Source organism: Vombatus ursinus, unplaced genomic scaffold (genome assembly GCF_900497805.2).
Source record: "Vombatus ursinus unplaced genomic scaffold, bare-nosed wombat genome assembly UNPS02014837.1, whole genome shotgun sequence".
Taxonomy (NCBI): domain Eukaryota; kingdom Metazoa; phylum Chordata; class Mammalia; order Diprotodontia; family Vombatidae; genus Vombatus; species Vombatus ursinus.
The window spans coordinates 3110629-3181387 of record NW_020954615.1 but is presented as its reverse complement, the minus strand read 5'-3'; the positions used below and the strand labels follow the sequence as shown (position 1 = coordinate 3181387).

The 70759-nt window shown below is 41.5% G+C and overlaps 4 protein-coding genes and 1 pseudogene across 6 annotated transcripts; 4 read left to right on the top strand and 1 right to left on the bottom strand.

Moving 5' to 3' along the window:
- The first annotated feature begins 12274 nt into the window (after positions 1-12274).
- On the top strand, positions 12275-14879 carry LOC114026268 (lithostathine-1-alpha-like). Its single transcript, XM_027839936.1, has 5 exons — positions 12275-12341; positions 12570-12694; positions 13034-13171; positions 14360-14471; positions 14812-14879. Exons 1-5 carry the CDS (start codon positions 12281-12283, stop codon positions 14877-14879), a joined length of 504 nt encoding a protein of 167 aa, XP_027695737.1. The 5' UTR covers positions 12275-12280.
- Positions 14880-21017: 6138 nt separating this feature from the next.
- LOC114026287 (60S ribosomal protein L36a-like) lies at positions 21018-26447 on the top strand. Its single transcript, XM_027839960.1, has 2 exons — positions 21018-21152; positions 26034-26447. The coding sequence occupies exons 1-2, from the start codon at positions 21018-21020 to the stop codon at positions 26445-26447; spliced, it is 549 nt and encodes a 182-aa protein (XP_027695761.1).
- A 7425-nt stretch (positions 26448-33872) lies between these two features.
- LOC114026266 (C-type lectin domain family 4 member F-like) lies at positions 33873-47955 on the top strand. Of its 2 annotated transcripts, XM_027839931.1 has the most exons (6): positions 33874-34083; positions 39210-39317; positions 40930-41430; positions 42764-42930; positions 43745-43857; positions 45742-47955. In XM_027839931.1, the coding sequence occupies exons 1-6, from the start codon at positions 33963-33965 to the stop codon at positions 45950-45952; spliced, it is 1221 nt and encodes a 406-aa protein (XP_027695732.1). In that variant the 5' UTR covers positions 33874-33962; the 3' UTR covers positions 45953-47955. The 2 variants fall into 2 exon arrangements, with proteins under 2 accessions (XP_027695733.1, XP_027695732.1); XM_027839932.1 differs by lacking the exon at positions 39210-39317 and having other exon boundaries at positions 33873-34083.
- A 324-nt stretch (positions 47956-48279) lies between these two features.
- TPRKB (TP53RK binding protein) lies at positions 48280-53330 on the top strand. Of its 2 annotated transcripts, none has more exons than XM_027839934.1 (5): positions 48280-49045; positions 51047-51193; positions 52075-52197; positions 52657-52833; positions 53230-53330. In XM_027839934.1, the coding sequence occupies exons 2-5, from the start codon at positions 51053-51055 to the stop codon at positions 53314-53316; spliced, it is 528 nt and encodes a 175-aa protein (XP_027695735.1). In that variant the 5' UTR covers positions 48280-49045; positions 51047-51052; the 3' UTR covers positions 53317-53330. The 2 variants fall into 2 exon arrangements, with proteins under 2 accessions (XP_027695735.1, XP_027695734.1); XM_027839933.1 differs by having other exon boundaries at positions 48280-50190.
- Positions 53331-57097: 3767 nt separating this feature from the next.
- On the bottom strand, positions 57098-57769 carry LOC114026260 (annotated as a pseudogene).
- Positions 57770-70759: the final 12990 nt, after the last annotated feature.

Below are 70759 nucleotides of genomic sequence, written 5' to 3'. Positions count from 1 at the left end.
CACACACGTTTCTGCAGGAGATCTGTGGATTATTTCAACTGACACTTTGTTTTCTTTGTTTAGAAGTTCTGGGCAGTTTTCTTGTATTATTTCTTGCATTATAGAGTTCATTTTTTTTTTACTTGTCATATTCTTCAAGGACCTCTATAATCCTTCTGTTTCAATGCATCCTGTCTTTAAGATCATTGTTTTGCTGATATGGAGATAATGCTTTCTTTGTAATGTTATTGACCTTCGCTTCTCTTCCAGATTATCCTTCACTTCTGTGTACTTATATTAGTACTAAGTTACCCTCTTTTCATTTCTTTCTTGAGATTTGCCACCATGGACTCAAGTTTTTCTGTTCTGCCAGGCTATAAATTCTGCTTTCATAATTTGTATTTCCCATTTAATCCACTCAAGATCATTCAGTTACAGTTTCATGCTCTGTTGGGAATCCACAGGATCCTCAGCTTTGTCAGGTGCTGAATCATTTTCCTTTGTCTTAGAATACTTTTTCAGAGGTGGCTGAACTCTTCTACCTTATTTGAACTCCATATTGCTTTATCAGCTTAAACTCTCATTGCATTTTCTACCTTCTGAGAGCTTTGGAAATTTCAGTATTTTTTTTCTCATTTTCCCCTATTGTTCACTTTTTGGCTTCTTCTCCCTTGATAATGGCTTCCCTGGAGACTGGGATCTCAAAGCATCTCAACCTCCTCCCATGACAGGCAATTCACAGTTCACCAGTTTTATTCTCTGCTCCAAATGAATTCTGAGGGAATGGAAGGGATAGAGAACTGGGTCCAGTTGGATGCTATGCCCTCTCCCTCAGGTTTAGTAGAATGCCATACAGCCACACACACACATATCCTGCCCCTTTTCTTTCTGTTCCTCCATTTTCTGGGCAAGCTCTGTTATAGCACAGAGAACTATGCTATTACAATCTGAACAAATTTTTTCCATTTGGATCTTTGTAGCACTTATAGAAAGGTGGTAGTGGAGTAGGTTGTAGAGTTGAGTTTGATTACAAACCAGTGAATGGGCTTGTGTAGTCTTGGTGCTAGGAAGATGGACTTTATCCACCAGACCACCAACAGTTTTCTAGCTCTGGAATTTCAATTTGCTGTTATGGCTGGCTCATCCTAGAAGTTAATTCTGAATCTGTCTTTCTCATTGTGGGAGTACATTCTTCCCCTGTGGTACCTTTCTCTGATTGGTTGGTTCCTCCTAGAACTGGCTCCATTTTAAGAAAACTGCCTAGGCCAGCGGTGGCTTCATTCCATTCCTGATTCTTTGGACTTACTTTTGAATTCAATCCATAATAACCTAGAGTTTGGGATTCTGGACCAAGGTTATATAGGATTCCATAAATTGATGCTTCATTGTTTTCCCCAAATCTAAAGGCAGAAACCTGTCAAAGGGTAGGGAGGTAGGATTGAGGGACTAGTGGCATGACTACTCTGAGACTTCACTGACTCATTTAATTAAGATAAGAGAGAAAGAGCAGGAGAAGGTTAATGTGGGGGCACTGAATCTGGTCTGAGGAGACATGAATAGGACAGGGTTTGGGAACTACCGGCTCCCCAAATTGTATTGTCCCTGGAATGAAGGAGCTGAAGGAAAATGTAGTTTTCCTATCTAGAAAGAGGGACTGAAGGAGCATGAGAAAGGTGAATATCAAGAAGTAACTTTTGAGTTCTATGCAGAGAAGGGAGCCTGGGTGGTTGCACATCAGCAATGAGCCAGCGTCAAGGGAAGAAAATGCTACCTTAAATGAAATATGAACATTAAAAGCCTTGTTTGGGTCAGTACTCTGCCTGCATCAAATTTGCTATTTTCTTGGATTAACTTGCCTACTGATCTGTGGGACTTGGTGAAGTTATCTATTCTCTAGTTCCTTATCCTTTCTCCTAGATCCTTGCTGCCTGGTCACTGTCATCACTTAGCCTTGGGTTTCCTGCTCTCTGTAAAACATTTTTAATTCTGTCCACATGTTTTCTTGGCAGAGACACTGGAATCATTTGCCATTTTTTTTTCCAGTGGATGATCTTTTGTCAGAACTCTTTACTATGACCTGTCCATCTTGGGTAACCCTGCATGGCATAGCTCATGGTTTCATTGAGCAACACAAGCCCCTCTGCCATAACAAGGCAGCAATACATTTGCACTCATCTCACATAGCAGCAAGGTTTTGCGTGAGATTCTTCAAGCTAGCAGATATTCAGCAATATGTGAACTGAGAATTCCCAGAAGTGTGAGCTGGTTTTTGAGGTGGCAGAAAAACTAGAGACCAAATTGCCACATTTGATGGTTTATGGAGAAAAACAAGGCAGTTTCAGGAAAACATCCATTTCTGTTTCATTGACTATACTAATGCCTTTGACTATGTGGATCACAACAAAATCTAGCACGTCCTCAAAGAGGTGGAAGTACCAGATTGTCTTACTTGTCTCCTGAGGACCTTGTATGTAGGTCAAGAAACAACAATTAGAACCAAACAGTATCTTATAATATAAAAGATTTCCAGCATGCAATAAAGATAGGCAAACAACAAAGATTAAGCAATATGGTAATAAACAGAACTTTATCTTATCATACATCTAAAATATTAATGTCTCCTGTTATCTCATAGTTTATGTTAACATTTGCACATAGGTGACCTTGTTTTGATTATTAGCTATTAACAGATTTAGAGATCTTGCAAACTTTAAGCCCAAGACATTGAGACATTTCAATTATCTCTGAATCACAGATCCCAGTTATTTTTCTTTCACACATCAAACACCTGTTAGGAGGATGGTTGAAGAACAGAGAATCCTCTCTATCAGTCAAGTGTCCTTTGCCTTTGACACAGAAATCTGAGTCTTGTGAAAATCTTTATGGAAAATTCTAGAAATTACCTCATACTGTTGGGTTTTACATGAAGGTTATTGCTAAGGAACAGTGCATATAAATTAGAAAGGACAAGTCAAAGTTATAGTTGTTTGTATTAAAACAGTAGTGTTAGTGTCATCATATAGCTTTAAAAATTCCAGGATGAAATAAAGAAAATGTAAACCCACCAAGATTCAAAGGCCAATAGTTTCATGAGAATCAGTTCAATTTTGTCTTGGGTATAAAACAGCATCAGTGTTTTCTGACATTGGAGGAATTGAACTTTACTTATTCTTGCTATGGCCATCTCGACTCCCTCTCAGAGAGTTATTGGAGTCAGCAAAAACACACAATTCTGCAACTATCTAAGTAGTAGGTATCACTAGAATACTTCCTTCTCAGTAGCCCAAATCAGGAGAACAGATTCAGCATTTAACAATGTTCAAAAAACTGATATGACATGTGTAGAAAAGCACTGTTATATTCACTCACAAAAGGGGTTGATCTCTTTGTTCAGGACAGTTTCGGTCCTTTGGACAAAGTTATCAGTTTTCTGACTGATCAAATAAGAAAACAACCTTGAACAGTTGATGGAAGCCCAGCCAGGAGGCAATTAGTCATGTCCCCTGTGGGGACCAATAGCCTAAAAACCTTTTTGTCTAGAAAGCAGAGGAGGGGTGCTGTGGCAAATGATCTGTACTTTGGATCTGCAAATCCTCTTCACCAATGGGCGCTTGACTTACCACTTACTCCCCTGCTGGCTGGAGTAGCACTTGCTTTGCTACCCCTATTCACCCAATACCCACTCACACTGGCAGTTCACGTCACCAGAGGGGAGCTTCCTTCTCCTCCCATAAATATCAGTTGATATGAATTAACCACACTTGGCTTTAGAAAGGCGGTACCTGTTATCTTTCTTATTAGATTGTACATAGGTATCATTTTGCCCTTTGTACTTGTATCCTAGCACTAAACACAGTTCCTGGCAGACAGGTGGCACTTTTATAAATACTTGTTGATTATTTGGCAGTTGACCTCTTTCTCTTGAGGGCTAAAGGCATGGCATCTTGCCATTTAAATCCATCCTCAGAACAAATTTTAACTACGTATATATTATTCTTCAGAATTTCATTTCTTATTTCTACTACCATCGCAGACTAGGTTATGTAGACAGTAAAAATCTGCAGAGCTTTGTAAATTTCCCTTCCAGCTGTCCTGTAAGATGAGTGTTTCTGTCACTATGGACGCCAAATCTAGGAACAAATTCTTTTAAAGTCTTTAAGTAACTATCATATCTGATTTCCTAAAAGGAAAAGCTTAAATGCATCTTGAATATCAGCAGACAACTCCAATTATGTATTCCAAAGAATTTGCTTTTGGTATTTGAATGAAATTAATCTATATACATGCAAAAGGTTACCAGGATTATATAAGAAATGAATATTTTTCTCATATTTAATGAGTAATTATTGTATTAAGACCAAGATTTTTCCCCTTTTCTACTTCCTCACTGAGAAGCCAACCAATCTCAGAAATCTCTTTAGAGATTTCCCCTGGGCAAGATCTAATCAGACAGTAAATTAAATTCTAAGTTTGGCCTATGGGTGTATTTCCTGCTCATTGTGTTTGCTCTGACAGGTCTAGGGAAGAGTTGATTCTCCTTATTATCAATATAGGTGATATGGAAATTGATGTCTCTTTGACCAAGATTTGAGGGACCTAAGTCACATACCCCAACAGAGCCCACCTCCCATTGTGGTAACCATTCAGGGCTGATTAGGCATCCCTCAGGAACACGTCCTCTTCGAAGGGCATGTCAACTGTTAAGCCCAATGCCATGAGGAGTCTTTGGTCAAAGACAGTCAAATGATCATCCTTTTATTAATAACCTGCTGGCCTTATTAATAGAATGACTAAATTACCCAGAAACTATGTCTCTCAAACATTTTTAGTTGTCACAATTGGGTGGAATACATCTTTCACCCCTTCAGGGTTCCCATTGTTATATGTATGACAAATAGAACAGTTCACGCAGTACTGTTGAGTACTGTTTAGAAGGAAATTTGAAGTAAACTAATGTCCTCTGACTCCTAAAATAAAATAACAGTAACAATAAAGAATGTCTTCTAACTCTTTTTCATCTCCCCTCCCCCACCCCTTTCCTTAACATGTACTATTTCCTGGTGCGTGTGAATACCATATAGCTCTGAGGGGAGAAGTGGTAAAAAGTTCCAGAAAGACTACTGGTTCTACTGGTTCTTGGGGTTCTCTAAGCCAGTTTAGTGACTAAGGGTCACCTTCCATCCTTCTTTGGTCAGCCACATCTCCTTGGGCAAAAGGATTATTTAAACTATGGTAATAAATCTCTTAGGAATTGACAATGAGGAACTGATTTTTTTTTTTTTTTGTTACAGTAAGCTATTTTACCTGTGTATTCTCATCCCGGTGATTTTGTGGATGCAACTGTGGAAACTGAACATAAATTATAAGAAATTTAAGGTATTTCCTATAATAGAAAAATATGCTACATAAAGAGGAAACTTTTTTTTCAGTTCTGGCTCTAAAAGTTATAGACTGGTTTTATACTAGCATGCTGGGATGAATTTTTTTCAGTTTTCTTTTTGGATGCTAGACAAAGATCTGATAATTATTTTTCTTTTTTGAATAAATTTTTATTTATATTTTCTGTTTCTTACATGCTTATATTTATTGCCAGTATCCCTCACCCTTTCCCTTCTAGACTGCCACCCCATGTAAAAAATAGTCTTGGGGTGGATGGAAGAGGGACAGCACAACTGATTCATCCATTGAAACAGTCTGAAAACATGCAATGTATAACAGCTGTAGACCACCCACCTCTACAAAGTGGTAAATTGGGGGTGTCTTCTCATGTCTCCTTATTGCAGCCCTCCTTGATCTTTATAATTTTGTTTCATTCACTTTAGATTTTTTCAAATGTGATTATTCTTTCCATTGTTGTAGTTCTTATGTATTTTGTTTTCCTTGATCTGCTTGCTTCTCTCTGCATCAGTTTATATAGATTTTTCCATCCTCTGCATTCATCATAGACATAATGTCTTACAACACAGTGATATTCCATTATGTTCATGTACCACAATTCATTTAGCCATTCCCCAATCAGTGGACATGTACCTCATTTTCAATTCTTTGTGTTAACAAAAAATGCTTATATATATATATATATATATATATATATATATAATTAGTATTTATAGGAATTTTCTTCTGATCAGTACCTTACTTGGGGAATAAGCCCAGTAATGAACTCTGGTTCAAAGGGTATCAACATTTTAGTTACTTTATTTGCATAATTCTGAATTACTTTCCAAGATGATTGTACCATTTCACCACTCTACCGATAACGTATTAGTGTGCCTGTCATTCTACAACTGCTCCAGTATTGACTATTGCCATTTTTTGTCCCCTTTGTCAATTTGCAAGGTGTGAAGTAACACTTCAGAGTTGTTTTGAATTGCATTTCTCTTATCGTTAATGACTTGGAGCATCCATTCATGTGTTTGTGAATACTTTGCAGTTCTTTTGAGAATTGTCGATATCTTTTGACCATTTTTCCATTGAAGAATGGCTGTTAGTCTTGTAATGCTGTGGTTGTTCTTGTTGAATCGTTCAGTCATGTCCAATTCTCCATGACCTCAGGGACCAAAGCGCACCAAGCTTTTCTATCCTCCACTGTCTCTCAGAGTCTGTCCAAGTTCATGTTTGGCGTTTCCATGACACTATCTATCCATCTCATTCTCTGCTGTTCCCTTTTCTTTAAGTATTGACTGATTTGATCTTCTTGCTGTCCAAGGGACTCTCAAAAGTCTCCTCCAGCACCACAATTCAAAAGCATCAATTAAGCTTTCCTTATAGTCCAACTCTCACAGCTATACATTGCTACTGGAAAAACCAAAGTTTTGACTATATTGACCTTAGTTGTACATATTTATTAATTGTTTATATATCTTGGACACCAAACCCTTGTCAGAGAAATTTGATAGAATGATTTTTTTCCCCATTGAACCACTTCCTCTCTTACCCTAGGTGCATTAATATTGTCTGTGCAAAAACTTTTCAGTTTCAAGTAATTATTTATTTTATCTTTGATAATTGCCCCTATTTCTTATTTGGTCAAGAACACATTTCTTAATCATAGTTGTGAGACGTAAATGATCTGTTTCTCTTCTAATTTTTTATAGCATGATCTTTATTTGGGTCTATTTGTTTTTTTGGCCAGGCAATCATGATTAAGTGACTTGCCCAGGGTCACACATCTAATAGGTGTTAGGTGTCCGAGGCTGGATTTGAACTCAGTTTCTCTAGGGCCTCCAGTTCCTCTAGTTGACTCCAGGGCCAGTGCTTTATGCACTGTACCACCTAATTGTCCATATAGTATGATCTTTAATATTAAGGTATCATATCTATTTAGAATGTATTATGGAGTGTGGTGTAAGATATTGGCCTAAGCCCAATTTCTTCCAGACTGCTTCTTGGTTTTCCCAGCAGGCTTTTTTTTTTTTTTTAATCAGATGAAGAGGTTGGGTTTTTTCCCTCTAGAGAATTTATGTTTTTCATTTTATCAAACACTAGATGATTGAGTCCCATTTTTTCTGGTTCTTCTTTGTTTAGAATGTTTTGATCTCTATTTTTTTTAACCAATACCAGATGGTTTTGGTGACTCCTGCTTGGTAAAATAGTTTGGGATTTGTAATTGTTATTGCCCCTATTTCTTTTCATTATTTCCCTTAATATTACAGATTTTTAATTTTTTCACATGATTTTTGTTATCATTTTAGAAAGTTTCTAAAGTTTCCCCTAGGTAATTTGATTGGCATAGTACTGTAAGTGTAAATTATCTTTGGAGGTATTGGCATTTTTATTATATTGACATAGCCTAATCAGAAGCATTGAATATTTCTCCAGCTGGTTAAGTTATTCTTGATTTTTCTAAGAAGTATTTAGCAACCAAATCAATACAAGTCTTTTATGTGCTTTGATAGATTGATTCCAGATATTTTATGCACTTTTTTCAGTTAGAATGGGTTTTCCCTTTCTATTTTTTGTCTCTTGGGCTTTGTTGTTATTATAAAGAAATGCTGTTGATTTTGAGGGTTGATGATTTTGTTATCATCCAAGGGTTATATAACAACTCAAAACATGTATCTAGAGATGGTTTAAAGTCTTCTCAGTAATCCAGATGAGTCTTAATAAGCCTTAAAAGTAGACAAGTTAAACTCCTGTCCTTTTTTTTGTCCTACTTTCTCACCTGACTATGTTTTCTGGGATGTGTCTGACTGACTTCTTTGCTATGCCCCTGAACCTAACACCATAAGGAGAAGAGTACCAAGAATTTTTTTTTGAACTTTTACTCAAATAAACTTCACTTCTGTGTCTACCCCTTAAAAACTTAGAATGGGGAATCTTAGAGGGGAGTCTTGTGGTGTGGAAGGAAACTTTCCCATTGTGCCATAAGTCCAAAACAAGTCACTTTCCCTTTAAACCACTTTGCCTCCCATGATGTCGCACAGGAAGGGAAAAATATAGGGTTCCCACTTAGAGAGAATCTGCAAAAAATGGTGCAGAGGTCCCAAACTACCCCCAGTCAGACTGGGGTGTGGGCAGTAAAGGGATTAGGGCTTATCTTGATTAGAAATTATGAGGTCTAGGAGCACCCAAAATGTTGGGGTGCAAGATCATCTTGAAAGAATTCACTCAGGCTGTCTCCAAATCAAGTAAAGGTGTTTATTAGGGATAATACAACACACCAAGCAGGCTCCTCCTCCCCTTAAGGAAGACACAGCTTAAAGGGTGTGGTAGCCCCCTAAGGGAGGCAGCCACCCTAGGGAGAGGGGGCAGCCCTCACCCAAGGGATATACTCACTAAGGGGGACACTTAATAAAGGGAGTTGCCCCTTAAGAGGACAACCACTAACCAGGAGAGGCTAAAGATTCTTACAGAGTAAAACCTGCTGTGGTCAGGGAAATGAGGTAACTAGGGACAATAGTTCAGAGTTTCATGAATATCTAGGCATGACATTATTCCATTTTTCAGCCCCAGGCAGAGGAGCAGAAGAGCTCCAGTTAGTTTCTGTATTTCATTGACCAATCTCCAGGAATCTCATTGTCTCCTAAAGTGGCTTTAAGTGGTACTTGAAATAATGGGTTTCTCATGGACCACTCTATTTGAATCTCAGCATCTGGCACTTAGTAAGCACTTAATAAATGTGGTTTCCTTCCTTCACTCCCATCCTTGACCTACCGTTGTTGATGGCCCTGGATTCATTGTTCTGGTGTTACCTGTCACCTCAGTAGGGGAGTTAGACTCCCACACATCAAGTTCTAAACCTTCCCCAGATTTCTAGGGAATAATTGCATTTTTTGAAATTCTAGTTTGAAGGGACTTCTCTATCTGGGAGGTAGAGGGAATGTAAAAAAAAAAATCTTTCAGACCTCACTGGCAATAATGGAGCAAACTCAGGAAGAGAAAATTTAAAGTTTATTGTAGCAGCTAAAGCAGAAGCATGTTGAATGGAGCCAGACAATGCAATTCAAACCCACTTGCCATTTTTATATATGAGTTTTTTAATACACAAATTCCATAATAAAGGAAAAACAATCCCAATAGATACACATTTCTAAAACGGAATGGGCTAACCTCACACCTCCTCCCTTATTGCTGCATCATAGGGAAATGAGATTAGAGAAAAGGATATGGGGTGAAAGTGCATGCAGCTAGATGGGAGCTAGCACATGCTACAAAGGATAAAGGGTTGGGATCAAAGTACATGCTGCCTTTTCCTACAGACTGACTCAGGATACATTTCAATAAGAGTAAAAAGGGTACCCCAAGTCCAATCAGGAATCAGGCATGCATGAGGCAGTTTTATTCCCGCATGCTGAAAAGTGAAGGTTAAGGGGCAGTTAGGTGGCGCAGTGGATAGAGCACTGGCCCTGGAGTCAGGAGGACCTGAGTTGAAATCTGGCCTCAGACTTGACTCTTACTAGCTGTGTGACCTTGGGCAAGTCACTTAATTGTCACATTGCCTAGCAAAAAAAAAAATGTTAAACAATGAAGAATCACAGAATGGTTTTAGTCATTTGAAAGACTAATTTTCAAGTCTAGCCAAGGCATCTGTCCATTAGCTATTTAAATATAATTTTAGTTATAGTTATTAATAGCATATCCTCATTATCATTATTTTACAGAGAACTGTTCAAGTGACTTCCCAAGGTCACTCAACTAGTAAGTATCTGATGCAGGATTCAAACTTAGGTCTTCTTTTTAGTTTTGTTTTTTTTTTTGTTTCATTTTGTTTTTTGTTTTTTAGGCAATTGGGGTTAAGTGACTTGCCCAGGGTCACACAACAAGTAAGTGTCAAGTGTTTGGTCTGAGGCCAGATTTGAACTCAGGTCCTCCTGATTTCAGGGCTGGTGCTCTATCCTCTGCACCACCTAGCTGCCCCCTGAAACTTAGGTCTTCTTGACTTCACATTCCATACTCTATCCACTGCATCACTTAGAAGGGGGCCAGATGTTGTGAAGATAGAAACACCACTGTTGACAGGAGTTGGCATGGCCCCAGAGGTGTCATGCTTTGGGGTTTGTCTATGCACCCTCAGAAGGTCCAAGCTTCTACCCTTGCCTTCACCTCCAAACCTTCTCTTTTTTATTGAGATTTGTTTAGAAGTTTTCCTTCATGCTCTATTACATGCCTCTTTGTCACAGATTCTGGAAAATTTGCTCTTCACATTACACTAAAAAGTAACTAAACTTTAACCCATGATTGTATTGTGAGGCATATATTCCAAGGAGAGCAATGACAAAAAAAAAAAGGACCCAGAAATTCATGATCTAACCCTAACCCTAAACCTAAATGTGCTCCTCCAACCAAAATATTCAGAGTGACACATTCTGTGTTGGCCAAAAAATTAGAAGCAAAGTAAATATCCATTCACAAGGAATGGCTTTAGTTTATTTCAGGAATATTCCTGTGTTCCAAGAAATGGTGAAGAGATCAGAGAAGCATTGAAAGCTTCATCTCAACTGATATAGAGAGAAGTACTCAGAACCAAGGAAACAATGTACAAAAATGATGACAACTTTGCAAATGAAAAAAACAGCAACAACAAAAACCAAACCTAGAACTACTACTATAATAAATAGGCTTGTTCTCCAAGGAAAAAAATGACAAAATGCAACACCTTTTGTTTTTGTAGGGGTGGGGGTCTATGGGTGTGGCATGGCAAATGTAGTGACAGTTGCTATTTTGGTTAATCTTTCTTAATTGCCTTTTGCTTTTTAAATTTTTTTTTAAAGGATAGGTACAGGGATTGACATATTTGGGAATGGAGGTAATGAAAAATGGTATCAAGAAACATGAAACATTTAAGAAAAAAATTAAAGTAAAGTAAAATGTATCTTTGGTCAATGGAGGACAGTGAGGGGCTTCCCAGTCCTCTGCCCTTTTCCTCCTGGGCTAAGTGATTTCAGGAATGAATATACAGAAAAGATATGGGATCAATTAATCTTTGGACTTTCATTCCATTTAGCCTTCTGCCCCTTTCCCCCCTCCCCCTCACTGGCTTCAGGCCTATGCTCCCATACTGTTCTAGGATCCTGTAACTCTTCTCCTTCAATCTCCAACTAAGGTCTTGCTGAAAGGTGATTTACCCTTGAGTCTATTCCTAGCATTATAGGAATGGGCAGCAGGAATCCTCCAGAAAAGGGACTCACCTGTGCCCCTCCCAGAATAAACCTTTGTCCTTGTGTCTTAGGAATCTCTCTGCTGCTTGGAAAAGATCAGACAGATTCCAGGAATCACCCTATTCCTCATCGGCACATCTACTCTGATCTCATATTACTATTTTCCCCTCCTTCCACATTTCTCAGCTCCTTGTCAGCTACTTTTCATTCCTGCCCATGTCACCTCCCTTTGAAACTCAAGCTATAAAGGTCCTGTCACTGCCTCCTCAGGCATACCATCCCACAGTCCTTCCAGACAGGTAAGTGGAGGACCTAAGGAGAAAGGATCACTTGGGATCCCAGAGACTATGCTTCTCTCTGAGTGGAGGAGGGAGGGGTCTGCCTTTGGGAGAAAGGTTGGCAGATGGTCATCCCAGAAGTGTGATGGAGGGCCCCCTGAGCCTCACATCTGCCATCCATGAGTTTACCTGCTATTTCCAGAGTCTCCAGTATCCCATACACCTGGGGAAGGGGAGAAGGAGGAGATACCATGAGAACCTGCCACCAGGTCTGGAGGGAGAGAGCAGGGGAGTACAGAGGGTCTTTTGTCCTTCCCCCCTTTCCTGATTCCATCTCTGGCTCTCCTCCACTCTGAGTTGTTCTGTACCTTAGTATCTGGACTTTCTGTCCCTGCAGACTCTGAGGCAATACTGCCCCTAGTGATGATGCCCAGCTTCTCAGGGATGCTCTTGGCCTGCCTGCTGCTCACAGGCCTGGTACATGGTGAGTGCTTCTTGTCCCCCCTCCCTGACTTCCATGTTGTGCTTGGGGTCAGCCCCATGTGTATGTGGAGAGCTAGAGGGAGAGCAGACACAAAGGGCAAAGTGCAGAGGTTATGATGTTGGGGGTGGGGAAGGGGAACAAAGAAGAGAGGAGAGGGACAATCAGGAACTCAAGAGGACAGCAATCCCAGATCCCCAGCCATCTGGTCCCTTCCCATCCCTCTTTCAGGTGAGGCTGCCCCTGCTGCTGTTGCCTCTGTTCGCCGCTCCTGTCCTGAAGGGTCCAAAGCATTTGGCTCCTACTGCTATGGCTTGTTCAGTATAGCACAGACCTTGTTCAGTATAGCTGCAGAGGTTGGTTGGGGGAAGAAATCTCCAAGTAGGGATAAGGATGTCCTGGTTTTGTTTTGGTTTTTTTTTATCCCAGTACCACCTGAGGCTTAGTCATTGGCAATTAGCCCTAGATTAGGGTCCTAGAATCTTGTTTCTTCATTTTCTCTGATCCAGAACTTTCATTCTCCTCCAGTTTCCAGCACTCTCCCCCTTGGCCCCTCAATCTGTGCCCCTTTTCCAGTGCCCAATCTGTGCCCAGCTTTTCCTCTTCCATCCGCTGACCATCCTGTCTCCTTACAGCTCCTGAAAGTATGATCTCTATCTTTTCTCCTTTTCTCCACCCTCTTTCTTCCCCTACAGATGAATTGCCAAAGCCAGACTTCAGGCCATCTGGCCTCACTGGTGAATGAGGCTGAAGCTTCCTTTGTGGCATCCTTGGTGGCTGAGAGTGGGGGCAGCAGCATCCCCATCTGGATTGGCCTCTATGACGCCAACAAGGTTTGTCCCACACACCCCTCCAGCCTCTCTGCCTGCCCAGGTTATTAGGGTAGGGGCTCTGGGGGCTTTCTCAGACCACATCACTCCTTTCCCATGTAGAGTTTTAGAAAGAGGAAATTGGGAAGAAATGAGGGGGTGTTGAGAGGCAGGCTCATTTCTGGGGGTAAATAGTGGCTCTGTCCAGGTATCTCTAGTCAGTCAATCTGTCCACTAAGACTCAATCTCACACACATTCCTCATACTTCATGCAAACTTGGATTACTCTTCATCATGGCTATTCACTTAATTGGAGGTCATGGTCTCCATCTTGGTAGAGATAAGACACAAAATTACCTAATCTTTAGAGAACCTAGAGAATCTCTAGAGAACCAAGCCAGTGGAAGAGCAGAGAAAGGTCTTCACTGTTGGTAAAGGAAGAACAGGGTGTGAACCTTTTTAATACATTAACATCTTGTCATTTGTGATTATATTCTGTAAGTACATCATTAGGTTGGGAGGAGGGACCAAATAGTGTCAAAGTGTAAGGTCCTACCCCCACTCTCAGATCTTTGATATAGTCACAGGATATAATTGCAGTTATTAACACCTTTTGGCCCCTATTTCTGATTGTCTGAAAGGAACACATCATAGCATAAGACAGAGTCTAGACTAGAACTCCTTTGGTTGGTCAGGGTGGTCTGTGTTGCAGACGAGCAGATTAGTGTGGGAAAAGTTAAGGAAGGCTTCCTGGAGGAGATGGGCCTCCTCTTAGAGCCCACAGATGGGGAATCACAGAATTTCAGATTTTGAAGGTACCTCTGAGGTCACCAGTCCACACCAGACTCCATACAAACTGTCTTTGCTTGAAGACCTCCAGAGAGAGGGAATGCAAAGTGATTCATTCTACTCTTGCCCACTTCTACTTAGCAAGACTTCTTACATGAAACCTCAACTCTCTTCTTTGTGCCTTATCCCCACTGCTTCTAAATGTGGTCAAGGAGAACAACACCAATCCCTTGTCCATATGACAGTTTTTCCAGTATGATTATTTAGGATTTTGATGAATGGACGATTGTATTATTAGAAATTCTAGCAAGGCCGATGATATATAGAAGAATTTAAGGGAAGAATGAGCGTGTGGAGTTTTGAGGAGAGTGAGGAATAGTGTATGGGTCTGAAGGGATTTTCTCTATTTACCTTCCGCTACAGAACCGGCGTTGGAAATGGAGCAACAATTCCTTTTTCACCTACCAAGCCTGGGCTCCGAGTGCCCCAAGCAACAGTAATCCTGGATACTGTGTGACCCTGACACCAGATACAGGCAAGAGCAAAAAGAGTGATTCTCCAATCACCTGATTCCAATTCTCTGTTTCACAACTAATTTGCATCTAATTAGCCCACACTAGCTATATTTGCTAACTATCACGCTTTTGGTGAGGGGAACCCCTCTTTACTTATATTATGGGAGATAGTTTTGCTTCTTTCTGTTCTTCTTGTGACCACAAGCCTGTAATTGGTAATAGTGTAGGTGTAATAATGGTTATAGGTTTCTTAGTGGTTTGGGGGATGAATCACAAGGCTGGGGACCAGGGTTACTAGAGTAGGGGCCAGAAGCTCCAGCCTATCTTCTGGCCAACCTGATGGACTACATCTCTCTCTAGGATTCCGAAAATGGAAGGATCAGTCTTGTGTGAACAATAACTTCTACATCTGCAAGTTCAAAGCCTAGAGATTACAAGCCAGAGAAAAAAGTTGGGATTCTGACACCACAGAGTCAAGTCCTGTGTGACTGGCTATTGGCTCTTGGCCCTCTCAGAAACATCTCTCTGCCCTCTTTAGAAGCTAGTATCTCCCATCCCTTTCTGCTACCTCCTTTCCTTTTGCTTAACATCTCCCTCCTCTATTTATATTTCCTTATGGAAATATAGGTGCAAAACATAGGACAATCAGAATAAATTGTTGTTTCTCCCAATCTGCTCTTTCTTGTATCTTCTGTTTGAAGACTGGCTTATCAAGTAGAGTCATGGTGTGTGTGTGAGGTGGGGGGAATGGATGGGGATGGTATACATGGGGTGGTGTTTTTTGTAGCTTCCTCTTAGAGGCAATGTTCATTCATTCACTAAGTCTTTACTGAGCATCTACTTTGCATCCAGCATCCCCTTCAAACCACAGGGAAGACCTCTCTAGTCCCGACAGTTTTGGAAATTGATTTTACAAACCAAAGTTTACGCTTATCCCTACTCAATTTCATATAATTTGATGGGACCAACATTCTAGCCCAACAAATCTTTCTGGATCCTGGCTCTTCCCTCCAGAGCTCTCTCCCAGTACTGTATCATCTATAGATATGCTGAGCATGCCAGCTATACCTTTATTCAGTCATTGATAAAAACAATTTTGAAAACCAAGAGAGACAAGTCCTATCTCTAACATAAACTGACCACATGACCCTACTTAAGGTATTTAATCTCTCACTGCCCCAGCCAACCTTCTAACACTCTAGAGCAGTTACCTGTTGGTCTTATTACAGGTGGTTCCTCACTGGAAGTTCTATACTGGGATTGCGAACAGTTCTGGACACCCCTGAACTCCTCTCCCCATAACTTACCCCAAGGCAAAATAGTAGATCAAGAGAATGTCAGTACTTCAGAAAGGATGGGTTTTTAGGAGGAAATGAAGCACAACCCTTGCCAAACACCTTTGGCTCTTTTTGATATTGGTGTACCCCAGAAAAGGGAAATTGCCCTGATGTTCTTAACTATGCCTCACACCTAGGATATATGCTAACCCAAGTCCACCTTGGGCCTGAGTACATCCCACGTAGTAAAAGGTAAAGAATAGGAACAGAGGCTGGGCGTCCTGTGACTTGAGGCTGGCAAGAAAATTTGTAGCCACCTGGGCACAGTGAAGCTCTGCCTTGTTTGGCCCACTCTAAGACCAGAAGGATAAGAGCTGGTGAAGGGGATGGGAGGAAGAGCTAAGAATTAGCAGGCCAAGCTCCATTTACCTTTTTTTTAGGAGTTGTAGAGAGGCAGATTTGATATTTTTAATATTTCAATTTATTATTTATTTTGAACATTTTTTTCTTCTAAAATTTTGAGGTCCAAATTCTCTTCCTCTCACCCCCTCACCCACCCACTGAGAAGGCAAGTAATATGATATCAATTATATATATGAAATCATGAAAAACATATTTTTATATAGTCATATTTCCAAAAAAGCAAGAAAACTAAGGAAACTGAGAAAATTATACTTTAATTCATACCCAGAGTTTATTAGTTCTTTCTCTGGAGATGGGTAGCATTTTTTCATCTTAAGTCCTTTGGAATTGTCTTGGATCATTATATTGATCAGAGTGAGGTCTTTCAAAGTTAATCATCATTACAATATTGTTGTTACTGTGCATAATGATCTCCTGGTTCTTATCACTTCACTTTGCATCAATTCATTTAGGTCTTGCCATGTTTTTTTTTCTGGAACCACCCCCCTCATCATTTCTTATAGCACAATAACATTCCATCACAATCATATAGCACGACCTGTTCAGCCATTCTCCATCCCCTTGATCACCTATTCTTTGCCACCATGAAAAGAGCTGCTACAAATACTTTTGTACAAGTAGGCCTTTTTCCCTTTTCTTTGACTTCTTTGGGATACAGACTTAGTAGCACTATTGCTAGGTCAAAGGGTATGCACAATTTTATAACCTTTTGGGCCTAATTCCAATTTGTTCTCCAGAATGATTAGGGTATACCTATTTTCCCCACATCCCCTCCAGCATGTCATTTCTGATAGGTATGAGGTGATACCTCAGAGTTGTTTGAATTTGCCTTCCTCTAATCAATAGTGAGTTAGATCATTTTTCATATACCTATGGCTAGATTTGATTTCATCATCTGAAAATTGCCTGTTTACATCCGTTGACCATTGCAAGATGACTCATTTTTATAAATTTGACTCAGTTCTATACTCAGGACATATTTAAGAAGTAAGGTGTTTATCAGAGAAACTTGACCTTAATTTTTTTTTTATATTACTTCATGGTCTTTGGTAACGTTTAGCAAAATGTAGTTTTCCTGATGATCTCTTTTCATTAGGTCTGTTTTGGCTTTCGCTTTTCCTGAGATCAGGATTGCTACCCCTGCATTCTTTACTTCACCTGTAACATACCAGATTCCACTCCACCACTTTAACTCTGTGTGTCTTTCAGTTTCAAGTGTCTCTTGTAAACAATATAATTTTGGATTCTGCTTTCTAATCCATTCTGCTACTGCTTCCATTTTATGGATGAGCTCATCTCCTTCGTACTTACAGTTATAATTACTAATTGTGTATTTCTCTCCATCCCATTTTCTTGTGTATCTTCCTTTCTCTTTCTATACCGTTCCTCCTCAAAAGTCTATTTTTCTTCTAACCACTGCCTCCCTTAATCCACTCTCTTTTGTCACACACACCTCTTTTCTCTTATCCCCTTCCCTTTCTGTTTCCCTATTGGATAAGTTACATTTTTCTACACAAACGAGTGTGTATATATACTTTCCTCTTTGAACCAATTCTGAAAGGAATGAGGTTCAAGTATTTCCCACCACCCCCTCCCATTTTGCCCTCCACTGCAGAAGCTCCTCCTTGTGCACCTCTTTTACGTGATATTTTATCCCCATTATGCCTCTGGTTTCCTCTTCTTCCACTGCATTCCTCTTTCTCACCTCTTCATTTTTTGGGGAGATCATTCCGACATAATTGGCTCACACTCATGCTGTCTATGTAAATTCCTTTTAACTGCCCTAATAATGATAACATTCTTAGGAGTTACATGTATCATCTTCCCATATAAGAATGTAAACCATTTAACTTTATTGAATCCCTTATAATTTCTCTTTCATGTTTACCTTTCTTTGCTTCTCTTGAGTCTTCGTTTGAATGTCAAATTTTCTATTCAGGTCGGGTCTTTTCATCAGGAGTGCTTGAAAACCCTCTATTTTTTTTTCTTTTTCCTTAACTATTTTATTTTATGCCAGTTACATGTAAAAACAATTTTTAACATTCATTTTTAAAACTTTGAGTTCCAAATTCTCTCCCTTCTTCCCTCCCCACCCCATCTCCTCATTGAGAAGTCAAGCAATTAAGTATAGGTTATACATGTGTAGTCATGCGAAACACTTCCATAATAGTCATGTTATGAAAGAAAACAGACAAAAAATCCTCAAGAAAAATAAAGAAAGTTAAAAAAAGGTATTCTTTGATCTGCATTCAGACACTACCAGTTCTTTGACTGGGGATGGATAGCATTTTTCATCATAAGTCCTTCAGAGCTGTCTTGGATCATTGTATTACTGAGAATAACTAAGCCATTCACAGCTGATCATCCAACAATATTGCTGTTACTTTGTACACTGTACATTTCACTTTGCATCAGCTCATATAAGTCCAGGTTTCTCTGAGAGCATCCTGTTCATCACTTCTTACAGTACAATAGTATTCCATCATAATCACATATCACTATTTGTTCAGTCAATCCCCAATTGATGGGCATCCCCTCAATTTCTAATTCTTTGCCCCCAGAAAAGAGCTGTTATAAATATTTTTGTACATATAGGTGGTTTTCCTTTTTTTTTTCTCTTTTGGGATACAGACCTAGTAGTTCCATTGCTAGCTCAAAGAGCATGCGTGGTTTTATAATTCCAAATTGCTCTGCAGAACGGTTGAATCAGTTTGTAATTCCACCAACAATGCATTAATGTCTCCAACATTTGTCATGTACCTTTGTTGTCCTATTAGCCAATCATAGGTATGAGGTAGTACTTCAGAATTGTTTTAATTTGCATCTCTCCTATCAATAATGAGTTAGAGTATTTGTTCATATGACTATAGATAGCTTTGATTACTTCATCTGAAAACTGATCATATTTTTTGATCATTTATCAGTTGGGGAATGGCTCTCATTTTTATGAATTTGATCCAGTTCTGTATAAATTTGAGAAATGAAGCCTTTATCAGAGAAACTTGCTTCAATGTTTTTTTCACATTTACTATTCCTACCTGTATTTCTCTCCACCCTATTCCTACATTTATTCTATTCTCCCTCCACTTTCACTCTGTCCTTCCTCAAAAGTATTTTGCTTCTGACTACCCCCTCCCCTAATCTGCTCTTCTTTCTCTCACCACCCCCCTTTCTCTTATCCCCTTCCCCTCCTACTTTCCTGTAGGATAAGATAGATTTCTATAGCCAAATGTGTGTGTATGTTATTCCTTCTTTGAGCCAATTCTGATGAGAGTAAGGTTCATTCACTCCCCCCTCACCTCCCCCACTTCCCCTCCACTGTAAAAGCTTTTTCTTGCCTCTTTTATGTGAGATAATTTATCCCTTTCTACCTCTCCCTTTTTCTCCCCATACATTCCTCTTTCACCCCTTAATTTTATTTTTCAGATATCATTTCTTCATATTCAACTCAATCTGTGCCCTCTATCTATATATACTCCTTCCAACTACCCTAATAATGAGAAAAGTTTTATGAGTTATAAATGTCATCTTCCTATGTAGGAACATAAGCAATTTAACTTTAATAAGTCCCTTAAGATTTCTCTTTTCTGTTTACCTTTTTATGCTTCTCTTGAGTGTTGTATTTGAAAATAAATTTACTATTCAGCTCTGGTCTTTTCTCATGAATGCTTGAAATTCACTGAATATTCATTCTTCTCTTTCAAGTATTATACGCAGATTTGCTGGGTAGGTGATTCTTGGCTGTAATTCTAGCTCTTTTGCCCTCTGGAATATCATATTCCAAGCCTTCTGATCCTTTGACATAGAAGCTGCCAAATCTTGTGTTATCCTGACTGTGGCTCCATTTTACTGGCATTGTTTTTTTCTGGCTGCTTGTAATATTTTCTCCTTGACTTGGGAACTGTGGGATTTGGCTATAATATTTCTGGGAGTTTTCATTTCAGGATCTATTTCAGGGGGTGATTGGCGGATTCTATCAATGTCTATTCTACCCTCTGGTTCTAGAATATCAGAGCAGTTTTTCTTGATAATTTCTTAAAAGATGATGTCTAGGTTCTTTTTTCAGGTAATCCAGTAATTTTAAAATTATTTCTTAAAAAATTACCTCCCTGGATCTATTTTCCAGGTCAGTTGTTTTTTCAGTGAGATATTTCACATTGTCTTCTATTTCTTCACTCTTTTGGTTTTTTTTTTGTTTTGTTTTGCTTTGTTTTGTTTCTTGATTTCTCATGAAGTCATTAGATACCATTTGCTCCATTCTAATTTTTAAGAAATTCTTTTCTTCAGCGAGCCTTTGGACTACCTTTTCCATTTGGTCAATTCTACCTTTTGAGGCATTTTTCTCATTGACTTTTTGGACCTCTTTCACCATTTGGCCTAGTCTGCTTTTTATGGTGTTGTTTTCTTCAGTAATTTTTTGTGTCTCCTTTACCAAGCTGTTGACTCATTTTTCATGATTTTCTTGCATCACTCTCATTTCTCTTCCCAATTTTTCCTCTGCTTCTCTTACTTGATTTTCAAAATCCTTTTTGACTTCTTCCAAGGCCTGAAACCAATTCATATTTTTCTTGGATGGTTTGGATGTAGAAGCTTTGACTTTGTTGTTTTCTCTCAAGTGTGTGTTTTGATCTCCCTTGTCACCATAGCATCTTTCTATAGTCAGAGTTTTTTCCCCCATTGTTTGCTCATTTCCTCAGCCTATTACTTGACTTTTTAAGTCTTTGTTAAAGTAGAGCTCTGCTTCCGGGGTGATTTTGTGCAACTGTTTTCAGAGATACTTCTAGGAACCTGTAAGTTTTCAGTTCTTCCAAGGTGGTATGATCTAAGGAGAGGTGTTTACTGCTCTCCTGGCCTATGCTCTGGACTATGAGTGTCCATAAGCACTGTTTTCTGCCCTGGAACTGTGGGGAGGGTCCTCCCTCCACTGTGGCCACAAGCTCAGCTGTGCTAGGGCTCCTCCTCACCCTGGAACTGCCACCCAGGATTGTGACCTGGACCCGAGTATGGGCAAAGCAACAGAATCCTGCCCCAGTGCTAGCAAAGAGACCCCTGTAATCTCCTTCTGACTAGTCGTTCAACCCCCTTACTATCTGTGGGCTGAGAGCTCTGGGAGCAGAGATGCTACTGCCACTGCCACTGCTGATTCAGTCACTCCCAAGGCCTGCTCCTGGTCTGCTGGGGCCCAAGCTGTGCTTGCATGGCCTACGCTGTACTGCACTGCACTGCACTCCGGTCTCGCCTAGGTGTGACACACCTTTCCTGCTCACCTTCTAAATTGTCTTTGGTGTCTATGGGCTGAGAGGTCTGGAAACTGCCACTGCTGCCAGTGATTCAGTTGCCCCAAGGCCTGCTCTGGATTTGGTGGGGCCCCATCTGTACCTATGCTGGACTGTGCTCCTCTCTCACTCTGGTGCAGCAGACCTTTCCTGCTGATCTTCCAAGTTATCTTGGGCTGGAAATTTGTTTCACTCCATCTTTTTGTTCTGTTGCTCTGGAATTTGTTTAGAGTCATTTTTAAAGGTATTTGGAGGGGTTTGAGGAGAGCTCAGGTGGGTCCCTGCCTTTACTCTGCCATCTGTACCATTTCCTTCCCCAACTCACTTAACAGATGAGGAAATTGAGACAAACAGAGTTAGGTGACTTGCCCAGGGCCACACAGCTAGTAAGTGTCTAAGGCCATATTTGAACTCAGGGAAAGGAGTCTTTCTGACTCCAGGCCCAGCACCATGTAACTGCCCTTGCCTCTTTTACCATTAAGCCAATTCTGTTTTTAAGGTGTTATTTTCTTCAGTGTTTTTGTGTCTTTTTAAAAACTAACCTGTTAATTCTCTTTTCATAATTTTCTTGCATCACTCTTTCCTTTTCCCAGTTTTTCCTCTACCACTCTTATCTCCTTCTTTGAGTCTTCCAGGAATTCTTGGGCTTGGGACCCATTAGAATTTTTCTTTGAGAATTTTTTGTGGCTCTTTCCACATTGTCTGATTCTGAATTTATGTCTTGGTCTTCCCCGCCACTATAGTAGCTTTTTATGTTATTAGTGTTGTGTGATCATTTTCCAGCATACTTTTTTAAAACTTTGAACTTTATGTTAAAATTGGCCTCTGCTCACCTGGGAGTTCAGAGGTACTATTCCAGGCTTTAGGTTTTCTTTACACTGCTGTCTTCAGAGCTATTTCTGGGGGTCTGCAAGTTTTGCGTGCTTCCAAGGTGGTGTGATCCTGGGAGAGTATGGTCATTGCTCTCCTGGTCTGAACTATGGTTCTTATTCTGAAAGGGATCCTGTTCTGCTACAGCCACAAGCGCTAGTGTTCCTCTTTCCTTTGGAACTGTGACCAGGACCCCTACTCCCTTGTGACTGACCACAAGTGCTCCTCTCCACCCTGGAACTGTGACCAAGAATTGCTTTTGGGCAATAGAGTTGCCAATCAGCACCAGCTATACCTGGTGTCAGCAAAGGATCCCCCGTAATCCCTTTCTGACCAGTTGCCTGACCTCTTCTTGCCATCTCTGGGCTGAGAGCTGCTGAAGCTAACGCCGCTGTTGCTCCCACCCCAAGTGCGGACTCCAGATACACTTCTACCACAGTGACACAGACTTCTTCTACTGACCTCTTAATTTTTCTTAGGCTGGGAAAAATGTCTCACCCTGATCTTTTGTTGGCTTTTCTACTCAAAAAATTGATCAGAGATGTTATTTTAAAGTTGTTTGAAGGTGAATTTGGGGAGAAATCATCTGGGTGGCTTCCCCTAATCAGCCATAATGGTTAACTGTGTTTAGCCCACCAGTCAGTCAACAATCCTTTATGAAGGTACCTTACTACATGGCAGGCATTACAGTAAGTGTGGAGGATACAATCTGAGCAGCTAGGCAGCACAGTGGATAGAGCACTGGGCTTGGAATCAGGAAGGCTCTTCTTCATGAGTTCAAATCTGGCCTCGGATACTAGCTATGTGACCTTGGGCAAGTCATTTAACCTTGTTTGTCTCAGTTCCTCATCTGTAAAATGAGCTGGAAAAGGACATAGCAAATACAGTATAGTATATAATAATAAATATAGTATCTTTGCCAAGAAAACCCCAAAAGGGACTCACAAAGAGTTGGACATGAGCGAAATGACTAAACAATGAAGGATACAAAAAAGGCCAATATAGTTCCTCTGCTCAAAAAGTTTGCATTCTGATGACAGACACATCATGTAAATAATTAGTTACATTACAAGAAGTATACAGAGTAGATGGAAAGGATGACTGTTAACAGTAAGCATACCAGAAAGGGCTTTTGAGGTATAGTTTTTGAAGTGAGGACCTACAGAGCATCTTGAACTTGAGGTAGTAAGTCACCTTCTGGGTACCAAATCTGCAGCTTATGAGTGTTAAATTGAGATAAGAAGCTCGGGGCGGAGGGGAGTGCTACACATTCCTTCATATATGTATGTATGTATGTATGTATGTATGTATGTATGTATTTAGGGGAGTAGATCATTAGTTTGACCTATTAGAGAAATACTGTAGGAATTTACCCAGATTTTAGCAAAACGTTTAAGAAATTGTTTCATGTTATTCTTTTGAAAAAGATGGAGAGATGTGTGCTAGACAATAGTACAATTCAATGGGTTAGAAAAAATTGAATGGCTGGATGGACCAGAGTGATCATTAATGGTTTGAGGTCAACCTAGAATGAAGTCTTAAGTGGAATGCCTCAGGGATCTGTGCTTGGTCTTGTCCTATTTAAAATCTTCATCAATGACTTGTATAAAAACATAGATTGCATGCTTATCAAATTTGCAAATAGTATCAATATACAAGAGAAGACAGTCAAGATCTTAAAAGATTATGACAGGCTAGAATATTGTGTCAAATGTTTTTTAAATGAAATTTGATAGCAAGAAATGCAAAGTCTTACATTTGGATTCAAAGAAATAACTTTGAGTGGACAACATGTGAAAGGTATGGCTAGAGAGAGATTTTTATGAAAAGGTCTGGAGAGTTTACATGGCAGGACATTCAATGTGAGGCAGTTAGGGCATATGTCAGCCCAAACACTGAACTTATAAATGAGATCCTCTTTATAAAGTGCTCAATATAATGCCTGGCATGGAGTAGGCATTATATAAATGTATTCTATATATTAGGTATTATATAAATTACATAAAATAAATATAAACTTAAATATTATATAAATATATCATCATCATTCCTCTCCTCCTTATCATGATGCTCTCTTCTAGGGTCCCAGATTTAGGTAGCACATGGATGAGCTGGACAGTGTCCAGAAGAAATGAATCATGTTGGTAGAGACTTGAGGCTATGCCATAGGAAGCTCGTATGAAGGGATTGGAGATGTTTCACCTGAAAAAGAAAATACCTGGGGGGGGGGTGGAGAGAAGCACAGTAATTGTCTTCTGTTATCTGAAGGGCTGACATGTAGACATTTCCTCCTTTTCCTATTGCTAATTATGGCTTATTAACCCCCAACTTTGGATTACTCCCATCATCTGCCTTTTACCTACTCCCATACTACCAGAAGCTAGTTGCTAGGAAAAAAATCATGGTGACCAAGTCCACTAGAAATTCCTATTAAATTATTTCACTTGTGCCCTCATTACAGGAGGGCAATCTTTTTGCTTTTACTTAATTGATCTGTTACCCCACTCACCAGTTGTTTTTCAGTCATGTCTGATTCTTTGTGACCCTATTTGGGGTTTTCTTTGCAAAGATATTGGAGTGGTTTTCATTTCCTTCTCCAATTCATTTTACAGATGAGGAAACTGAGGTAAACAGGGTAAAGGTTCTTGCCCAGGGTCACACGGTAAATGTCTGAGGCCAGATTTGAGCTCAGGAGGATGAGTCTTACTGACTCTATGCTGGGCATTCTATTTACTTCGCCACCTAGCTGGGGTGTATGGAGTGTTCAGGAAGGACTAGCAACTCTAGTGTGAAGGTGTAGTAAAGCCCTTACCAGGACTGCTCATCCACTTTTGATGTCCATCTCCCCCAACTCTCACCTGTGACTCCAAGAAGCTTTGGCATGCATAACAGCCATACCTTGGTGAAATCTGCAGATGGGCTAATCCAGGTTGAGGATAACCAACTGGTCTCAAACCCATCAGTGAGTTAGGGAGTATCTACCCCAAGCATGTAAAGACTTCCCCTGGCAGAATGGATGGATGAGAACAATTTGTTCCAATGGCCATGAGGACAGCTGAAGTAGCTGCTGTGGAGCACTTTGAGCTTGGTCAAACATTGAAGATGCCAAGGTCGTCCACTGCATCTTCAGCCATCACCTGTTATCTTGACTTTGTCTTGCCCCTGGACCCTGATGACTCTGGAAGAGTGAGAGAGGCCAATGACTCTGCACAACTCTGTTTCGCTTAAATCCAATTCATGCATGTTTGAAAATAAAGGACGAACAACAATCCTACTCCCTACAAAATCTCTGCTCAAGCCTCACAGAAAGTTCCCTTCCCTCACCCTCTCAGGTGGGGACTTTGCCTCATATTTTGCTGGGGGGAAAATGAGTTCATTCCCTAGAGATCCCTCTTTTCTCTTCTTCCTCTGAAATCACTGACATATTCCTGTATTATCTTTGCATTTACCCTTCACTGAATCACTTAAAGAACTCAAGAGTGTGTAAATCCCATCCCTTAAAACTGTGGGAAAATGTTCCCATAGCCCAATTGTTAAAAAGTTTTTTGTTGCAGCACATCTAAATCTGTATCTCTTTTACCCAAGGCTCCTAGTTCTCTCTTTTGGGACAAAGCAGAGCCTGCTTTATCTCTCTGCTGTCAGACATTCAGACAATAAGTATTTATTAAATGTCTACTCTATGGCAGTCTTCCGCCATCATCCTTCCAAGCCAGTCATCTTCTTCAGCTTGTTGTAGTCCTTGGCCGAGCACTCGCCCATAAGCGCTCAGCCAAGGAATCCCAACGGCCTGGATATCAGAGAAGTCCAGTTGGAAGCACAACCCTGCCCTTTGTTGAACATCCCTAAAACCCGCAGAACTTTCTGCAAAAAGGACAGCAAGCACCAGTCTCAAAAAGTGATGCGGTACAAGAAAGGTAAGGATTCCCTGTACGCACAGGGGAAAAGGCGTTACAATCAGAAGCAGAGTGGCTCTGGTGGTCAAACAAAACCAATTTCATGGAAAAAGGCAAAGACCACAAAAAAGATTATAGCAAGGCCTGAATGTGTGCAACCCAACTGCAGGTTTAAGAGGATGTTTGCCATTAACAGGTATAAACATTTTGAACTAGGAGGACATAAGAAGAGAAAGGACCAAGTGATCCAGTTCTGAGTTTCATCGTTTTCATCTTAATAGGAAAAAAAAAAAAAACATTCCTTGGTTTTGTGTTTTCTGTCTTGGAAAGGAAGAGGCTTGAGTAAAACCAAACCTCATACTATGTGAAGCTTTTCACATATAGGAAAAGTTCTTGAGGATGTGACTGTTTTGTAACTTTAGTCATCTACTCAATAAGATTTATGTGTCATGGAGATAAAGCCCAGCTGGACATTGGGGCCCAGGGTCCTTGGTTATTAGTACTATGGCTACAATAGTTACTGACAGCTTGGATTCCCAGGCAAATTGGGAATGGGGAAATTAGAGATACAAAGTAATAAAGATAGGGATAGCTAGCCCCTATTTTATAGGTTTTCAGCAAATCAAAAGTAATTAATTCATCACCTTCAGGGATTGCCCTGTTTTCAAAATATTCATGAATTGGTTTCCCATATCTATTTGGGTTGTTAGGGTTCTTTGTGGAGAACAAATTAATTATGGTTGAATTGAATTAAAAGGATGGTCTATTAACTGAAAACTCATCTGTACTAGAAGTATTAATCAAGTGACTTCCCATATCTATTTGAGTTGTTAATCCTCTACGGAGAGTTAATTAATAGCGATTGAAATATCTGATCATTAAATGGATGGTCTCCTAATTGAAAACTGATATTAATTACATTTAGGGGCAGGTGGGAATGACAGCTCGTCAAGACTTGGAACAGTAAAGAATGGAGGTCATTGTTCCTTTATTTTACATTGTTGGGTTTTTTTTGTTTGTTTTTTGTTTTTTTTTTTTTTGGTATTACATAAACCCTTATTAGGCTTTAAGCCATTCCAAGGGCAAAATGTTTATCTGTGTTGATCTTTGTATCTTGGCACCATGCCCAGCACTGTGCCCTTCACACTAAAGATGCTTAATAAACTTTGAGTCTTCCTAAAAAATGTCTACTGTATGCCAGACACTGTGCTAAGCACTGGGAAAACAAGGGGTGAGGACTGAGAAAAAGTCATTAGATTTGGAAATGAAGAAATTATTGGTAACTTTGAAGAGAATAGTTTCGGTTGGTTGATAAAATCAGAAGCCATATTGTTGGAGGTTTATCATCATGATTCTCATGAAAGCAAGCTCCCTAGACTTTCCTTCTGGAGAGATAGTCACCCAAGGAAGAAAGCAGCTTTAGGCAATATGACCCTCAATAGCAGAGAAAAGCGCCAGCTATGGACTCCAGAAAGGGGCACACCCTAGAAACCCAATTGAGCATTCCACCCAGCAAAGAGCTTTATGAGGACAGGGACAAAGGATTTCTAGTAATAGAAGTTGCGAACTCAACTTTTGCCGTTGGTGTATCCTACTCTTACTCTCCTGTATGGATTGTAATTTGAGTTCATTCTTTTCACTGATGCTGCATGTTTTTGTGGGAAAGTATAACCAGGCTTTTGAGAGGAATGTTTTGTATCAACTGAACTCATACAATCTTAGTAAATGCCTTTTCTAAAACCTAGCTAGCTCCATAGCTAGCCAGCACAGTAGATAGAGCACAGGGCTTGAAGTCAGAAAGACTCATCTTCCTGAGTTCAAATTTGGCCTCACACACTTACTAGCTGTGTGGCCCTGGGCAAGTCACTCCCCCTTATTTGTCTCAGTTTCCTCATCTGTTCAATGAGCTGGGAAATGAAATGGCAAACCACTCCAGTATTTTTGTCAAGAAAACCCCAAAAGGAGTCATGAAGAGTTAGATGCAACTGAAAAATGACTAAAAACTTAAGTCTACCTGGATGAATGTTGATGGGAAGCACCCTTGTGGGGGCTTATGAACTACAGTAGTAGCTAGAAGCCTGAGAATTGTTGATTGTCTCTCTAAGGAGCAAGTTACTATGTAACTCACTAGGAGAGTAAGTTCAAGATGGAGGAGCAGTGACACAGAGGTGCTGTACCACACAAACTAAATTGTGGCCTTTGCTATTAACCAACCAGACCTCTGGAATGACTCTAAGGACAGCCTCAAACGTCCTAGCTGTTGTTCCATTGTTGATGTCATTTGTCCTTCATTTTCAAAGAGGCCCAATGACGTCATGCGATGATGTCTTGATTCCTGCATGACTTTGGATATAAGTGAGGCAGAGCTGCACAAAGTCATCAGCCTCACTCTGTCTTCCAGAGTTATCAAAGTCTAGTGGCAGGACAAAAGTAAAGAAGACTGGTGATGGCTCAGAAAGCAATGGGTGACCTTGGCATTTTCAATGCCTGACCAAGCTCTTCATGGCTATTGGAACAAATTGTTCTCTTCCACTCATTCCACCGGGGGAAGTCTTTACATACTTGGGGTAGACACCCCTGTAACCCACCAATGGGTTTGAGGCCTGTTGGTTACCCTCAACCTGGTTTAGCCCATCTGCTGAGACAGTTCACCAGGATGTGGCTGCTGCGCATGCTACAGCTTCTTGGAGTCACAGACGAGAGTTGGGTGACAGGTGGACACCAAAGGTGGATAAGCAGCCCTGAAAAGGGTCCAGCAATCTCTCACACTAGTGGTATTAGTCCTCATGAACACCCCATGCATCCCTGGTGTTCCAAGTCTAAGCTATAAATATCTCAATCCTCAGGCCAAATATCTCTTATCTCTCAAGAGGCCATTAGAATAAAAACTAGAGAATACTTCAGTCCACGTAATAATAGCTTACATTCACATAGTGCTATAATGCTTACAAAAAAGAATATTCAGACTTTCATTTTTGCCTTTGTATTCCCAGTGTCATAGGAGACAATAAATTCTTGTTGACTGAGAGGTAGCAAAAGTTTATTGTCTCTATTTTATAAGTGAAGAAACTGAGGCTTAGAAAATGTGACTTGTCCATGATCACATAGATATTGCTGGTTATAGGGGGGCAAGGAACAACAGGGTTCGAGTAACATTGACCCCTTTCAATACCGATGGAAGTCTAACCCAGCCCTAAATTCTGCACAGTCCATCTAAAACCAGAAAGCCATGAGAAAATGGCTGAAGAAGGAGTTACTTCTACCACATTTCAAGAAACAACCCTGTGCTTGAGCCACCAGCTAGCTTCCATCAGGTTTTTATTCCCATCCAGTTAGGGACATCATGGCAGGCAGGAAGGAAACAAGCATTTATAAAGTGGTTACTCTGTGCCAGTTGCCGTGCATGGTACACCAGATGGCAGGCCCACTGGTAGAGGTAAAGATGGAGAATCAGCTCTGTTCTGTGGACTCATCACAGAGACAAGAAAATCTTAAGGGGTGTGTTGCACTGGGTGGTGAGGAAGAGTCAGCAGAAGGGTTTAGCTGGACAGCTAGGCCATTTAGTGATCAGAGTGCTGGATCTGAAGACAAGTTCAAAGCCTAGATCAGATTTTACCAGCTGTGTGACCCTGTTTGAGGTCACTTCTTTACAAAAAGTTAATTATTTCCCAACCAAGGTTTCCTATGCAAGGCTTTGTCTGGGGGCCTGTTTGGACACATGGGGAAAAGAGGAACAGGGATAGTGGGGAAATGGAAACCTTGGCCAGTACTTCTCTTTTTCCCTACTGCCCCCGGACTCTTCTCGGGCTACTTGGCGCCACCTCATTTCAGCAGAACTGGGTGTTTCAGGAACCGTATTGTGGATTTTAATGCTCAGGTTATCTAGAGAATAGAACTAAACCTATAATTACAGCCCATTCCATACCTTTAAGGCAAGGGAGACCAAAAGGATGGAGTGGGAGCAGATGACTCTCTCCAGACATGGGAAAGCCAGTACGTGTCTAAACGTTCCTCTGGCTCAGGGCTGCACCCCCTCAAACACCATCCTTGGTCTGAGACATGGCTAGCTTAGACCTAGTAGTTTTGGGTCATGGGATCATAGATTTACAGACTTGAAGATCATTGAGTCCAACATACTCATTTTACAGATAGTGAAACTGAGGCTCAAATGGGAAAGTGATTCATCCAAGCTCACCCAGTGAGTAAATGGAAGAGACCAGAATTTCAACCCAGGTTTTCTAACTCCCGATAGAGTTTACTACTCGTGGCTGTTCATTATCTCTTGCTCATAGACAAAGAAAACCCATCTGATTTACTCTTAGTAAATAAACCGTGACTTATGTGTGTGTTCTATTTTAAATAATAAAGATGCACATGACAATGTTCTGATTTCATCCAGAACATTGCAGCACCTTCTGGGGAGAGATCTAGAACCACTCAAAGGAACTGGGTTTGATCATCCATAAAGCAGGAATTCTGAATCTTTTTTTTTTAAACCTATTCTCCTTGGGCAGAGCCTGGTGAAATGTTATGCCCCTTCTCAGAAGATGGTTTTTAATGCATAAGATAAAATACATAAGATTAAAAAGGAAACCAATTATATTGAAATGCAGTTATCAAAAAATGTCTATTTTTTAAAGTTCACAGATCTCAGGTTTAGTATCCCTGCTACAGAGGAAAAACCAAGTGGATGAAGAATGTCTATGGACCAGATTACTGCAAGCATTTGTATGAGTAACTTACAGAACTTTTCCATTGGTGTGTACATGGATATGCATGTCTATAGGGTAGGCAGCAAAAAATAGACAATGATGTGGGAGTGGGGGCCCTATGGAGTAAGCAGAAAAAAATGGACAATGATTTAGGCCCAAAGTGGAATCAAAGGAGAGAATGGACTGGATCGCCTTTGGGAAATCAACAAGCTCTTTTAATGATCCCAAGCTTCCAATGAAAGCAAAGGTCCATCTTTTTCACTACTATCGATGTTGATGACATTGATTTTTTGAGACATGGTATGCTACAGTGTTCAAAGAATTAAAAATGAATATACTAAGAGAAAACAATGGAGAGGTCCACTGGTGGTTGTAATTAATGTAATGAAGACCAGGAGTAAAAGGTGTCATTAGTGAAATGTATGACAAAAAGAATGACCAGTCACAGGGGAAAGGTTGACAGGTGCACAGCCAGGGTACTCCACTGGTACTCCTGTGATATCAGAAGAAATCAAAGAGGGCCACTAGACAATTGGGTAGCCCCATTGTGGTGAATGGATGAGAAGAAATGCATAAAACTCAAAGAGGATGGCAGGCTGGGATGGGTTGCAGTATGATGCACATTGTCCTGAATTGATAGAAACACATATCCATATGAGGACAGACAGCACCAAACTACACATATTCCATTCCTCTCTTTGGTCCGTAGCACACATTTAGACCAGGTTGAGGAGCCAGGGTGTGCCTGGGACCAGGTGTCAAGTCTTTGACCATAAAACAGGTTTTTTCCCCTTTCTAGGAATAGTCACCTGGCATTCACAGAATCTGAATCTGTGACCTTGGCCTCATTAGTCCCTAGGCTCCAATGCATGCAGCTATGTCCCAGAAGGTGGAAATGCTTTGGAATAAGTTGGGGTCAGTCAAGGAAAACTTCTTGAAAGAGGAAAGAAATAAGCAGTTTTGAGAGAGAAGAAAAGATCAGAAAATAACAGAGAAAAGGAGGATTAAAAATCAGAAGGCTTAGTGGTCAGAGAATAAATAATAGAAATAAAATCATTTAATCAAAGAAACTGACAACGAGTCAGTATAACAATTCTTATGGGATGAAACTAAAGCAGTCTTTAGGGGAAATTTTTATCCCTAAACAATTTCATCAACAAAAGAGAGGGGGGAAACATCAATGAAGTGGGTAGCTAAAAAAAAATTAGAAAAGCAATTAAGTAAAAAACAAAACAAAACAATAAACACCAAAGTAAAGATCTTGAAAATCAAAGAAGAGATTAACAAAATTGAAAACAAAAGTTTTAAAAACCATTGAAGTGATAAAAAACTAGGAATTTTTTAGAAAAGTGATAAATAGTTTGCTTATCTTATTTTTTAAATAAGAGAGAAGAAAACTAAGTCATCTGTATCATAAATGAAAGAGAATTAACAACAATTGAAAACCAAATAAATGAAACTATCAGGAATTATTTTTGCTCAATTACATGTCAAAAAACTGATAACTTAGATGAAATAGACAAACATTTAAAAATATAAACTACTCAGAACAAGAATAAGAAATAACAAAAAATAAATTACTTAGAAACTGAACAAACCAAAAATGAACTCCCAAATAGAAAAACACCAGTGAATGGATTTACAAGTGAATTCTATAAACATTCAAAAAATTAATTCCAATATTACTAAACTGTAAAAATAGAAAGAGAAAGAATCCTTCCAAACTCATTCCATGATACAAATATGGGCTTGATGACTAAACCATAGAGAGGCAAATCAGAGAAAGAATATTATACAGCAATATTCCTAATGAACATCAATACAAAAACGTTAAATAAAATATTAACAAAGAAACTATAATAACACATTGATAAGATTATACACTACAACCAGGATGGATATATGCCAGGAATGCAAAATTGGTTCAACATAAGAAAAACTAAACACATAATAGACTATACTAATAACAAAAATTATTTTAAAAACATATCAATACATGTAGCTGCAACAAGCAAACAAACAAAAAAAACTAACAACAAAAACTTCTTGCAAAATCCAAAATTGGCTATCATGAAAAACACTAGAAAGTACTGGAATAAATGGATCTTTCTTTAAGATATCCATCTACAACCAAGAGCCAACCTTGTATGTAATGGAGAAATGTAAAAGTTGGAGTCCTTTAAAGGTAAAGCAAAGATGCCCTTTACAAACACTATGGCTCGATATCTAGAAATGCTAGCTATAGCAATATAACAAGAAAAAGAAAATGAGGGACTAAGTACAAGCAAAGAGGAAATATTGCTACTGCCTTTTACAGACCACATGATGGTTTACAAAATTCAGGGGTGGGGAACCTGAGGCCTCAAGGCCACATGTGGCCCTCTAGGTCCTCAAACTTGAATCCAAACTTCACAGAACAAATCCCCTCAATAAAAGGATTTGTTCTGTAAAACTTAGACTCAGTCAAAAGGCCATACCCAAGGACCCAGAAAGTCACATGTGGCCTTACAACTGCAGGTTTCCTACCCCTGGTAGATGCTCTATCCCCAAAAGAGTCAACTAAAAATTGAAACAATAACTTCAGCAAAGTTGTAGGATATAAAATAAATCCACAAAAACCACGAGTGTTTTTGTATATTATGAACAAAACCCAACTGAAAGAGATTTAAAATAAAAAAGAAATTCCATTCAAAATAATGATAGAATATATAAAATAATTGGGAGTTTATCCACAGAAACTATATGCAATTAAGAAATATCCTATAGAAATAAAATAGATTTAAATAGAGAAATATTCACTGTCCCTGGGAAAGCTGTGACAATATAATACAACTGGGAATTCAGGGACTCCTGGAGCCCTTCTAACTCAAATCCAGTCTAGCAGTTTCTACCAAGTCAGCAGTGATCTGGGGTTAGGTGTCATCTGCACACAGCACAGGGTCATAGGCCTATAGAGGCCAAGGGGATGTATCAGCTTTACTTCCCATTACTGTTTATGAGGGGAAAAACATAGACTCTCAGAGTGTCTATCAATAAGATCAGGACTGAGAGCATCCAACAATGAACAGAATGGACCAAGAAGACATGGAAGGCCAAGAAGACCCAGAGCACATGGAAGGCCAGGAAGGCCAAGAAGCTCATTTCAGAGCACTCAACCAGCGTATCTTCCTGTGGCCCCGAGGTGAGCCTGCCAGCCCCGGCACTGAACATTAGCTGCCCTTACATAGCATCTTCCCCCCAGACCCTCTTCTAGGCAGCTGTGCTCATCTGACTATGGCTCCCTCAGCTGCTAGAGCCCTCACCTTCTGTTTAATCTGTATGCATCTTGCATGCATCTATTTATTTATGTGTTTCCTCCATTAGAATGTGTACTCATAGAGGGTAGGGATTGTTTTTGCCTTTTTTCATAGCCCTAGTGCTTAACACAATTCCTGGTACATAGTGAGCCATTAATACATGCTTATTGACTGACTGTTTAACTGGTGTCTGGATATCTAGTCAGGGATGGGGACGAATGGGTTAAATGAAGCCAGAGGACCAGTTCTACCTTCCTCCCTAGGGACCATTCACGGATGGGACAAGGGGGAGGCAGAAACCTCAGTCTGTGGTTTATTCCCTAGGGTCTGTCAGCCAAAAAGCATTTAAAGGACTAGCAACTGGGAGTCAGGGGGGGAAAAGACCTCCTGCAGAAGGTGGCATTTGAGCTGAGTCTCAAAGGAAGCCAGGGAAACTGAGGCCCAGGTGAAGAGGCAGAGTATCCTAGGTATGGAGGGTTCCAGGGCAAAGGCACAGAGTCTTGAGATAATAGTGTGTGTGAGAACTATAAGAAAACCAACGTGGCTACATCATAGAGTCTGAACTGAGGGCTAATGACTAAAAAGATAGAGAAGAGGCAGGTTGTGAAAGGTTTAAAATATCAGAGAATTTTATATTTTGCCCTGGAGGTAATAGGGAACTAGCTGAAGGGAGTGATGTGGCCAGACCTGCACTTCAGGAAAATCACTTCGGCAGCTGAGTGAAGATCGATCAGGGAAGAGACGAGGCCGACCCTGGATTTTCTGCGTGAGAGATAGCACCTGTTGCCATTCGCCATGATCCATTTTATTTATTGCTAAGCCTGATGACTGAGTGGACAGCATCACTCCCTTGTTATCTTCCAATCCACTGGCCTATTTGCTGTTCCTCATACACCTTTCATCTCTGTGTCTGTACCTTGGAAGACTGTCTACCATGCCTAGAATACATATCCTCCCCATCTCCGTCTCTTAGGATCCCTAGTCTCCATAAAGCTCTGCATAAACGCCACTTCCTCCTCAAAGCTTTTGCCTCTTTGGGCTTCACCTTCCTTAAGTGAGGGCTTTGGACTAGATGACTTCCAAGTTCCCTTCTAGTTCCAGGTCCATAATAATATTACCCTCTCCCCATGCTACTTCATATGTATTTGTGTGCATGCTGACTCCTGATATAGAATGTTGACTCCTCAAATGCAAGGATTTCCTTTTTTTTCTTTATATCCTTAGCCCCTAGTATAGTGTCCAGCCCCTATTCATATCCCTCACCCCCAAAACAGGGCTAGTACCTACTAAGAACTTAATGTCTGTCAATTTCCTAAAACTTTAAGTAAAACACAACCGTCTGGAACAGATGGTTTAGATCAGGGGTAGGGAACTGGTGGTCTTCTAGGTCCTCAAGCACGGCCCTTTGGCTGAATCCAAACTTAACAGCACAAATCCCCTTGATAAAGGGATTTGTTCTGTAAAACTTGGACTCTAGTTTTACCTAGGAGGCCACAAAGGCCTCCCTCCCCTGGTTTAGATATTAACCTCCCTGAAGACTGTGGATGGACAACGTGCTCCTTTGAGATCTCTTCTGACTCTAGGCTCTGCTTTCCTACACTGACTCTGGATTCAGGAGCAAGGATCCTCTACACCAGCGGCCACCTTGGCCTCCATCTGCCTTCTTAGTCTAAGGCAGCAGTGGCAGCAGTCTGAGCACCACATAACAATATGGCACGATTCCTGTGGCCGTCGATAAATCCCCGCATGTAGAAAGCAACGTAGGGTAACCATCTAAAGCACAAGACTGGCTTCGTCCAGCTTAGGAGGTGAATGTCACCCAAAGATCCCATTCCGATCCACAGCCTTTCCTTTCCTGGCTCCCAAGTCTGTTTTCTCTTCCTAGCCTCCAAGACCTGAGACCCTGTTCCTTCTCCCAAAGGTTCCTGACAATTGAAGAAGTTATGCCGGTCTTAAAAATCAGAACGTGCTATTATTAGTTTTTTTAAAATACTTTCTATTGTTACTTTTGTTTAGTCTTTGATCCCATCATTATTAAGCACGTCATTTTGGATTCTATCAAGACCTGAACCATTTGGTCACATTTTCTTTATTAGTTACTATTTTAATTGTGTGATATTCTATACTGGGTTCCAGATTTTTGGCACTTTTTTCTTTTGTTCTCTATGCCTTAGAGAAATTTTTGTGACTGTCTCATATATTTGTTTTGTTAATTTATTCAATTTTTAAAATTTTCTATTCAAATTCCTCCCTCCCTCTGCTTCCTCCTCATCTTCTGAGAAGGAAAGAAAAATAAATCCATTATAAATATGTAGTCATGCGAAACAAATTCTTGTATTAGCCATGTCAAAAAAAGAAAAGAGAAGAAAAACTCCTTCAATCTGCACTCTGAGTCCATCAGCTCTCTAGAATGGGGAAAATAAAAAGATACGCATGATTTAACAGCTTTTGGGATATAGTGCCAAATTGTTTTCCGGAATGGTTAAACCAGTTCACGGCTCCTTAAACAGTGCAAAAAAGTCTTATTTCCCCACAGCCCCTCCACCATGTCATTTTCTTTTTTTGTCATCTTAGTCGATCTGATGGGTGTGAAGTGATACCTCAGAGTTGTTTTAATTGGCATTTTTCTATTTGTGATTTAGAACATTTTTTCACATGGTTATTGATAGCGTGGATTTCTTCCTTTGAAGACAACCGATTCATATCCTTTGACCATTTATCAATTGGGGAAAGGCTCTTATTTTGATAAATTTAACTTTGTTCCCTATACATATCTGAGAAATGAGACCTTTAACAGAGAAACTTGCTGCAAAGATTTCCCCATCTCAATGTTCTGCTTCTAATTTTAGCTGTATTGGTCTTATTTGTGCAAAAACTTTTCAATTTTATGTAAACAAAATTGTCGATTCTACTGTCCCGTGAACCTCTCTATTTCTTGCTTGGTCATGAATTCTTCTTCTATCCATGGATCTGACAAGCAATTTCTTCTATGCTCCTCTACTTTGCATATGCTGTCATCCTTTATGTCCAAATCATGTACCTATTTTGAGCCTATCTTGGTATAGACTGTGAGATAGCAGTCTAGATCTAGTTTCTGCCAAATCACTTTGCAGTTTTCTCAATAGCTTTTGTCAAATAGTGAGTTCTTACCCTGGGATTGTGAGCTTATCAAGCATTATGTTACCGTGCTCATCTGTTTTTATATTGTCTACCTAATCTATTCTGCTAATCAGACTATTTCTTACCCAGAACCCAATGTTTTGATAACTACAGCTTTGTAGTGTCGTTTGAGATCCAGTACTATTAGGTCCCCTTCTTTCCCATTTGTTTTGCATTGAGCCCCTTAATATTCTTGACCTTTTGTCCCTCTAGTTGAATTTTACTTATTTTTTAGCTCCACAAAGTAATACTTTAGTAGTTGGATTGGTATGGCACTAAATAATTAATTTTGGTGTTATTATCATTTTTATTATATTGGCTCAGCCTTCTCATGAGCAATTAATATTTCTCCAATTGTTTAGATCTGTGTTTATGTGTGTAAAGATTATTTATAATTGTGTTCATATAGTTCCTGGGTGTTTCTTGAAAGGAAGACTCCCAAGTGATTTATATTTTCTGCAGTTTCTTTAAATGGAATTTCTCTTTATTCCAGCTAGATTTTATTGGTAATACATAGAAAGGCTGAGGATTTCCATGGGTTTATTTTATATACTGCAACTTTGCTAAAGTTAAACCCCATACATTTGTATAACAGTAAATTGCATAATAAGCCCATTAATTTTTCTTAAATTAAGTTGTTTCAATATTCCATATAATTATGTAACTTCTTTATTTCCTTTCATTTTAAATTGGAATATGCCAAAATTGTTATGTTGAACTCTCCTATTAACACTTTTTTTTTAAAAAATCTAGGTCCTTTTATAATTCAATTAATCTTTTCCTTTTGTCTCTGTTCAGTTGTGTCTGGCTCTTCACAACCCTGTGGACCAAACTGTCCATGAGGTTTTCTTTGGCAAAGATATTGGAGTGGTTTACCATTTCTTTCTCCAGTGGATTAAGATAAACAGAGGCTAAGCGACTTGCTCAAGGTCACACAGCTATTGTGGCCAGATATGAACTCGAGTTTTCCTAATTCCAGGCCCAGCTCTCTATCCAATGAGCCACTAGTTGCCTCCATCTTTTCCTTTAAAATTTAGTAATTACATTGTTAGGGCAAGATACATAAATATTAACACATTAACAGTCAATGGCTCCTTTAGTCATATTATGATTGCCATGCTTTCCTCTGCTAATGGATTTTTAATCTAAAATCATCTTTTTATGAAATTATGATTTCAATTCCTCAATGTTGACTTTTGTTATCAGTTTGTCTTCTTTCATTTTTTTTCTGATAATAGATCTCTCATTAGGGATATCACCATATCTTCTTTTAGTGAAATCTCCTTCATTTCCTTTAGTATTTATTATGCTATCTTGTGCTAGATCTAGTCTCATTTTTTTCAGGACTCTGTTTAGCCCAGTGCTTAGCACATAATAAATGCTTGTTGACTTATTTCCTTCCAGTACCTTGACTTCAGAATCTTCTATTCTATAGTGTTTGTTAGTCAACTTAGAGTTTCTTTTTTTCCTGATTTTTTTGTTTCCATGTTTTGCTTTCCTTTACCAACAATAAGTCAAAAAGCATTTATTGAGCACCTACTAGGGGTCAGGTACTGTGCTAAGCACTGACCATACAAAGACAGGCAAAAACAGTATCTACTATCAAGGAGCTCGCAGTCTAATTGACACAACAGGTAAATCACCATGTACAAACAAGATATATACATGATCTGTGGAGTTATTCTTCCAAGGTGGGGATGGGGGGGCTCTATTACTCACCTTTCTTCAATTTATTCCTTTATTTGGGGGCATTTTTACTATTTTATCTGCATTTTCCAGGGAAGAAAACTGAGCCTCATGGTGGTTAGATGTGAAATATTCAAATCTTTCAGACATTGATCTCATCCTCCAGGGTTGTTCTCCAAGAAAGAAGTACCTTCATTCTTCCAGAAGCCAAAGATAGTCAGAGGCAGCTTGATATTTCTGGCTATGTTCTCCTTCCTTGTGATCCTCATTATGTGTAAGTTCCTCTGCAGCTCTAGTGTATATTCCACACTAACCTCAGTTTTCGGAGCCTAGACAACCCCTTCACCTCCAGCGTGGCTCAGTACAGACTTCTTCCTGGTTTCCTGGGTTTATAGATAAACAAGGCTGCCCCTAGTTCCCAGAACCAACCCTAGGGCCTCAGGGAACTTGTACAATGCCTGCCCCCAGAATATCCAGTTGTAGTCTCACAGGTCAGGTGGGCTCACCCCATCTCTACTGCAACCAGGCTGCCTCCATATTCAATCTTACCTCCAGTTGGAGCAGCTGTTTCTTCCCAACCTCACCTCACATCCCCAGCTCTCTCCCACCTTTCAGGGCTTCAGGGGTTCTAATCTTGGAAATATCAAGTTTGCAGGGTCAGAGATCTCCAGAGTAGGTAGACTCTGCCTCAGTCAGTCAAAAAGCACTTACTCTATACCAGGCCCTATGCTAAGCACTGGTGATACAAATAAAGGCAAAAATATTGTCCCTACCCTCAAAGAGATAACATTCTAATAGGATAGACAAAAATATAACCAATAAAGGACATATATGATAGACTGTAGATGGAAAGTAATCTCACAGGGGAAGTTAAGGAACCAGAAACACAGGGTTGGGCAGCAATGATACCCAATGGCCATCGTGGCAGCCAGATGGTGGTGAGTAGCTGCCAGACTGAGATTCACCAGGAGGAGCAGCCTCTGGTCACTTTTGAATCACCAGACTGCCCAGTCCCTAGGGTCTACTCCACACCTCTGTCCCCTTATACAGAGAAGCTGGACTACTTGTTATTCAAAGGGCATATGGTCTGTCCTCATGCCCCCTTGAAACCATATCAAAAACAATAGCTCTATGCAGCAGTACTGGGACATACTGTCATATTTATTAGGAACCAGGCTTTCTGCCTCTTCCCCCTTTTACTGGAGAGAGGTCAGTATGTGGACATGAAAACTGTGTCTGCTGCAGGCTGTGTGGTCTGTGAGCCTGTAGTGGACAGCATCCAAGAAGGAATGGAGATGGGGTGGGGGTTTGGAGAAGATTGCAGGTCTTCATCCCAGCTGCCCAAGAGTCATTCACATACTTCTCAAAGGCACTCTATATGACATCTGTAGTTACTATAGAGGTTCAGGTTCAGCGCTCAAGCAGTCGTTTCAAAAGAATTGGATCTGAAGATATGATTCACTGTCACCAGATGGCAGAAAAGGTATCTCAGTCATACCTTTGTGATTCAAACAACAGACTTGGAGGTTGCCTTTGGAGCCTGCAGAATGAATAAAAAAGCATTAGTAAACACATACTATGTGTCAGGCACAGAGCTAAGGACTAGGGACACAAACACAAGTGAGCAAGACAGTCTCTTACCTCAAAGAATTTATGCTCAACTCTCTAATAATAGCATTGAGAAAAGGAGGGTGAGGTATTACCATCTATACCCTGATCTGAATGGCCCAAGAATGTTGGGTGGCCTGGGTCCCAGCAAGAGAATGCAAAGGCTTACCTAGCAAAGCCCAGGGTCCCAAGGGCACAGTCCAACTTCTTTTGATCATTCTAATTCTTTTCAGCAGTGCCCTTTTACAAACCTCAGGATCTTTTCCTCCCTCCTCCAGATCCCCAAATGCTCAGCAAGGTAGCAGATATTCAGACTTCCATCCAGATGCTTAAAGGTGTTTTGGAGACTGCCCCTCCTCAAACCCAGATGTTAAGTACTTGTTTGGAAGATGCCAGTGCTGAGATCCAGGTGTTAAAAAAAGGTCTGAAAAATGCCAGTGCTCAGATCCAGATGGCAAACAGCAATGAGAAGAATGCCAGCGCTGAGATCCAGATGTTAAAAAAAGGTCTGGAAAATGCCAATGCTCAGACTCATATGGCAAACAGAAATCTGAAGAATGCCAGTGATGAGATCAAAAAATTAAAGAAAGATCTGGAAAGCACAAATGCTTTAAATTCTGAGGCACAGAGGTTAAGACGTGATTTGGAGAAAGCCAATGGAGAAATCCAGAAGATAATGGGAAGTCTGGTAAACACCAGTAGCCTAAATGCTGAAGTTCAAGACTTAAAAGAGCAACTGGAGAATCTTGCAGCACAACGGTACCAACAAGGTCATCAAGGTGAGTAACACGGACAACAGCTTTTATCACAGAGGGTTTTTGGGGGAGGGCAGGTGCTTCTTGTCATAGGATTTAGGGATGGAAGGAACCTTAGACATCATTCTATCCCACTCCTTTGTTGCAAAGATAAGGAACTTGAGGCCAAGCACACCAGACCTGATATTCTGCCATTAAAGATTCATTCTTTTGGGTTAAAATTCAAATATATTTGGGAGGCAGCTCGTCTCACAGAAAAATGACCCAACACACTCAGCCACGAATCATAATCCTAATTTTTGTTATGCAAACAAGCACCCCATCAACATCTGTGGCAAGGGGGCAGAGCACAGACAAGGAGTTCAGAGACCCAAGTCCCAGATCCAACTTTATCACTAGCTTGGACCTTGGGCAGCTCACTACCTTTCTGGGCCTCAGTTTCCTCACCTGCAAGAGGCAGACACAAACCCCAGCCCTGCTGACTCCCAGGTGCTGAGGAACAAATAAGGATACAGATACAAAAGTCCTTTAGAAAATGTAAGGCACAATAATACTAGCATTTACAATAGTAATAGTAATAATATTACAATAGTAATAGTACTTACTTCACAGGGTCATGAAGATTAAATGAGGTAAAGTACAGTGCTTTGGAAAATTTAAAGCACTATGTAAAAGCTGGTTATTGTTACTGCTTTTTTTTTTTACTTACTGTTATTTTTAATTGTAGAAGGGTTGACTTTAAGAAGGAGAAAGACCATCTCATCACCTCAAACAGGAATGAAGGAGCAGCAGATAGTGGGGGATGATGGGAGAGGGATGTGAGATGAGAAGAGGGAGCTCTTTTAGTAGATGTCTGTGATATTTACCTAGAAACAGATCTTTTAAAAAATTTAGGCTTTTAAAAATCAGTGGACAGAACCAAACTAAAAATGACATAATTGTGAAATGAGTCAACCTAATTGTGGCATTTCAGTCCTACTCGGTATTGACTTAACATCTCATGCATAGATTCCTCACTGTCATTAAGAGTTGCACAAAGGGATCATTTTCTTTCATTTAAAATCAATACATCTTTCTAAAGCTTTATTAATTTTAAATAATGTTTTCTTTCAAGAACTAATGGTGAAAAAACGTCAAATGTATAAGAGGAATCTCTGTGCAATAAATTTCATATCAATGAAAAAAAAAGAAAAAAAAAGAAAATATAAGGCACCAATCATGTTTGAGACATCCCCGCCCACCACCACAGCCCCAACCTGGGCCAATCATGGGGCTTCCAAAGATGTTAGCTCCAGGGAGGGTGGGAAAGTATCTCAGCATCCCTTTTTAGAAGCTCCTAATTCCCTCTATTCTCCAGACCCTTCCACCCTGGGCTCCCTTCTGCAGCTAATCATCCAAGGCTGGCACTTCTATGAGGGGAAGGCCTACTACTTCTCAGACACCAAAATGACCTGGGAGGAGGCGGAGCGCTTCTGTGTGTCCCACAATTCTCATCTGGCCTCAGTGACCTCAGAGAGAGAACAGGTCTGTGCTCTCCCCAAAGGTCCTAAAAAAAGTAAAAAGTGACAGAGTATGGGGCTGGGGGAGAGGGGGAGAGTAAGAAACAAGAAAGAGAATCACTTGCGCCCTATGGAATACCTAAAAAGTATTTACTGTCACGAAAGACAGTCAAGGCGGAGGGGCAAGCCTCACTCCAATGAAATAGAAGAATAGATTAACCAGAAACATTAATGAAATGGCTGCTATGTCCAGGGCCATGAGACTACAAGGATAAAACAAAATGGTCCCATCCTTATTATCTTTTGAAAGACAAAGTATTACTATTCATTACGTAATCACGAGCAACAGCATTCATAATAGCATTCCTCCCCTCCATGCTCTAAGGGATCTATGAGAATGCTTGAGGAGGAGCATGTAGTCTGTGCGCTGGGGGAAGTCACCCAGGGGGACAGGCCATACAGAATCAAGTGATGCACTCTGCTTGGTCCAAGATGAAAAAGGCACATGCAAACAGAGCTTGAGTTCTAGGAATGAAGGGGGAAAGATGGAAGGCTCATGGGAGGGAGAAATATGAAACAGAGATGGATAGGGAGGGAAAGAGGGGGAAAAGTAGAGAGGGAAGGCAGATAGGGAGAAAAGGGGGAGAGAGAGAGAGAGAGAGAGAGAGAGAGAGAGAGAGAGAGAGGGAGAGAGAGAGAGGGAGAGGGAGAGGGGAGGAAGGAGGGAAGGGGGGAGAGGGAGAGGAACTAACAGATACCGCCTCCTTTTGCCTCTAGAGGCTACACTTAGGAAATCTCCACCCCCAACAATCTCATTCTCTGCTAATTCCCCTCTGCAGGAATTTCTAAGCAAGAGGACAAATGGAGTGTACCATTGGATTGGGCTGACTGACAAGGACACTGAAGGAACCTGGCACTGGGTGGACGGGACTCCGTATAATGAGAGCAGAGCGTAAGCGAGACGGGTCTCTCCAGCCGCAAAGCTTCCCAGGCGTCTCTGTCCCAGAGCCCGGTCAGGGAGATCTAAATTCCGGAATTGGAACTGACCTCAGGGCCATCTAGTCTGACACAGGCCTGAACAAGAATCCCTTTTATCAATCACTCAAGAGGCATTTATTAAGTGCCTGCTACATGCTGGCATATATTAAGTGCCTACTAGGAGACAGATGGGTGGCTCAATGGGTAGAGTGCCGGACCTGGGGTCAGGAAGAACTGAGTTCAAATCTGGCCTCAGACACTTACTAGCTGTGTGACTGTGTACAACTCACTTAACCCTGTTTGCCTCAGTTTCCTCCTTTATAAAATAAGCCGGTGAAGAAAGATGTAAACCATTCCACTGTCCTTACCAAGAAAACACCACAGACAGGATGGTGTCCATACCAGTCACACAGAGTGGGACACGACAGAACAGCAATGTGCTGGGCAATGCAGATGCAGGGACAGAAATGACAGTTCCTGCCTTCAAGGAGCTTATTTTCTAGAGGAAGAGAACACATGTAAACATATGAATAGAAACAAAGAATATACAACATAAAAAAACAAACTATTCCAGGTACAAAGGACAGCCAGACTGTGCAAAGGCAGAGAGGGAATATTTTCCTAAACATATCCACCAAAAGGCCTAACCTTATGCCTAGGAAAGTGAAGATCTTTTATTATTCAGTCATATCTGACTCTTCATGACTCTATTTAGGGTTTTTTGGCAAAGACACTGGAGTGGTTTACCATTTCCTTTCCCAGCTCATTTAACAGATGAGGAAACCGAGGCAAACACGGTGAAGCAACTTGCTTAGGGTCACACAGCTAGTAAATGTCTGAGGCTGGATTTGAACTCATGAAAATGAGTCTTCCTGATTCCAAGCCCAGTGGTCTATCCACTGTGCCACCTAGCCGCCTAAAGGGGAAGACCATCTGGACATTAATCTACTGACAAATGCTGTCACTGTGGAGTAGTTCTGGGTCCTCTTTAGGGCCCTGTCTTCTAAGAGGCAGCCTGCAAAACGTTGACTGGATATGAGGGACTGCAGGCTCAAAAAAAAAAACAAAACCCAAAACCAAAAACAAACTAACATCCGAAGCAGGACCACGCACTAGGCACAGGTGGTTGTTTCTAATCCTGGATTGGCGATATCCTTCTATAAGCGACAAAGGCTGTTCCAACAGTTATCGTAACATAAAACTTTGAGCTAGACGAGACTTTAAGGATTATCTAGTACAGCCTCTTTACATTACATTGGAGGAGACTGAGGCCTGCTGCAATCTAACCCCTATCCAACCCAACTCAAATGCCACCTTCTTCATGAAGCTTCTTCCCATCCCACACCAGTAGAGAACCTTCCTCAGACCTCACGTGGCATTTTGTTTGGAAACTCTGTGATATGCTCACCCAGCTGGCTAAAGGGAGAGCTGTAACTTGAAACCAAGCCTCTAGGCTTGGGGCAGCAATCTCTCCCTCACACCATTGAACTCTTTTAACAGGGTCTGTTATGGTTAGAATAATAATTGGCATTTGGTTAATGCCTTACAGTACCTCAATCTGGGTGTCACAAAAATAGTAAAGCAGGTACTACAGGCGACATCATTCTTATTTTATGGATGAGGAAACCAAGGCTCAGAGATAAAGTGACTTGTCCATGGTCCCATAGGTAGTAGTAATCAGAGCTAGGATTTGAACACAGGTCTTCCTGGCTTCAAGCCCAGTGCTACACTACAAAGGCAGCAATTCTTACATGAACCTTGTATCCCTTACACACCCAGCACAGCCTGGTCCACAGTAGGAAAGGGGTCCACCATGATACCCAGGCTTCTCACAGATCAGGGCTGCTCTTTTTGACAGGTTTTGGAACAAGAACCAGCCGGACAACTGGCAGTACGAGAAGGGCCTGAGTGAAGACTGTGTCCACATTCAGGCAAAGTGGAACGACATGCTCTGTGACCAACCCTATCCCTGGATCTGTAAGAAGGTGCCAGAACTCCCTGGGCAGCACTCCCAGACGTGGGCAGGCTCACCACCTGCCCCCATCCTTCCCTCACAGGGCTCCCAATGATTCTGAGATGGTTCCAGGTTCTGCTTCCTCCATCCGACCTTCCCAACACCAGACACCCATCTGAATACTCCCCACCCTTCAAGACCCAGCTCCAGCCTCTCACATCCTGGAAAGGCTTCTTGGGCCATTCCGGCCATGAACCCTGAGAGTTGCTAGCACCTCACAGGCTTCCCCAGCGGAGGCCAGCTGTAGCTCCAGGTCACCTCCATCTTCTTGATGGCTTCCTTGCCTTAGGCCTCCACCTCTTTTCAGCTCTGGAATCTTAATCAGTCCAACTGATATAGCCCTTGCTACTCAAAGGGGCATGTCAAACTGCCAACCTATCCCTCTGTTCACCATCCATATAACTTTCCAAACTAAAATCCCTTCACCCAGCCACCACTGCCCTGTCAGTGTGATCTCTCCTTGTCAGAACATAGGACAGTCAGCTTTTTTACATTCCCAGCTCTAAGCACACCATTGGGCATACATTCATTCCATTCTTTGATTCTGTCGCACTCATTGATGATCACAGTATCCTCTGCTTAAAGGCAATGTGATGTAGTTTAAAAAAAACAAAAAGACTTGTAGTTGGAAAACCCGGATTCAAGTTCAGCCCAACAGGTTGTGTGATCTTGGGGCAAGTCAGCTTACCATATTGGGCCTCAGTTATCCCATCTGAAAAATGATGGTTTAAAAGAGGGGATATTTTCAGAGGAAAGATAATGGGTACAGTTTTGGCCACTGAGTTTAAGAAGTCTAGATGACATTTTGAGATGTCTAATAAGCAGTTGGAGATGTGAAACTCGTGGTCAGCAGTGAGGTTAGGGCTAGGTAAGCAGATTTGAGAATCATCAACAAAGATAACAATTAAATCCATGAGACCTGATGAAACTGTCAAGTAAAATATTATCAGCAGAGAGTCTGGGAGAGACCCTGGGCAGGAACTGGTTAAACAAAGGGAGACAGGGGAATGAATCAGACAGATAGAAAAACAAGGAGAAATCCGTTATCATGGGGAGAAGTAAATGTACAGGATAAAAGATGGCAGAGAGGTCAAGAAGGATGAGGACTGAGAAAAGCCCATTAGATTTGGCATTTAAGAGATCATTAGTAACTTGACAGGGCAGTTTCAGTAGAATAATGAGGTCAGAAGCCAGACAGAGAGTTAACAAGAGTGGGGGGAAAGGAGTGGAGACACCTATTGCAGATCACCTTCTCGAGGTTACCACAAAGGATGTATGGGATGATTTCTAGGAGGAATGGACAGATCAAGCGAGTTTTGTTTTTGTTTTACAGGACGGAGGAGACGCAAGCACACTTCTAGGCAGTAAGGCAGCAGCCAGTTAACAGTAAGGGACTGAAGATTAGAGAGAGTGGCGAGGAGTTCGGGCAATCTGTTAGACAAGATGGAACGGAAAGGGATCACTTGTGAATGTAGAGGGGTTGGCCTCAGCAAGGAGAAAGGTCACCTCTTCAAGTAAGGGGTAGAGACAGTGGCAGAAGGCATCTGGGTGATGGGATAAGAAGACGGAAAAAAGGGAGCTCTCTGCAAATGGCCTCAATTTTTTCACTGAAATTTAAGAGGCTCTCACCCAAGAGGGTTCAGGGATGGGAATGCTATGAGGGGTTTGAGAACTGATGAAAAGGTTTGGAAAAGCTGCTATGGTAAGTGGAATAGTAGGGAAGTGCAAATAGATTGCCTTGTCATAGTTGAGGGCCAGCTAGGTGGAGAAATGGATAGAAATACGTTCAGCTAGGCACCGGTGGGTCGCAATCTGCAGTTAGAGAGGACGTCCAAATTGATGAGATCCCAGAGCTCCTGGATGATTATGGAGCACCTGGAGAAAGAGCTTGAGGAGGTCATGAATCAGACATAAAACCATCATTTCTCTTGGGGTCTCTAGTACGAGACAGCGAGGCAAATAGGAGCCAAGGCTTATATGAGGCATCGAGGTTTACAGAACGCTTTGCAGAAATCATCTGTATGTAAGCACCCGAAAAAGGTCCATGGACTTGCTGAGGCTTGTCTCATCTTCTCTCGTAAGTCACTCATCAAATCGGGACTCCAGGCACTTGTCACTTATTAACAATAATAATAATAATAATTGCTTGTGTTTAGAGAGCACATTACAGTTTGCAGAGTGCTTCTCAGTGGAGGGAAGGGGTGTTTAGCACAGTGGAAAGAGCAGGGGACCTGGAATCAGATGACTTAATCAAGTCAAAGTACACTAAGTACCTTCTATGTGCCTGGAGTCCAGAAGACTCACCTTCCTGAGTTCAAATCCAGCCTCAGACATTTACTACCTGTGTGACCCCGGGCAATTACTTTACCCTCTTTGCCTGAGTTTCCTCATCTCCAAAATGAGCTGGAGAAGGAAACAGAAAACCACTCCTGTGTCTGTATGCAGTAGGTGCTTAATGGATGCTGGTTAATCGCCTGATTGCACCTTCCCTCCTTCCATCTTCCATCTGTCTGCCCCTCTCAAGCTGCATGTAACTCTTCCTGGACTCCTCACCCTCCCCTTGGCTGCTGGGAATCCCATGGGCCTTCCCACAAGGGGCTGCCATCTTGATCTCCCCACTTGCTGCTCTTCCGGCACCCGCTCAATACTCTGTACAGATTCTGAATTCACCACCTGGGGCTGTTTAGCTCTGTCGATAAGCATTTATTAAGCGCCTACCGGGTGCCAGGCTGGGAACACAAAAAAAGACAAAAATCAGCCCCTGCCCCAAGGGGGCTTACAGTCTAATGGGGAAGTCGGCACGTAAACAGCCACAGGTCTGTGAGGGGAGAGACTCAGAGCGCGGCGGACTTGGCATGCAGCAGATGCTCAATCAACGCGCGCTCAATAAATGACTCTAATATGGCCCCGCCCCCTCGCCTGACAGAGGGGAGGTGGAGGCCCAGAGGAGGCGGGCGCCTGGGAAGAAACAAACCAACCACAACCGGAAACCGGAAGTGAGCGCGGGAGCGCGCGAAGGGGCGGGACATAGAAACCGAAGAACAGGAATTGGCATCAGGGCGCGTGCGCGAGCCCCCAGGAATCGTGAGGAAGGAAGAGGGCGCCATTTCCGAAAAGAAGGGTTTCAGTGGGGAACAAGTGGAGCTATGTAAGTCCTCCTCTGCGTAGGGTGGCACCAGAGGCTGGGGAGCGGGGGCCGGAGCGGGCTCAGACCTGGCCGAGGCCTCCCGGCATTGGGGCCAGGAGCGACTACAGATCGGCAGCCATGGCTGCTCCGGCGGAGGGCGCGGAGGCGCTCTGGCGGCGGCGGTGACGTCACGGCGTCGGGCGTCTGGGGAGAACCGGAGGCTGTCATTGGTGGCGTGCGGTGGGGGCGTGGCTTGCCTAGGACGGAGGGAACGTTGTGAGGGTGACGTCACCAGGGGCCAGGGCTTCCAGGGCACCCCGGAGCTTTCTATGAAATCCTCACCTTCCCGAGTTTTGTTTACACTCGGATCCATGAACGAATGAGTGAATAAATGAATGAACGAATGAAACCATCAATGAGTTACTATTAAAGTAGATATAGAACGTTCAGATCCATCCTAAGATACTTGACTAGCTGTGCAGCCCTGGACAAATGGCTTAAGTGCTCAGTTTACTCATCTGTAAAATGGACATGATATTGAGGATGAGAGAGGCAGCCTGGCACGGGAAGCCGGCTTCAGACCCAGGAAGACCCGCATTCAAATTTGGCCCCTGACATAGATTGGCTGTTCAACCCTGGGCAAGCCACTTAACCACTGCCTTGCCTTAGTTTCCCCATCTGTAAAATGGAGATAATATTGAGAATAATCACTGATAATTATGAGAATAATAGCTAGTATATATAGCCCTTTCTCAGTGCCAGTTACTGTCTTTAAGTCCTTAGGATGCAAGAGAAAACAGTCCTTGCCTTCAAGAGGCTTACACTCTAATGGAGGAGACAAATGGGCATATACAGGATACGTCTGGGGCAGAACATCGGAATCTTCTGGTCTTATGGGGAGACTAGGATAAGCATCGGAGAAATAGGTTCAGCTAGGCATCGGTGGGTCGCAATCTGCAGTTAGAGAGGATGTGCAAATTGATGAGATCCCAGAGTTCCTGGACGATTATGGAGCACCTGGAGAAAGAGCTTGAGAAGGTCATGAATCAGACATAAAACCATCATTTTCTCTTGGGGTTCCTAGTGCGAGACAGCGAGGCAAATAGGAGCCAAGGCTTATATGAGGCATCGAGGTTTACAGAACGCTTTGCAGAAATCATCTTTATGTAAGCACCCGAAAAAGGTCCATGGACTTGCTGAGGCTTGTCTCATCTTCTCTCCTAAGTCACTCATCAAATCGGGACTCCAGGCATTTGTCACTTATTAACAATAATAATAATAATAATTGCTTGTGTTTAGAGAGCAGATTACAGTTTGCAGAGTGCTTCTCAGTGGAGGGAAGGGGTGTTTAGCACAGTGGAAAGAGCAGGGGACCTGGAATCAGATGACTTAATCAAGTCAACATACACTAAGTGCCTTCTATGTGCCAGGCACTGTGCTAAGGGCCAGGGATATGAAAAGAAGCAAAAGACAGTGCCTGCCCTTCAGGAATCCAGAATCTGAAGGGGGAGACAACGATAGAATAGATGTGTAGAAACAAGCTATAGATGGGATAAATTGGGGGCCATTAATGAAAGAGGAGGCGCTTCGGGTCCGATTCTGGCTGTGCCACCTGGATGACCTCGGGTACCCATTTGGGGCTCAGGTGAAGTGATTCTCCCAGGGCACTTAAGGGTCAGAAGAGCAATTTGGACCCAAACACTCCTGACTCCCAAATTTAAAGCTCTGTCTATTATGCCACATCGCTGCCACAGTTTGTAGATCTTTCTTTCACGAATTAGAACACGGTACTGCTGTAACTAACCTTGCTTAACCTCCATATGTTTTACTATGTAGAGAAGATAATAATCCGTGTCTTAAAGAGGCACGATTCCAATTGCCTTCATCCAGGGACGCTAAATTAAGGGTCAGGGTTTTGAGATTGGGGAGAAGGGGTGTGAGCCATTCTCACTTGTGCCTGTAATATTCTATGGTAACATAAAAAAAAAGTAATTCTCTAGGTATTTTTTTTGTCCGCTGCAGTGGAAAATGCAGTTCACATCACAGTTAGACCTATTTCCTGAGTGCACAGTGACTCTTCTCTTATTTCGTGGTGTAAAAAATGCTGGAGATTTAAGAAAAAAGGCCATGGAAGGTAGCATTGATGGAGCATTAATTAATGCTACGATGGTAAGTAAGTGGCTGCTTCTAGACTGAATTAATAATTTATGTCTCCACCCCATCTTATAGACATTGCAGTATGTGTGTGATGTTTCCTCTATTTTATGGAAGCAACTTCAAGGTTAGCCTAAAATTCTTCTAACATCAGACATGTTAGAAAGAGAATTGTTGGTCCAAAAATAGGTCACTCTGAAAGATGTAACTAAATTATAAAAGGAAAACAGAAAGAAAGTTGCAGCCTTAAAATGACATCTCTTTGAAAGAGGAAAAAAAATTTGACTTAAAAATTATATGAACCTACCATATTAATTTTATGGTATATTATTATTTTATTATTATATATTAATATAATAATATTAATTTAATTTTTATTTTAATTTAATTTTAAAATTAAATTTATTAGTATAATAATATATTTATATTATTACATGGTATATAAATATTATTTTAAAATATTTCTTTCCATTCAAATAAAGTTGCTTTATTAATTTTTATCTTTCCTGTTGTGTTTTTAACTTTTGTTGTCATCCTAAAATCACAGATCAGAGTCAGGTTCTATGTCAATGAGATTGGGAGGAGAAAAATGAACACCTGATACCTGAACCAATATCTTAACAAGGATGGGCTGCACAGCCAGATTTTCCTGGCTTGGTGCTTGGGTAGTTGATAGAACTCTGACCTGGAAGTCAGGAGACCAGGTGAACCTGGCATTAACTCTCTGAGTAACCTTGGGGAAACTCCTTCCCCCTCTGGGCTTCAGTTTTCTTATCTACAAAGTGAGAGGCTTCCCTTCCCTCACCCACCTCTCAAATTCAGGGACCCAAGCAGGCCCCTCTGCAGCGCACTCCAAGGCCTCGGTCTGTCCTTCTTCCTCTTCTCCTCTGCTGTAGGTGCTTGATCCATTTCAGATCCTTGTGGCAGCCAACAAGGCCGTCCATCTCCACAAGCTTGGGAAAATGAAGACAAGGACTCTGTGCACAGAAATTATCTTCAACCTTTCCCCAAACAACAACGTAAGGGCACTTTACTCTCTGACTTCTGCAGGACCTCGTCTGCTTAATGCCAGGCTGGAAATTGAACCCATTCAGACCTGGTGAAATGTTGTGATCCATTGAAGTGATAGAATTGGGCTTACTAAGGATCTGGCAGATACCCAGAAGGTGGGTGGGAGACCCGTAGGACACATCCGAGTCTGTCCCGTTGAAGGCAGGAACGCACTCCTGACATTGAGAGAAGTTCGGGGTGGGCCTCAAAGATGAGAGCTGATGAGTTCGCAATGCCCGTGTCACTAGGAGAAAAGTTAAGGCAAGACACACCTGTGAGTGCCATTTAAACAAAGAGCCCATTTCAAGTGGGAAAGGCTCTTGCCCTCTTCCCACTGTCCAGGACACTGTTTATTCTGCCACTGTGGGATGTGCTCTTTCATGATCTAGCTCAGAAGCCCTGATGGAACCCTTTTGCTTTCATGGCAGATTTCAGAGGCCTTGAAAAAGTTTGGCATGTCAGACAGTGACTCTTCAGTTTTAATTGTTTATGTCGAAGAAGGAGAAAAGCGAATGAATCCAGAAGACCTCATATCTCAGGTGGATGGTCATCAGGTTTCCTTAGACAAACTTCCAGAAATAACAGATATCACCAAAATAAAAAAGGTTGGAGGAATCTCATGTTTTCAGATTGATAGTGACGGGGTGGAAAGAGTTTGTTTTATTGTTATTGGCTTGATCAGAAAGGTTCCCCTCTGAGTCCCCTGGACCTGGTGGTGAGAACATGTTTCCTTAAGCCTTTTCAAGACATTTTAACTTTGGGCAGGACTGAGTGGAGAACTATGGGGAAATCCTTGAAAAATGTTCTGGGTTCACAATCCTTGGAGAAATGTTGGCCAGTACCTACTTCCATATTCTTTCAATTGTCTGCCTTTGAAAAATTGGACGGTGTTCCTTATCAGAAAGTGATGACCATGAATTTCTTTTGATTCTGTATGAGTGAGTGAAATTGAGTTGGTCATGCCCAGTATTAATGTGCCATGTGTGACTTTATTTTTACAGACATACAAACTGACTCCCAAAGAAGAAAAGATCGGGACATTATTAGAAAGTATCATTTGCAGAATGTCAACCAAAGATGTTTTATGAAATAAAAAAAAAGAATCAACAAATGTTTTTGGCGTGATTTTGATGATAACTTTTTGTAGTCTTACAATCCTCTCCTGTCGATCTCATTGAGGAGTGAAGGCTCTGCTAATTGGGCACCCTGTCTGCCCTTGCCCAGCAGGGCTCTGGTTGGAGGTCCTGCTCAGCATGGCGGGTCAGCAGGTCCTGTGTGCACTCACCCCGCTCCCATCCTGCCCCTTCTCTTTACACGTCCACCCCACCCCCATTGTACAGGTAAAGAGACTGAGGCCCAGGGAGTGACCTGTAAGTGTCAAAGCTGGGATCTGAGCCCATGTTCACTCCTGGACTAGCACAAGGCCTCGTCACTGCTTTTCTCACTCTCTGGAATCCAGCTTCATTCAGCTATCAGCGGGGTCTTCCTAAAGCCCTGCGGTGGCTCCCTGGGACCTCGGATTGGCCTTCCAAGCCCTGCATTTCCCAGCATGCACTTGTCCAGGGAGCCAGACTGCCTTCCTTGCTGCTCCTCACGCACAAGATCCCGTCTCCCATCTCCTGCCGTTGCACAGAATGCACCCGCACCCCATCTCTCCTCTTAGAATCTGTGACTTTCTGCAAAGCTCAGCCCAAGTGCCCTTCTTTCACCGAGGTAACTGATGGCGAAATAGTTAGAGCAGTGGGCCCGGAGTGAGGAAGACCCGAGTTCAAATCACTTACAAGCTGTATAACCCTGGGCAGATCACTTAACCTCGTCTGCCTCAGTTTCCTTAACTGTAAAATGGCAATAATAAGGGCATCTACTTCCCAGGGCCTGTCACAGAATAAAGGCTTATTTATTCCCCTCCCCTTTTCTTAAACTCCTCTAAAGGCTAGTGCCCTGTCTAACCCCCAATTAACTGGTGATTATTTTTTATTTACTTATAATGTGCACACATTGTCTCCCCAGAAGGTGGGTAAATTCCTTGAGATCAGGGACTGGTTCATTTTTGCCCTGGCCTGGCAAATTGTTGGTGCTTAATAAATGCTTCTCACTTCATCACCCTGATGGCATGACCTCAGACAAAGAATTTTCACCTTCCTCCTGGACAGGAATCCAGGTTTCCCTAGTTCCAGCCCTTGTCTCTGGGAGGACCTGCCTGCCCCTTTAAGAACCCCAGCTGTATTTCCTCAACTTCCTTTGGCCCATAACTTTGGTCTGGGCCCTGAAGGCAGAGCCTCTGACCTGGGAAATGGTCCAAAGGAGAGAGCAGACCTGCTCCTCGGGAAGCGATGGGAAGAAGTGTAGAGATGGAGAAAACTCAGGGAAAGCCTCTCTCCCTTTTCCTCCCCTCTCTCCCTCCATCTGAGCCAAACTGGCGGAGGGGGCCATCGAGTTTAGGTTCCGAGGAGCTTTGGAAGGGGTCTGTCAGTGTGAGCATTGAAGCCCCTGAGGGCAGCTAGATGCTGTCCCAACCTCTCCTTCCTCTCTTTGCAGTTTCCCCTGCCCTCTAGTAACAAAATGGCTTCTGCCCTTCACAACCTAAAGATCATTCTCCTGAGATGGAAAAAAGAAAAGTGAAAGAAGTGTTTAGTAGACCCACTTCTCACTTCACTGCTATCATTCCAGTCAATCCAAGGAGCTGTCCTGTGCCTTCTCTAATGCCTATCCCAGATCCCGGGAAAGTAGACCTGCACCATCCTAAAATGTCATACAATCGAACCTGCTTGTTTTACAGATGAGGAAACCGAGGCCCAGAGCAGTTAAGTAATGCATAGCATAATAAACAGAATGATGAATATGGTGACTCTGCAGAGACCTGAGTTCAAATCCCACCTCTGACCTTCACTACCAGGGTGACCAGAGGGAAGTCACTAACCTTTCAAATTATGTTTCCTCTGTGCTATAAGAAATGATGAGCAGGTTGATTTTAGGAAAACCTGGAAAGACTTGCGTGAAATAATGCAGAGTGAAATGAGCAGAACCAGGAGAATGTTGTGCGCAGTAACAGCAATATTGTTGAAAGGACTGTGAATGACTGAGTTATTCTGAGTATTATAAGTACTCAAATCAACTGGAAAGGACCCATGAAGAAAGATGCTTTCCACCTCCAGAGAAAGAACTGATAAATAGAAGTATGCACAGTATGGTTTTACATATGTGTGTATATACATATACATGTATATACACACACATACACATATGTTTGTATGTGTGTGTGCACACACATACATGTCTGTCAAACGGTGGCTTCCTCTAGAACTGGGTGGGGAGCGAGGGAAGGAGACAGTTTGGAACTTAAAATTAAAACTAAAAAAAAAAAAAACAAAAAATTAAGTTTTTAAAAAATCATGTTTCCTCATCTGTAAAAGGGGGATAATCACAAAAGCTGCCTCCTTGATTTAGGAGACTCAAATGACATAAAGTCTATGAAGAGCTTTGGACATTATAAAGCATTGAGTGTTACTGGCCAGGATCCCACAAGGGCTGTGTGATAGAGCCAGAATTTGAATGCAGACCCTCACAGTTGATATAAATGGAAAAAACAAAAAACAACAACCCTGAGTGCTGTGAAATGATAAAGCAGAAGTTGATCCCCAAGGAAACACAATGAGGAGTCACCTACCCCTGCTTTTGCAGTGGTGAGAGTCCCTGGGTGTAGAACATTACATATAATGTCATTTGATGGGGGGGGGGGGAGCGGAATGTATTTGGCTAATTTTTTTTTTTTTGTAATTCATTGTTATAAGGCATAATTCTCTGGGACAAGGGAAAGATGGGGGGGGGGATCAAAGTAATTGTAAAAGTAAATATAACAGTTCAAAAACTTTAAAAAGCAAGGAAATTCAAAGTAATATGGGGGTGAAGGGACACCAGGTAAGAGTTACAGAGGCCCGCTTTGTTTTTGTCTTTGTAATAAGCTGCCACTGAGATCAGGCTTTAAGTGGTAATGTGCTGGGAAATGCTTAACACCTAGCTCTCCAAAAATGAAAAATAAAAAAGTACTTTGGAGCACACTTTTCAGTTTAGTCAATAGTATTAACGTTTTCTCCATTCCCTTCTGAAATCTAGACAATGAACAAAACAACAAATGATTCATAATGTTTACTGGTTTCCAAGGTGTTAATCCTCGCTGAAAATGTAGGCTCCTAGCCATGACAGCTGCTCTAGGACTCCCCTGATTTGAACGTTCACAAAGCACCTTCCATCCTTTTCTCATTTCTCCCCTTAGTACCTAGCTCTGGGCTTGTCACAGAGAGGGCATTCTGATCAAGGCTCACTGAATCCAACTCAACCCTATCATTTCCCCACTTGACCACGCTTGACAGTCCCCTGCCTAAGGATTCACGGCAAACAGTTATCTGGGGACAGAATCATCCTCTGGTGTGGTCCCTCAAGTCTACAGAGCTACCACATGAGCTTTACTCAGCCCTGTGACATAGGCACAACATGTGTTATTGTCACCCACATTTGAGTTCACGGAGGCTAGGTGATTTTCCCAGAGTCATGCAGCAAGTCGGTACAGGAAGCAAGATGTGAGCCCAACTCTTCTGGAACATCAGTATAGGACCCTACCCATTAGCAAGACCATCTCTCCCCTTAAAACACTTAAAATACAATAATTCAGACCTTCCCACACATTTGCATTTTGATATAAACCAGTTTTTCTCTAAGGTTGTCCCTCAGCCAAGAAGCACATTTTCAGAGGACATTTTGCAAATAAGAAGAGGTCATCAACGGCTCCAGGTCAGTCAACAACCTTTATTGATCAATCACTACAGAAACCACCTGCTGATAGCCAAAAAGCTGATGTGGGCCAAGGGCCTTTCAGGAAGAGAGGGACAAAGTGTATTTGTAATAATCTAAAGAAATGGAGGCAATGGACCATTTCAATGCCATCATTGTTTCATGGGATTTCCAGAAGCCAAGACTCTCATACAATCTTCTTGCTGGGTAATTCAAGCTGGGAGTTGTCAGGACAATACTGTTGTATGCCTTGTCCTGAGCAAAGTGGAACACAGTCTGAATCAAGGTCTTGGTGATGCCCTGGCCCCGGTGGTCCCGTCTCACAGATAAGTGTACCAGCTCCAGATTTTTCTGTCTTCCTGAAACCTCTTGTGCTGGGCAGACACATGCCAAGTCCGCCACCTGACCCCCTAACTCTGCCACCCAGAAACAGGATCTTTTGTCATTGAGGTAGGATGCCCTGATGTCCCACATGTCAGTGTGCAGAGAGTGGTCTACATAATAGGAAAAGGGATACCTAGCAACCAGCCACAGGATAACCAAGAGTCCCAGGAGGGCCAGGAGAGACAGGAGGAGGGAGCCAGAGCCAAGGAACAGGGTCCCTGGGCCTCCCAGCAGGAGCAGGAAGCTTCTGGGCTGTTTCAGCTGACACCAGAAATTGTCAACAACTAGCTGCATCAATCCATCCACGAATATGGCCCTCACCACATGCCAGTCTTGGTCTTGGTATCTCAGGATTTGTCAGGGAGCCATGGAAGTTGCTTCTTCTATGTCCTAGGAACCCTGTGGATGAAATCCAAGTGAACCTCTGCCTTTCCTATTCCTCCAGCTCCCTCCTGCCTGCCTTCATCACTCCATCTTTCCTCCCAAAGCCTACCTCCTGCCCCTGAAGCCCAGAGAGGACACTGCCTGATGGGAGGGCAAAGGAGCTCCAATTCATCGCTCTGCCTGCTCCAGAGGTTCCTCGTGCCCTCCAGAGACATGCCACCTAGGGATGTTTAAGGGGACAGACACAGCTGGAGATAGGGAGAAAGAAATAAAATGGTGCTCTCAGACCCATCGGGGACCAAATCTTCCAATGGGAGTGGAATGCATGCCTGCCCAGTCCCTAGGCTCCAAGGAAGAGGATTTCCCCAAGGAAGATGCCCTTTCCCTCTCCCCTCACCTGCACACCAGGCTGTTCAGGTGTTGCTCAAAGGAATTGTCCGTTTGCTCCAGTCTACAGCAAACTCCAATCCGTCCTCCTCTCTGTTCACTCCCCAAGGTCTCCATGGCCACTCCCCAAGGTCTCCATGGGAACTCCCTCTCTGAAGTCTGGCAGAGGACAATGGCTTTCCTTAATTCAGGGAACCTCTGATGGCAGCGGGGTCCTCAACTTCTCACTCCCTCCCTGGGGTTTCTGCCCTACTTTTTCCCATTGAAGTCTTTGGGAGTCTTTCTTCATAGTTTGTCATTTCCAAAAAAGAAAAAACAAACTACAGTGAGATACTTAAATATATGTTCACATCTACAATTTACAAAATAGCAACCAAGGATATCTCTCTATTATTTCATTTATAAATTGTTTAAAAATTTTAATTAATATTATAAATGATCATAGAGCAGCTAGGTGGTGCAGTCCTGGAGTCAGGAAGACTTAGTTCAAATCTGGTCTTAGATACTTACTAGCAGTGTGACCCTGGCCAACTCACTTAACCCTGTTTACTTTTCTCATCTGTAAAATGAGCTGGAGAAGGGAATGGCAAACCCTTTCAGTATCTTTGCCAAGAAAACCCCAAATGGGGTCACAAAGAGTTGGACTGCCTGAAAATGACTGGATGAATAAATGATCGTAAGTCTCTATTTTTCTTTTATTCTTAGTGGCAGCATGAGCTAATGTGTAGAGTTCTGTGTTTGGAGTCAAGGAGCTGGTCCAGGGCCTTTTACCGCTGTTTCCAACATCAGCTTCCCACAAAAGCTTTGTTGTAAACACTTGGCTGCTGCCACCATGAGAAGTGGGACAGACACAGGCATCCATCTATTAAGTGCCTACTGGGAGCAGAGCATTGCCAGCAGCTGGCTTATGACGAGACGCGATTATGGAAAAATAAACAGGACAATGCTGGGCTAGGAGAGTCAAGGGTGATCAGCCACAGGACTGTTTATTTCTAGTGAGGCTTGAACTTTTATACATAAAAGTGAATGATGATTTACAATATCCCGAGAACAAGAGCTAAAGATACAAAGTTCTCACTAGATAAGACTCCAGAGGAGCATCGCTTCAAGGTGAAGGTTGATTGTCTATTCTAAGACTTCTTTATTTACTTGTGACTACGCGCTTTCCCACAGGACTCAGTAAATGTTTACTCAGCAGCAAAGCAAGTCCAGGGTACAATCAAGGACAGATGATCCAGAGAAGGCCATTGCCTTTACACGTACTGACCCCTAACAGTTTAGAGATTTTCCAGGTAGATCCTGTCCCCAACATCTCCCTCTTTTTTGTTTGCTAGCTTGAGTTCCATTAACTGGCTCATTATGGGCTTCAGCATAAAGGAAAACATTTTGAATATAAAAGGACAGTATAGACACAAGCATAAAAGAATTACAACATATGGCAAAACATGTAGAAGCAATGATATACCTTGGAAAGGGGACAATCCTTGCAGAGTAGATAAAATATTTTCAGCAACTTTATTAGGATCAATTCTTGGTCGTGGACTATTTTCAATAATGAGGGCAAAAGCATGAAGAGTGTCAACATTGAGAGTAATGTTAGAACTATGCCATGCGTCCTGAGCCTTGCTCACACTTTGTCCCAAGTCATATCAGGATTGGAATTATTGTAAGGTAAAGGAGTGACACATATATAGGTATATCGATAATCACAACATAGCAAAAGGCGTGTTTTTAATGTTTCAAGTTCATCCCCCAAATATAGTACAGATTGCTGTAACAGATTAACCTTATATGATAAATCCCTATCAATAGCTTCTTGAGCTCGTAAGGCTGAGCTAATATCTTTGGCAAGCTCATTTACAAATTGTGCATCTCATATCTCTGACTGCAATGCAGTAGAGGGCGGGTTAATCCAGTAATGAGGAGCCCAACAAGTCTTTTCGACCTGCGTAGTGATGATGAGATGAGTTGCAGAGCGTGTTCCCGGAAGATCGGAACCGTTCATGAGAAAGATTAGTGGGAAAAACAGCAAAGGAGAGTTGCTCAACCAATAGAACAATTTTGTCATTTCGATCACTACGTTGCTTGATAATACAATTAAGACAGGTTACATTTCATTCTAAAGTCCTGGACTGTGTCAAATTCACAAATCCAGGTTCTGAACTATTGGAGAAGGAGGAAGCTATCATAAATACTTGTAGGGGTTTTATACAAGCTTTAAAGGAAAATAAGTCCAATGCTGGTCACAATGTCCGTATGACGGCTGGGTAGAGAGCAGGGCAATCATTGCAATGAAGACAAACTCTGGGGTCTGAGGTTTAATGTCATGGCTCTAGAGGAGATGATGGGGTATGTGCCCATCATTCAGTTTCAGAAGCCGAGACCTTTGCCTCTTTTCGCCAAAAGGAATTTGGCTCCCATTTGCTTACAGAACCCAGAAAACCCTTAAACTTTTAGGTTCCTTATCTACTCCCCTTAACTCTCTAACCCCACCTTCTGATCCTTTCAAACTTCTACCTTCCAGCTCCCTTCATTATCTATTCCCATTGTCTATTCAATCTCTCAGACCTTCCAATCGGAATTCTCACCTACACCCTTTTCCCAGTCCCCTCCTCTGGCCACCCAAAGTTACTTTAGTGTATATATGATCCACCCTGGCCCCCATTCAAAGGCTGAGACTCTCTCCTGCCAGCTTCTCACTACTGGTGTTACTAATCTTCAGGTTCCTTAAAAGACTGGCCTATATGTTTTATCTCTAATAAACTATTTCTCTGGCTGGAAGAAGATTTGAGTTGAATTCTTTCAGGGAGGGCCCGGTGTCGTGATCTTGGGGTTCCAAGCACCCCAAAACCTCTAGACCCCTTCAGAGAGTTTTTATTTGACCCCAAGTAGGAAGCTGTAATCCAGGCTGTGTAACTTTTCTTCATTTAGACTGTCTTTTCTTTCTCTTCATAGTTCGCTTCCGTTTCTGCTGCAAGTTCAATTCCTTCATCTGGGTGGTGAGTAGTGGAACACGCTTGGATGTTTTTGTCTGGGATCCAGACAGGTTTATCAAAGGTTTCTGAAAAGACACAAACATACCCTCTCCCCCAGGTTAATAATGGATCTGGACCTTCCCACTTCCCTGTAAGTGGGTCCTTCCACATAACTCTGTCTTCAGGAAGCCTGCATTTTTGAAAGTGTTTTTCTGCAGGTGTAATCCCATCTTTATTGACATTCAAAAAATTTAAGGTATGGAAGGAGTGGTAGTCCATACTCCCCCTTTTTGTTTATTTAAGTAAGTTTTAATGTCTTTATTTTTTCATTCTACTAGGGCTTGTCCTGTAGGATTGTATGGTATTCCTGTAATTAAATTAATATTATAATATGAACAGAGAACATGGTTGGGTTGTAAACCCCAAGGATTTATGGTAGTGATGGAAGGAGTTGAATATATAACACATTGAGAACAGCTTTTAACTATTTGCCTGGCTTGTTCTCTAGTAATATGAAATTGTCGGCAGATTGTGTTAGCATTTTGATGAAATTGAGTATGGGCATCAACAGCCTTTTGAATATTTAGGGGTAATAGAGTTGGAAAGAATTGTAATTGAGAATCAATTTTTGCATTACCAGTGCTTAAGGGTCCAGGAAGATTAGAATGAGCTCTAATATGAGTGATATAAATAGGGTTATTACGGGAATGAAGTAGTGATTGTAGTTGCTGAAACAAAGAATACAAATCAGGCGCTAGGATATGTTTAAGTTTTGTGGTCTCAATACTTTGGCACACATGCACAGAGTATTTACTATCAGATATAATATTGAGAGGGTCGGAAATGTCCTGTAATAACATTGGAAAGATCCAAGGGTATTTTGAAAAGAAAGTAAATAATTTCAATGACGGGGGATGATTGTCGAGTTTCCCAGTGTAGACTGTAATGGCCACTTGCCATTCTTCTGAAGAGGCAATTAGAGAATTAAGTTGTTGTTTATTGTATGGTTGATGAATAATAGGAAGTAGATTGCCAGAGAGTAAAAGATATCATTTATGTAAACGTTGTATTAAAATTGCAACCATACTAGTATACATAGTTAGTGAATTAGGGAATTGATGGGGAAGGTGTATCCACTCTGGGATTCCAGCATTTTGAAATAATGCCCCAGTAGGGGAAACAGGAGTATCTAATATGACACCTTGTACTTCTTCATTGGGGTTAATTCGGGTAAGCTGAGCCTCAAAAATCTTTGATTTTACTAATTGGAATTCTTTTTTTGCTTCAGAAGTGAGATAACTGGGGGGGGGGAGTAAGGGAAGGGTATCCTCTAAGGGTAGCAAAAAGGTTAGATAGCTGTTCAGTCATTATAGATAAGGAAGGTCAGAGCCAATTGATGTCTCCTAAGCAAGGGAATAATTCCCTGTTGAGAAACAGGGTGTCGAGATACAAAAATTTTCCCATAAAGGAGTGGTCAGTACAAAAGGGGTGGCAAAAACCTCTGAGGTGGCTACATTCCGGAGAGGGGTTTCTTGCAAAAACTGCCTTAAACCAAAGAGGTTCTAACTTTAACCTCACAACTGAATAGATACACAATCTTGTTCCGCAAGTTTGTTTATCTTTCTCTAATTATACTTCACAAATTGAATCTTTTACATGTGATAAATTCAAATACTAATTTTATTCTTACTTAGGCCATGGGATGACTCCAAATTCAGATCAAAAACAGCAAGATCTCACACACTTACATTGTGCTTATGTCTTTTACTGACCACTTGCTCTGATCAGAGAAATCTACTATAAAAGGAAAAGGCAGGGACATGTGACATAACAAATATGACAAGATAGAGTATCCTTAGCTCTGTTTGAATTCAGATAAGAGTCACAGTTCTCCAATCACGCAGTATCAATTTCACATCATAGCCAGACTCAGAAATAGTCAGGTGGGAAACATTCCTTCTCAAAGGAACATAATGGGGAAACTGAGCCAGGAGGATCCCATCCTAGATTGAGGCTAAGATTGTCCTCATGGCATTTTCCCAGATGCAGACCTCCACCTGTTAATAGTACAGTATCACATTCCCTCTAAGGTTCCTTCTTTTGGAAACCACGGGCAACAATGTTCAACACATCGGAAAAAATTTTCTAATTGTTCCTTAGTAATAAGAAACCCTCTATCTTTCACAATCCTTTTCTTTTTTTTTTTTCAGCCAAAGATAAGATTTATTAGAACATCCACCATATTAAGTAGACTCTTAAGGAGTCTGAACATGAGTAAGCAGTGGTTAGATTATAAGAATCTAAGCTAAGCCTTGGCTAGATTTTAAGAATCTCAGCATCTTAATGGAGACAAGATGGACCTTATATACAGAAAGACTGTGGGAGGGATCTAGGAGTGGTCAAGTAGTTTGGGGTGACAGGAGGAAGGGACTAAGAAGGTCTGGATGGGAGTGGCTAGTAAGCTGGGGTGAACAGAACTCCTGGGATCTGGACAATGGAGCCTAGCTAGGATTAAGTGTGGGAAATGGCCAGGGGCCATAGGAAGGTAAAACAGTGGAGGGGAGATTGGGTGTAGCCACAATGAAAGGCCAGTTGTTGGGCTTATAGCCTCAGGGGAATGCCAGAGATTTGGCCATGTGGGAAAGTCCAGGGTTTTTCCTTTCTGGGATCCAGATCCCAGATCCCAGATAGAGAAATAGAGATTTCTATACGCTTGCAAATTCTCAGCAAGCCATACATAACCCAAACAAACTTTTTGGCTAATTTATACATTAAAACAATAACCAACAATAGCTAAATTATTTTAGCAGTAATCAAATTATGAAAAGTGGCTTGACATAACTGATACAGAAAGTTCACCAATTTGAGACATGAAACAAACCCATTACCAATCAGGTGACTTCAGTTTTGTTAAATGCACTTCCAAATTACTTTACACAGAGAATCAATATCTCATCATTAACAGTTAAAACTACAAATTTAAAAGAGCATGCTTACCCAAGTTTGGAGGCTAGCTTCATTACCTTGAGCAGGATGTGCTGAACCTGGGTGATGCTTCCAGGCAAAAGTTGCCCCAGAGCCCAAGGCCATTGCCAGTGGGGCCCATGCTGTAGCTGCTGCCTCTTCCCCTGCCTTCCTTTTCCCCAGGTGGGGGAGGGTGAAATCAAAAGTACTCAAGCAAAGGGAGTGGAAGAAAAGAGTGACCAGGGTTGTAAGGAGGAGTTCTGAACTCCTTAATGATCAATCACAAAACCTCCAGAATCTGCCAAGATATTTTTAGCTGTTCTAACTTTCCCTTGTAACCTCCATGAATGAAGGAGAATTAAGGGGTGTAGAGGGAAGGGAGTAAGTAAGCCTCAGGGAACCAAAAAGCAACTGCAGTTTTCCCCAATTCCCTAGTGCCAAGGGAATTCACAGATATGCTTCCAGATAGGGCATCCATCCTTGCCCTCTATGCTGCAGAAGGTATACCCAGGTCCATGGCCTTGAACCGACCCAGTGGACCGAGAGCCTGAGAGCGTCAGGTGGAGTGCGAGACAGCCTCATAACTATCTGCCTGAAAAGCACCTCCAAGCCTTGGTGCTTGGCGAGCGACCCCAACTGCAGAGCAAGAAAGGAGGGGAGGGAGGAGGCTTACATACCTTCCAGTCTTGGCTGGAGAAGAACTTGGGGTTAGGCAGTTTCCCCGTACAGACCACCAAAATGATGCGGTTTGGGGGTTCAGGGGTGCTGGGACCCCAAAATCACACCACGCGGGTCCTGCCCGAAAGAATTTGACCCAAGCCTTCTTTCAGTCAAAGACAAGGTTTATTAGAACATCTGTCATATTGGGCAGACTCTTAAGGAGTCTGAACATGGGTAAGCAGTGGCTAAATTATAAGAATCACAGTGGCTAGATTTTAAGAAATCTGAGCCTTTCACAATCCTTTTCAACACTCGCAGATATTGCTCTCGATCTTTAAACTGTATCTGACCCATCTCAGAAGATAAAAGTAGATAGATCCCCGGATTAGCCTAGTTACATAACAACAAAGATCCCCTTACCTTCCTTAAATAATCGGAGCTCCTTCTAGGTAAGGGCCACTTCCTCTCGATTCTTTCAGTGGTCCCTGTTCGGGCATCAACTGCCAGCAGCTGGCTTATGACGACGCAATTATGGAAAAATATACAGGACAAGGCCGGGCTAGGTGTCAGCCACAGGACTATTTATTTCTAGTGAGGCTTGAACTTTTATACATAAAAGTGAATGATGATTTACAATATCCCAAGAACAAGAGCTAAAGATACAAAGTTCTCACTAGATAAGACTCCAGAGGAGCATCGCTTCAGGGTGAAGGTTGTCTATTCTAAGACTTCTGTATTGCGCTTGCTTTCCCACAGGACTCAGCAAATGTTTACTCAGCAGCAAAGCAAGTCCAGGGTACAATCAAGGACAGATGATTTAGAGAAGGCCATTGCCTTTACCCATACTGACCCCTAATAGTTTAGAGATTTTCCAGGTAGATCCTGTCCCCAACAGAGCGTCGTCTAGGAGAGAGGGAGAAGGCACCACTTGGGTCAGATATCCTCCCTACTCACATGGCACTCCCATCTTGATGCACAGTTTCCTCAGTCCGATGCACAATATTACACGGGGAGAGAAGCATAATGGCTAATTAACAGAGCTGTTGTAACAGACATAGAGAGAATGGGGAGGAATAAATGCACATCTTGGCTTTCAATAATACTGTGAGTTATGTGGAATGTGCAAGTCTGGAAAAATGGAGTTAACTCTCTAGTGTCTGTGAATGCTTTCTTTCCTTTCTAAGGAGTCAGCCCTAGGGCATCATATAAGTTAGGAGGACTGGCTAGGTCCCTGAGCGAGTCAGTCTCTAGGGAAGAAAGTACATCTCTTTGTGACTCTTAAGGTTTTCCTCTACCAAAGGGAACATTGACCCTAGAGTGGAGTCCTCTAAATCTTCAACTATATAGGTTTCTGTTGTCTAGGTCTGGTAGTGAGTGGCTTATCTAATTGTGCCTAGTTCTATTACCTTCTCAACTTTAGCATGATGTTATAAATTTGGAATACTGTCTAGGTCCCTGGTAAAAGCAGAGATTCATTGGAGAGAGGAGAGAAGTTTTATGTGTTCATGAGCTCAGGTGTGAGCCCTTTCTGTTTGGTATTTTCTCACTGGGATAAATAAAGGCTGTTTTATATTTGGTATATTGTTAGCACAAATATTCACATGGAAGCTAACAGTGGTGTGCTGGTAAATGTTTAACAACTGACTTTCTGGGGTGAGGGGGTACTTTTTTAGTTTAATCTGCATCATTAAAATTTTTTCCATCACTTTCTTAGATCTAGACAACCAAAAAAAAAAAGCACATCCTAATTTGTAGTGTTTACTGAGTTCTGAGGTGTGAACACTCACATTGAAAATTTAACAATCAGCTGGCAGGAGCCATAGGAGCTGGTTTCAGCATGCCCCTGAAGCTAAGGCAGTTTTTATTTTATTTTATTTTACCTTTTCTGCAGAAACCTTGACATGAGAAAAATGTGGATGTTCCTGGGGAAAAAGAAGGACAAGGTAAGGGGAATGATTTGTGAGAACTCCATGCCCTCTCCCTCCCCCCATACACACACACACACACACACACACACACACACATGCACACATGCAATGAATTATTTCTCAGTTATTCTTCTAGGTTTATTTTCCCCAGGCAAAGCATTTGATATATGCAAAACAATGTACTATGTAGTATTTGAGGGGGAAGGTTATTACCAAGAGGGGTTATCAGGTCAGGCTTTTAGTAGGAAGTAGTGGTTAAGCTAGACTTTGAAGGATGGATAGAAATTTAAAAGACAAAGAGGAAAGGGAAGAATGAGGAACAGTATGGGCAAAGGTGTGGAGATGGGAAAATGCTGAGCACACTAAGGATATTGAAGGTTGTCCCATTAGGTAGCAGAAAAAAGAAGGGGAGTAAAGGGAAATAAGGCTGTAAAGACAGAAAGGGGCCAGAATGTGAAAGGCTTCTGATGCCAGGGAAAGGAGGTTGACTTTTACTGAGAGGGCAATAAGGAGACACTGAAAGTATTGGGCTTAGGAGTCAAGTCAATAAGTCCAATAAGGACTCACTAGGTACTTACTAAGTGCACTGTGCTAAAACCGGAAGTACAAATGCAGGCAAAAAGAAAGATAGTCCAAGGGGGGATTCTGGGAAGATGGCAGAGTAGGTCAGAAAATTCCAGGCTCTCCAGAGTTCCCCCATGAACAAGACAAAATAGTGCCTCAGCATGAATGTATAGTGGTAAATATAAACAAAAGTTGGGGCAGAACAGGGTCCTCCTGGGACAGCTGGAGAAAATCAGAAGAAAAATCCTAGGACAGAGGTTTGTTTCCTGTACAGTGTGAATACCTCCTGGCTAGCTCCACAGAAACAGCAAGCTGGAGCCCCAGGATGAGCTGGGTTGGGAGGTAGCCTTGCCCAGCCACAGGAATTCTCACCTCCTGGACAGTGTGAGGAGTCTGGTGTTTGAGCAGGGGACAATTGAGGGAACCTCTGCTGGTAAGGGACACCAGGCCCAGTTGTGCTGCAGAGACGTGGCCCTGGGTGAGAAGGAACCAGCATAAGCCCAATGAGTGCAGAAGCAGTGGGGTGGGGCACTGTTGGCTGTGGACACTAACGGGGGGGGGGGGGGGGGGGGGCAGAGTTCATGGGTCTGGCTCCAGGCCACAGGGAAGAACTGAAGAAGGACCTGAGGCCAGAGGCACCATTCCCCCAGGACTAGAGGTGATTACAATAACAACTTACTATAAATTTAAAACAAAATGAGCTGGCAAAGGAGAAAGAACCCAATCATAAAAAGTTACTATATGAATATAGAAGACTAGAGTTCGTCTTCAGAGGAAGACACTGAAGCAAAAAAAAAGCCTCTCCTATCCCCAAAGAGCAAGTCAAATGGTCACCAGCCCAAAAATAATTCATAGAAGAACTTAAAAAAGACTTTAAACATCAAATGAGAGAGATTGAGGAAAAATAATAAAAAAGAACAATCCAAGAAAAACAAGACAATTATGAAAAGAAAGTCAATCAACTGGAAAAGGAGATCCAGAATCTTTTTTTTTTAACTTAGAGGAAACTTTTTTTGTCATTGGTTTTTTAAAAATTATTGTTGATATCTTCTTATGTTATCTTCATCTTTGAATGGTATATACCTTTCCTTCCCTGTATCCAACAAACTGTTCTTTGTAACAAAGAGTTTTAAAAGAGAAAAAGAAAGCAGATTAGCACAGCAAGCCAATATATCTATCAAATTTGATAACACATGTAAATTTCCAACTGGTTTCTCCCCTCCAAAGAAGACAGGGAGGGGCAATTTCTCATCTCTTCTTCAGCTGTTTGTTCAGATAATTAAACAGCATCCAGTTTCCTTTTTTTTTTATTGCTTTTTCCATATAAATTACTCTAGTCATTAGATATATTGTTTTAATAGTTATACTTATCTCAGTTTGCATCAGTTCATGCTTTTCTGACTTTTTTCATATTTTTCCTTTGTCACAGCACAGTAATATTTCATTCATATATTCATGTACCACAATTAATTCCAATATTCTCTAATCAATGGGTATCTAATTTGTTTCTAGTTCTTTGTTGTTACAAAAGTGTTGCTAAGTATGTCTTAGTGTATATAGAGCCTTTATGTCCCTGACCTCTTTGGGGTATATGTATAGCAGTGAGGTGCCTGGGTCTAAGAATATGATCATTTTAATCATTAGGATCCTTCCAAATTGCTTTCCACAAATGGTTGGACCAATGTGCAACTCCATCAGTAGCCTTGAAGTCACAATCCCTCCAGCATTCTTTATTCCCATCTTTTGTCATCATTGCTACTTTGAGGTAAAATTTCAGAGTTGGTTGATTTTTATTTCTGTCATTATTAGTGCTTTGCAGCAATATTTGTTATGGTTATTAATAGTTTGCAAATATTCTTTGAAGAACTGTTTCTTCATATCCATAGATCACTTGTCCACTGGAGAATGGAGTAGTGGATCTTCCTGCTCTAGGGTAGATCTTAGGGAGTTTTATTTTGATGATCCTCCAATGCCTTCTAAGTTGTCTTTGGCATTTGTGGGTTGAGAAGTCTGGAAACAACCACAGCTGCCTATGATTCAGTCCTCTGAGGTCTGCTCCAGGTTCACTGAGGCCTGGTCTTTACCTGCACCCACCCACACTGAACTGCATTTCTCTCCCAGCCCAGTGCAATAGATCTTTCTAATCAACCATCCAGGTTGTCTTGGGCTGGAAATTTGTTTCACTCTTTGGGTTCTGCTGCTCTAGAATTTGTTTTGAGCCATTTTTTACAGGTATTTGGAGGGGTCACTGCTTTTCTCTGCCATCTTGACTCCGCCCCCCGAGATCCAGAATCTTAAGGAAGAAAATGACTCCTTAAAAATTAGAATTGGGCAAGGTGAAGTCAGTGAAGTTATAAGAGACCAAGAAATAATAAAACAAAATATAAAGAGTGAAAAAATAGAAGAGAAAGTGAAACATCTCATAAGAAAAACAAATGATCTGAAGAATAGATCAAGAAGAGAAAACGTAAGAATAATTGGACTACTTGAAAGCCATGATAAAAAAAAAGAATCTTGATATAATAATTGATATAATAATACGAGAAATAATTAAAGAAAATTATCCTGAAGTGTTAGAGCAAGAGGGGAATGTCATAGCTAAATTCCAAGACCCCCCAGCTCAAGGAGAAAATATAAGAAACAAGAAAAAAAATTCAAATATGGCAGAGGAACAATTAAAATCACACAGGACCTAGCAGTGGCTACACTAAAAAACCACAAGTCTTGGAACACGATGTATCAAAGAACAAAAGAACTGGAGTTGTAGCTGAAAACATCACATCCAGCAAAGTTAAGCATAATCCTGAACAAAAAAAAAAATGAAAATTCAATGAATTGCCAGACTTTCAGGATTTTATTGCCAAAATCCTGAACTTGATAAAAAATAATTAACATACAATATCCAAAAGAAATGTAAGGTAAACAACAATGACTAATTACCAGGGACTCAATAAGGACAGATTGTTCATTTTTTGTATGAGGAAATGTAAACCCTATTTTTAAGATTGTAATTAGTAATTGGGTAGTTCAAAAGAAAGATTGGGGTAGAGTTGAGTATGATGTGATTCTTAAAACTAATACCATCTAGGAAAAAGTAAAAAGAGTAATTATCTGTACAAATGAGATGCAAGAGGAAGAACTGACACAAAGAAATTAGATGGAGGAGGAGGGCTGGTAGCTCTGGAACCCTGCTTTCATTGGAAATGGGTTAAAGAGGGAAATTATACATACACACATGTGTGTATGTATGTATAAAAGTCTTCTAAATTCAGAAAGAAATAAAAGTTTAAGGGAATAGGGAGTGGGGAGAAGGCAGTGAGGGAACAAAATAAGGGGCAGGGTATAGAAGGGTGTCTAGATTAACAGGAATGGGATAAAGAGGGAACAACATATATATTTGGATGGCTATAAAAGACTTCTAAATTCAGATAGAAACAAGAGGACAAGGGGAAAGGGTGAGAGGGAGAGGATAAGGGAGGGATCTTTAGGATGGCAGG

Coding starts and splice junctions, on each gene's coding strand:
- LOC114026287 (XM_027839960.1), top strand. CDS start 21,018: ATGAGTGTCCATAAGCACTGTTTTCTGCCCTGGAACTGTGGGGAGGGT. Junction 21,153..26,033: donor GGATTGTGACCTGGACCCGA/GTATGGGCAAAG, acceptor AGCTTGTTGTAG/TCCTTGGCCGAGCACTCGCC.
- LOC114026266 (XM_027839931.1), top strand. CDS start 33,963: ATGAACAGAATGGACCAAGAAGACATGGAAGGCCAAGAAGACCCAGAG. Junction 39,318..40,929: donor CCTTGTGATCCTCATTATGT/GTAAGTTCCTCT, acceptor TCCCTCCTCCAG/ATCCCCAAATGCTCAGCAAG. Junction 43,858..45,741: donor CCGTATAATGAGAGCAGAGC/GTAAGCGAGACG, acceptor TCTTTTTGACAG/GTTTTGGAACAAGAACCAGC.
- LOC114026268 (XM_027839936.1), top strand. CDS start 12,281: ATGATGCCCAGCTTCTCAGGGATGCTCTTGGCCTGCCTGCTGCTCACA. Junction 13,172..14,359: donor GCCTCTATGACGCCAACAAG/GTTTGTCCCACA, acceptor CTTCCGCTACAG/AACCGGCGTTGGAAATGGAG. Junction 14,472..14,811: donor GACCCTGACACCAGATACAG/GCAAGAGCAAAA, acceptor ATCTCTCTCTAG/GATTCCGAAAATGGAAGGAT.
- TPRKB (XM_027839934.1), top strand. CDS start 51,053: ATGCAGTTCACATCACAGTTAGACCTATTTCCTGAGTGCACAGTGACT. Junction 51,194..52,074: donor CATTAATTAATGCTACGATG/GTAAGTAAGTGG, acceptor CCTCTGCTGTAG/GTGCTTGATCCATTTCAGAT. Junction 52,198..52,656: donor ACCTTTCCCCAAACAACAAC/GTAAGGGCACTT, acceptor CTTTCATGGCAG/ATTTCAGAGGCCTTGAAAAA.